The following is a 72,089-nucleotide window of genomic DNA, read 5'->3' as shown; positions in this document are numbered from 1 at the left end:
GGTAGATATCATTAACAATATGTAACTAGTGTTGTATGAATACTTCCATTAGCGTGTGCGAATTTCTTGCATTATATAAATAATTGTTTTCACAAATGCCTAAATTTTAATATTCACATCTACAAAATTTCAAATGTTGATATTCGCATCTGTATTTCCGAATTTTTAGATATTTGATGCATCACGAGTGTGTATTCGCTAAATTTATATTTTAAGAGATTATGTTGGCAACTAGAGGGGTGGCCATAACCATACCTTCAAATTCGTTACCAACACTGTCATCAGGCAATAGTTTTTGGGTCGCCCAAGTTGGTCATTCCTATGAAAAATAGGCACTGGTTTAACAAGGATTCAAGGGGTGGTAGCTGCTCCTCTTAAAAGAACCTTCCCAACTTACAAAATATCTATATACTCAAATTGCTAAATCTTGGTGACTAACATGCACCAAATTATTCAAAAATGTATTTGGCTCAGAAACTTTTATATCCTCTATGTCTTTCTAGACAATAATAGGTAATATTAGAGCCACCACTGCTCTACTTTGATTTCATTTCATATTTGTTCAACAAAAACAAATAAACAAACAAGTGGATGCAACAATTCAATTACTCTCATTCAAAACTTAATTAAATGGAACAACAAATGAGATTTCTCGCCCACTGGGCGTTGTATTCAGTTAGTTCCATTGTTATTATTTATTTCAGGCCACACATGAGTCCATTATTATCATTTATTGTACTTCTTCAACTACCACAAACCATTCTTTCCCCTGCCTACATACTTACATGATACATAACTAAGAACGAAAGAAAAACCAACAATTTTTCATCGTCATTTCCCCCTTATTTTTTTAGTGTAATGGGGACATTCCAAGACGAAAAGAAGAATCAGAAGAAGACAAAACCGTGGTTTATGCGACTACTTAAAATAATAATAACAAAAAAAACATACCTATATTTGATGAACCATATGTTTATTGGAATAGAGTGATCTTTATAGGGATTTTAATCACTTCCGAGGGAAGCCATTCACAAAAATCCATGACATCAGATAGTTGTCAAAGATTCAATTATATGATGTAAACTTATTTCTTCTTCAATGAATAGTAGATCATGATGGGTTCTGATGTATTTTGAACGCAGGGTACATTTACTTTGAGAAATGGTCCGAATAACCAAAAATGTATATATATTGGATGGGAGACAAAAATAAAAAAATAAATGTTGTTAGACTTTTGTGGAACCTTATTGTCATCTATAATATTGTCAAAAACAAGATAGAGAGAAAGAAATAGGATCACGATATTTTACCATGGGTTGAATTCATCAGAGATAGTGATCTATCGAAGGAATGAAAACCAAAAAAACAAAACAATACTCAAAACCATTCTAAATGCCATTGTCAAAAAAAAAAAAAAAAAAATACAAGTCCAGAATGACAAACGATAACTTCTTGAAGCTGAAGAAGAGAAGAGGAAGAAATCATTTTTTATGTTTGATTTCAACGAATCAATAATACATATATTGAATGCGTCTAGCTCTTTTTTTCATCCTTTTCTTCATTAAATTGGTTTAATACACTGTCATAAGTTTCATGGTTCTTCCTGCTGAGAAATGCTAATAATACCACTCATAATGCCATTTATTCCAAAGAAAATAAAACGGAATTGTAATAAAAAAGAAGAAGAGAAGGAATGGGCTAAAAGTGTGAAACTTAATCAAGTGTTGAATTTGTAATGTGCTCATACAAATCTCAAAGAGCATTGTTATTCAGTCGCTCATTTATATTTTACAATTTAAAATTATTGATTTTCAATGAGGAGGAGTAGTAGGGGGATCAGGTCCGATATCAACTAAAAGTGATCATCTGATTACATCTAAAATCCCCGAAAAAACCTGTATATGATATATATTTATTATTTGGTTACTTTAGTTCACATTACAATCTTGCAGATGACGGTAATATACATTGGAGTCACCCGACATAATATATACATTCTCTAAGCCATGACTATGACAGGATTTAAGCATATAAAGAGGTTAAGAGCAGAACAAGATCAAGGTTTGAGGAATTGAGACTAAAACTTTTAAGGGGTTTTGAGATCGAAGCAAAACCAACATTAGAGGAGATTAACTAATTCTTTGAGATTTGGGAAACCAAATTATATAATGGATGAATTGGCCGTAGATAGAGGGGGGAACATTATGCTTATATATTTTATTTAATAATCATTTTTTTATAGCTAAATTTACATAGATTAATATTGGAAATGATGACAAGATATTATCTGCTGTAAAAACCACTAAATTTTTTTTTTTCTTTTTCTCCTTTGAAATCCCAGCTGTTTTGGTCTGGACCAGTATTGAAAACAATACTTAGAAATAATGATACTCTTAGATAACAAATTACTGTCCTTTACAATTTTATTTCAAGAAATTGAATATTTTTAGAAAATTCATTCTTCATAACAACTTTTTTTAAATTTTAGCACCTATTTAAAATATTCTACACAGAAGGGTTATATAGTGCAATTATGACCCTAACTTATAAATCTACAGGAATATCATACTATCATGTTCGCCCTTTCCACAAATACATTACAAAAATGTAGCTGTACTATAGATACTGTGTATATTTAGAAAATTATCGAATATTAATATTGGGGGGGTAAAATTGAAAAATGTCCCTCTAAAATCATCATCTTCTACGCCTATGACTTAGAGTCTTGACTAGTTGTTATCAAACATTTACATTGTGCTCCAGCTGAGAAAATATCAAGATCTCCAAGTAACACCATCATTAAAAACTGTTAAAATTTGACAATTTTTGACTGAACTTTATGCAAAATCACTGGTGCTACGCGAACCACAGTTTGAGTTTCATTGGTCTATCTATACCTTTAAAAATTGGTCCCTGTGATAACTACATCACTAGCCTTTTCTAACATTCCATCCAACAAAATAAAAGCAAAAGTATTGATAATTCATGCCGAAATCGATATCCGCCAGAGCTATAGGATATATCATATTAGTAGCGTATCGTAAGTTAAAACCAAAGAAGAAGTATCAACATTTCAATTCAGAGACTCGATTTTTAATAGATTTATAATGTATTTAACTTAAATTGTCTAATGGGCAATAGCTCTCTACTTCAAAGATCCTCTCTAAAGTCCATTGCATTTCTATATTTATATGTACAATTTATATCCATATAACATTATTTGAAGTTTTTATAACATTAAAATTCTGTCGGCTTGTTTTTACTTCTTTTTTTGTAAAGAAAAAGTAGGTACAATGTTTAAATATTATTAGGTTTTTGTTTGAAGATCCGTGGGGTAAAAAAATCAATTTTCTTTTTTAGCTATTAGGCTTCTTTTTCTTATTTCTTTAACTAATATAATATATTTATGTGTGTAGTAGTGGCCTTTGATAAGTATCTTTTGTACCCATCTTTGTATATTGTACATAGGTAGGTATAGTATGTATAGTTAAACCTCAATAATGTTCGCAGGTTCGTACGGTTTTTAGTAGAAGGAGGAAAATGGAATAATCTTGGAATTTTTCTCAAGGGTAATAATATAAATGTTTTTTTGTTTTTTTTTAATTACTCATTATGTTGAAGATGCATTTGATTTATACATATTTTACAAACCTTAAAATATGAAAATTGAACTACAGTTTTTATTCATTGTTTCCTTGTGACTGTGAGAGTGAATGATTCTGGTCTAGAGCTATAATCCGTAGTGGGGGTTAAAATTGAAAAAAATTCGGAACTTTGTAACGTCTCATATCATTGATTCTCTTTTATTCAAAATTCATTTTACATCCTACTTGCATACTGCAGGGATCTCCCATTTCTACCAAATATCAGACTCTCACGCCACATATTGTAATTCTATCGTATTTCAAATATAATTGACATAGATAAATATTAATTTTTTCAATAGTTGAAATAAACAAAACCAACGCTATATATACTTTGGGACTTGATAATACTCATTTATGACAGTAAAACAGCCAATTTAGATCCACAATGTTTCAAATGGGAGCTACCTATCCTCATCTGTTATAAAGGACTAAAAAACCAAAAGCGTAACCCATGTCGTGTAATTTTTCTATGGAGACAATTAGTTATTTTGATTGTATGCATTGTCTTCGTCTGTCATTACTACTGATGTGCGGGGCGACGTTTTTCCCACTGAACCCATTGGCCAAGTTGTGTATTTTCGATCCGCAAATCCAATGATCTTTCATTACGTTAGTCGTTAGGTTCATTTTGTACCTTTTAAATGTCATATTCCTTACAAAACAAGTGTTTCTCCGGCTTGTATCACACAACATTTCATCCGAAAATAAATATAAAATAGAATACAAAATCAATTAGTAGTTAGACCATTCTTTACATCTATGGAATTATTATTCGATAATAGTTGGATGCATTTTGTAAATCCTTGAAAATGTAACCTTTAATATGATGTGAGGACCTTATTTTGAAAACTAACATTGATCGTATGCTATGGATATTTCACTTTTAAATTGTGGGGAATAGAAAATTATTTTTTAAAGACGTTGCGTAGAAATAAAAAAAATTATAAAATAATTTTATTTGTGACCTGAATTTTGCCTCTGACATTTCCTCGCTGGTAATTTTGCTTCTGGGATATTTTGCCGCCTGACATATTCGGTGCCTTTTTAAGTTTTTATTCTCTAGGTTAGAATTTTACATTTAATCTTTACTGGGCATCTCAGTTATAGGCCAGAAGAAGAAGAAATGGAAATAAAGAAAGAGTACTATTTATAAGGACGAAAGAGTAAACGTCACTAATCCGGGATCATGAGTCTAATTTGTAAGGACTCATTGACTCGTGGTAACTTACTCTTACTCATGATCTTAGTTGAGTCTTGAATAAATTTGAGAAACTCAATTGATAAAAAGAAGGAATGTTTCAATATTAAAGACAAAAGGTAAAGTTTCTACCTATGATATCATAAAAAGTCGGGGAAAATCATCAAAATCTCAAGAGGCAAATTACCTGGGGTAAATATGTCCGAAGAAAAATTATCTAGAACCAATTCCATTATAAGTGAAGAGGTTTATAGGTAATTTTGTAAAATAGTCTTCTTAATTTCAATTAAATACATTGATCTAATTCATATTCGATAAGTATGTAGGGCAAAAAATGAGGTATTGTGTGTTTTTGGCCAATATTCTACAGTATTCAAGTCAATTCAAAAGATATGAAACACGCGGCTCAAAAAAAAAGACACCCCCTTCATCACTAGTCAATACTTATTTCAAAAATTCGGTCCGGTTTAATAACCTTATACTATTAGTTCTTTATCTAATATATTCTTTGTATTTATGGCATCACTAATAACACTGACGTCATAAGATTAAAAACCTTACGTCGAATTAATTTCAAAACTTATTATGTATCAACATTCACCATATCATAAACTCATGTATTGGACCGTTTTTGCAATGCGATGGATCCTTTTTGTATATGAGATGATTGGAAGAATGCCATCAATTTTTTTTTATTTCTTTGAAGAACCTTAATTTATCATTCGAATACCTACCCATAATAACCCAATGTCTCATTCCTTTGTTATTATCATTATTTTTTCAGTACTCTACTGGAATTTCAGGATTTCAATCCCATGTGTTATATATATATGTATATAAATGAAAAGACAATCAATAATTCACCGAGGAAGAAAACAATATATAACATTCTACATTATATAAAGACGGATATTTTGGGTTCTTACCTACCTGGTTTTGTACTCAACATTATCATGGCTTGAAAAACTCTTAACAACGAATCCATATTCAGCTTTGTAAAAATGTTTTTTTGGATTATCCAAATTCAAATCTCATGAGCTTGTTGAAAATTACGATACATTCATTTAATCGTCTAAAAATCAATCAAGAATCACTAGAAATACATAATTAACAAACTACAGACCTCCAAAAACTTTGATAAAATGTTTTAAATGGGATTCCGATTAAGTTTCAATATACATTAAAATATATTTAGGTAAATATAATTTAATAAAAATCAGTGTATCACATGATATCATCACATCTATAGAAAGACTCTGGTAAACGAATTTTAAAGATATATCAGGATTTTTTTACATGTTAAGTATTTTATGTTACACTAGTAAAAAAGTGAGATTTTCTTTATAGGGCCATTGCATTCCTGAACCAAAGAACTGTGACGTCGTCGTACGCTTCATAATATCTTTATTCAACTACTATAATTTTTGTGTCAAAGAATCCCTACCAAATGGATTTTAAGTGACTTGTGAGGTTCTAAACTGAAATATATATTCTGAGCAGGATTTTGATCTGGTCCCATTGAGATCAGATTATTGTGGCTAATTAAAAGTTTGAATTAAATACATAACATAAGTTTTTTGGATATGGGCTGTTTATTACTACACCTAAGTACAGAGGCACCACCTCGAAATGAATTTCCATCTACATATTTCTGAACAATGAGAATACTCTATCATGAAATGTCAACTCTAAAATAAATTAAATTTATATCATAAAGTTTCAATTTGACTCTTTTGATTATTTATGTGTTTATTTTTGATTTTTTTTATCAATTATTATTATTAATTCTTATAATTCAGTACTCATTATAGACATACGGACTCAAAAGGTGAAATACATAATTACACTGTGATTAAATGGCCACATAGCTGAGTCAATATGAGTGAGAAGAAAGGATGGAATGGTTACTTCACATAACATTAAAGAATTTCATCTCTCACAATACCTATGATCTTCATGTATGTAAATAGTCGTGAGAAGAGAGTCCTAAAGGTTAATAATAACTACAGTGTAATTATATTATCCATAATATGAATATTTTAATAACTATATTATTGCTTCATCTTCCAAATTAGTCAAGAAACATAATTCACGAACACACACATTTTAAATATACCTACAATCTAAATATACACATAGGTATATGAAATATGAATCGTCTAGATCTTGGGAAGATTTGGTTTCATTATGACAGTATGTACCTATGTAGCGATGTTTATTGGCTATCTATGTCTGTACATTGTACATGGTATCAGATAGCTAAATTACTATCATTTCTTCTGATAAAAAAAAAGGATTAATAGACCCTTGTTTACAGATCATCACATTTCTTTATCGATTTGAAAACTCTTATGAATGTGTACAAGCGTGGATTTTGTCATAAAGTAAGGCTAAAAACATGCAAGTCAATAATACTTGTATATTTAATGCCTATCTATTGAAAAAATTGCTTAATACAAGTGGCAAAGCAAGATAATTTCCCATAGCCACTAATAACTTTTCACATAACCTCACGTGTCACCCTAAGGCCTGTAAACAAATTTTTAGTCATGAAAAAAATAACTACAAATACATGTGATATAATAATTATCTTCGACCTGTGCCGCTGGCTTGACGAACTCAGTAGACGTTCTATGCACAAATGGAGGAAGTTCCTAAAGGAGTAAAATAATTATTTAGCTATGTATTGTACAATTAAAGGTTTGGGTCAAGACCCCTTATTTGAAATCTAGACTATGAAAGATCGAACCAAGAAGTAAAATTATTGTTTTTCTTGTTTCTTTGTCAAATTAAATTTTCACTTTTTTTTTTTTATTTCGGTCTTGAAAAGGAGACCTTCATAAATTGGTTTCGATGCCCACATCACTACTACTACTGCCGCATCATAGACACAAATAGTCATAACGTATAAATTTCCCTTAAAATAACTCTTTAGCCATTAGTTTCCATTAACATCAAGAAGACCTCTGGATGTGTATTATGTAGGTAGATAGTGATAAGATAGTCGTCCTCTTTAAAACGTTGACTTGGTATGTGACCACAAAACAAAAGAATTTTTCCAAAAAATGCGAATTATTTTTATTTTGGAAGAAGCATTAAAGTGATAGACTATATGCTTTGGGCTTGTTTATTATTCGTATATTTGTGTGTGCCTATTAAAGTTTGTGAAATGCCTTTTATATGTACAGGGTGTACTTAGGTATAGAGGAGTAACACGCTAACTTATATTTCTAGGTTTTGTATATTTGAAATCAGTGTAGCTGTAATAATTTCTTACATCCGCTCCTTTATGTGATAATGTGTGGGAAAAACCCTAACAAATGAGAATTTAATTTTTAAAATTGACTTGAAGGCACGTGCAAATAGAAAAATAAAGGCATAGAAGAACCATAAAAATAAATTAAAGAAACTGATGCCTGGAGTCAATTTGTGGTTTGAGGGATTTAATGGTTATTAACCAAGTTGCATAGACTAAAGTAACCGAATCAACAGATGGACACACGCTAAATAACTACAAATGTACTTTACAAGCCAGATGTAATAACAACTTAAATTAGTGAGCAATGGACGAAATCCTTTGAAGCATTTACCACACAGCAATTCTCATTATATATAATAACATTCCCTACATAAAGAAAATGAAAAAAAGAATGCCCAAAATGGTATTCTTCCTATTCCTATCCTTCCCAACCAGTTCCGTAACTAAATCTTCATCCAAGAAGATGTACTCCAAATTCTAGGAGGGAGTTGTATTTCTTTTTTTTTTGTCAGTAGACTCGCTTGAAATTATATATTCGGGAAACTTTTTAATGAACTTTTCTTTATAAATTTTATTCTTATTTTTAGAAAAGACAATTTAACAAAGGTCCATGTTATTATTACACACTCAGTAGCCAGAGGTATGGGGATCACATGAGTCCAGCACAATAGTTTTAGAATGTGTATATGTACATACAATTCTGGAGTTTTAACAGAATATAATTTATATTATATTTATATTTCAGTTGTACAATTGTTTTATTTTGGGAGGGCTCTTCTGTGCCCCAAGCAGTTATAGCACAGTTTGTGACTATTTTTATTCAAAGAAGTGGGCACCTTCAAATTTTTTGGTAGTCCACTTAACGCTAATCCGCTAATTATCTTGACAGTTTGGCTATTGCTCATTTCACTTATTTTGTAGATTCATGGGTCTACTAACTCTAATCTGTTAACGTTAATCCACGAATTAAATTATCTAGTCTAGGTCAGAGATTCCCAACAAAGGAGGAATTACGAATATTCATGGGGAACAAAGATTTGGAAGTGGCGGTAACGTGGCAACATGAACGAGACAGGGTTTTTAAATGTATTCATTTGGAAATTTGATTTTATGAGCCCATTAAGAACAAACTCAAAGCGGTATGAAACTATGAGCTCAAATATCAAATTTTCAAAAACAAGTAGACCTCTAAGTAAGTAAGAAGTAATGAGCGCTCTTACAATTTTGTCATTCTGCTAATCACGGATCTGTTATTTTTTTTTCTTAGTCCACTAATTAGTGGACTCTGAGAAAAGCGTAATTTAATAAGCAATATATGCAATAATAGTAAATAATTGTTCATAGCTAAACAACAGCTACTTAAGGTTCAAGAATTCAACGTTTAGCAAACTAATGAAGAACGAGAGTACTGAGTGGTTGAAAAATAGTGAGCGAACAAAAATATAGAGTTGTTGATGTTTTTGTGATACCGTTGGGTTTATTATAGATTCAAGCAATATAGCCTTACAGCTTACATATATAAATTTGTTTGGCATGTGACTGACATCGTTGTGCACGTGAATCAATCACATTCCCATCGTGATAATTGAATGTACAATGTACTGACATATTATATGTTAAAGAAAATCATTTTTGGCTCCTTTGAGAACTGTCATTAACTCCTCATAATATATGTGATTTACCTCGTGGAAGAGTCGTCAAATGATGTGTGAAAATTTGTTATTTTTCTCTCAGGAAGGGTTCTGTCTATGGTGATTGCTCTTATTATTGAAACAATAAGTCTTCATTGCTACATAATATTTCGTTATGAAATTAGAGCAGAACTCTTCTCTGGGAGTATTCTAACCTACATATTACGTACTTCTAAATATAACTTCTTCTTTATATAGAGGAAAATATATAAATACGGCTTTTGCCAAATTTGTATATCATTTCCCATCTTTTTTGATGAACTAAAAAGTTAACGAAATTGTTTCTCACGACCAACTTTCTATTTTTTTAATTATGGTAATCAAAATACATATTTTTAATTCTTTAAAATTAAATTCAGAATGAAATATCCAAGAATAACTCAACTCTCTTCCTCATTTGTCAAATTATTTTTGTTAAGTCCTGCCTATTCAGCAAGATAATTGAATCAATCCCTGGTACTCCAACAATTCCGTCAATCAGGAAGCAAAGTTACATAACATTTATACCTGCTCCATTTCTTGCTCCTTATTACAAATGTAATGCTATTTTTACTAAGAGGCTATTGGATCGCTCTAATTATGAGTGCCCAAGATGAAGTCCCCTCCCTTTTACCTCCTTTTTATAAATATAATATGCGGAAGATGAGCATGAAAGATTGTTGAGGAACGAGAGAAAAAGAAAGAAAAATGGGCTACCAAAAGCGCTCAGATATAGTCATTCCTTATTAGTAGGGTTTGAATTGAGAGTTATAAATTGTAATGATTGCTATATACGTAATATTTACAATCTACATACTGAAAAAATATTAAACAATTTAAGGTCCTTTTAATGAGGTACCCAATATGTACCTACACCTTTTCTAGCTACATGTAGTGACCAAAAACCCTGACAAAGTAATTTGGAATGAACATTTTAACTTGCATATATCAAACATTACGGCTTGAGCATGATTAAAAATCAGGGACTACTCCTGCCTTCCATAATCATTTCCTCAATTTAACCCATTACTTTGTTACAAACTTATAACTATTATAATATTGATAGAGAGAAAGGGACTAAATTTTGCACATTTATCCTTTTGGCATATTATTCAGCCGTTTGTCTTTCCAGAGTTCAAAACTATATGCCACTTTTGACACCAATTTCATAACACAATTAATTATGTTTTATCTGTAATATAAATTATAACGTTGAAAATTTTTGAGTCAACTTTCCCCATCAATAATTATTGTCGATAGGTAATAGTGTTTTTCGATATAGTTTATTTGGAAATATATATAGGTATAAATGTATTTCAAATAATACAGCAGTTGAGTAAATTTTATAATAAACTAAAGATAAACATGTATAACTTAACATAATTAAAGTGTGATATCAGAAATTGGTATTTAAGATTACGGGAATTTTAATTTTTTCTTTGGATACTTTTGATTTTGTATTTTTTCGTTTTTCTTGCCCAAACTTGCGTGTCTCAACCTGCATTCTGGCCACTCTTTGACTTTAAACATTAAAATATCACATAATATTAAACCAATTAACTCCATTTAACTCTTAAATTAGCCCAAAATAATTATTTTGTTACATGAGATATAAAAACATAGGAAAATCCTCCCGTTGTCGTAAACTGAGAAAATGAGCCAAAGCCTAGGATTGAGTTTACGCACGCACCACCCTTAGAGAGTCTTAGCTACTGCAATACTTACTAATACTGGGAGGTTATTCCAAAAAAGTACTGGAGAAAAACTAATATACACTTGCTATTTATTGAAGAACACAAACTTGCTCTGTGTGCCAAACAGCCAAACACTCTCCTCTACACAATATGTTGGATGAAATTAACAATATTTTGCATTCGTGTTTCTTATTTAGTCAATGTGATATGGCATTTTTAACTTTGATAGTACTTTGATCTCTTGGATTTGGCAGAGCCGATTTATTTTTGTCTTTGTTTTTTTCATTAGTAAGTAGGTATTAGGTCTTAAATATGAATATCCACTACAAGTACTTTTGTGAGACCCTAGGAAATTATAATTGCCAAAATGTTTTCCAAATGCATTTTCTCCTGGTTATATTTTACTTATCCACCTATTTTTACGTCTCTAATTTCATCTCTGATGATTCTTATTTATTTTTATTTTTTGGAAATCTTTGACTCTTAGTAAGAAAAAGTGACTTATTGACTCATTACTATACAACTTTTGTGAGATTGAAGGGATAAAACACTGTATCGCATTTATTTTATATACATACTTTTGTGCAATAATAGAAAAACATGAATATCAAAATCCTCTAACGCTCTAAAGTGTATAAATTCCTTCATGTCAATGGCGGGGTCTGGTTTTCATATCATAGTAAATGAACATTTTTGGATCGCTATATCCGAATTCAAAGACATCCAAAAAGATATATATATGCTAAAATATAATTGAAAGGATTTAATTTGAAAGAAAGGACATGGTATAAATATACATACATATTAGGTGTTAGTAACTAGAAATCCATGATTTTTAATGTTTTGTTTTGTTTTGTTTTTTCATTAATGTTTGTCTCCTTTGCAATCAAAACAGTGCTTATACGACGTTTTGACTGGACGATTTTCAATATTATATCGGAATTTTCGTCAGTTGCCCTTCCAGATCATGGTGCATTTTGACATCAAAATTACCGTACGGGATTGACGAAACCAAAATTGCGTTTAATTAGCTTTTATAGTATCAAGACCACAAATACTATTCAAATTTTCAGCTCCCTGGTTTGCCTTGTTTGCAAATATTAATTTTTAAAAAACTGTAAAACACGGCGTATTTTTTCTTTTCTGGTGTCCATCTTTGACGCGCACTCAACCCATTAAAAAACTGTCTTAAATATTTTTTAGTACTAAATCTTATTTTTCGAACGCTATCTAGCGTAAACCCATCGCACTTACACAACAGGACATTACTAAATTTATGTGAGTATCAGAAAAACATCTGCAAAAGGTTTTGAAGCATTTATTTAAAAGCACCCAGGAGACTAATGAAGTCGCATCATAGGATATCGATTTTTATGAAATTTTAATTAAAAAATCAAAAGTGTTCATTTATGTTATAACATTTGTTAATGTGTAAAATTTGAATATCCAGAAAATACAATTGAAAAAATACATGATAATTTACTGAACTTATTTATTTTTGTTATTCCATTATAAATTTATAATAAAATAAAAATACTACTATACAAAATAGGGGAGTCATTGGGTGCAAACGACGACTATGTACCACTGAGCATTGGTATTATGTTGCCATCCTCCTTTCATTTGATTTTTTTATCTTTATACAAATCCAAAATTCTTCCATTTTTATCGTCGATCCGTCAAGTATGTAACATGATTCATGAATTTGTATTCATATTAATTACATAAACAAACATTTATAAAAACTAATAGATAATTGAAAAAAAGTTCAATAATTTGAAGGAAAAAAAAGCCTTGAATTGTGATTAAAGCCAAAATTGTATTGTTCAGATAATCAACTTTATGTAGATAAGAATTGTAAATTGTTTTAGAATAATTATATACTTTTTTTTACAATTCCATATAAAGGTTCTTTAAAAATCATATTCAAACTTTTTTTGATCCGATTTCTTTATAAAAAATAACTTATCAATAGTTTTTGAGTACATGATATATTAGGCAAGGCTTCTCCGCCTTTTTGTATTATTTTTAAGATTATATAATTACGCTCTAGTATCCTCAAACAATGTAATTTTTATACCAAATATTTAGAAGAGTAAAATCACAAAACGACTGTTTTCGAAACCCCAAAAATTAATTTAATGATTGGGATGGATAGACAATTATTTTTCGGGGGATTAATATTCATTAACTTAGTATCGTATTGTCATAAATGTAATTCCAGAGTTTTTGATTGTTTTTGATCCATGTAAGGTAAGAGGCGAATAACAGAAATACCCAATCAATATATTACTTATTAGCAATTATCAATAAATAGTTGAAATACCATTAAGGTAGTGATGTATGATCAAATATTGGGCCTAGACAATATTTCAACTACTTATATTCGAACAACACTTTTCGTAATTGTAGAAAATATATATTTATTTTTTTCACCATATACTATTACTAAGAATGATTAGCTCATTTGCAGTTCATTTTAACTTTATAATGAATACTTTTTTAATGGGTGGTCAACATTTTATGATTATTTTAAATCATGTTCATTTCATAAAACAAAAATGTAATGCGTTCTTTTGAAAATCACTCAAAATCGAATTTTTGAATTGTAGTTGCGAATTTGCTTTATTCAAAGTAACTGCTGATAAGTAAGTAACTTGCTGACGTTTGTAAAAAAAAAATGAAGAATTTTTTCCATATATTATATTATTTAAACTAATATGTGTAAAAAAATGCGATTGGTTTTAGTACTTTTTCAATGACGTAATGCATTAGCATCACTGGAAGATCATAAATAATTAAATTGCAATCTTTTTTGATTAATGATCCGTTGACTATATATTTACTTCCATGACTGTTTTTGAGACAAAAAGTTGTCAAATTGCTCAAACCAAGGAATTAAAACTCATTATAAAAATAATAGGGATATATGTATATGGTTATTACATTTTATTGAGTCGACAAATTTTGGACTCAAGGAGAAAATGTCACTTTGTGTCGAAAATCATATTTTTAGCTCACATAAATATAGTATTATAATAATTATCTACATTTGACATATACGCTCTGTAAAATCAACGCTTCCCAAATGTAACAACTTTTTTTTATAAATGGCTTGATTTTGAAAACTTTCATGAACAATATCTCAAAGGAATAATATTGCACTTGATGCAATTCGTCTCTGAGTCCACAAAATATTAGTTAATTAAATATTTATACATTTGACAAAAAAAAAAAAAAAAAAAGATTTTATAGTTAGTTCAAATACCAATTGTACTGTTAGGAGCTCTATTAATTGTCTATGTAATGTGTACATATAATTTTTATACTAATGCATTGAAGGAGAACAATGACTCATAAAATAATCAAAAATATGTAATTTGCAATAGGAATCTTTTGGAAAAGCATTGTTTGCTATTTTGTGGGTTGTTGTTCTTTGCAAGGGCCAGGGTCACTTTGTTAAAACCTGGATTTGTATTTCACAATTTTATTAATCGTTAATAGGATCATAACATGGGTATTAATATGTATGTACTTAGAAAAATAGAAAAGTTTAGGAATAAAAACACGATATAATATGATATATGTATTATTATTGAATTTTTATAATTATAAGGATGACACCTGAGCTTTTACTCATTTACTTCTCACATTTATCTTCAATGTGAACTAATAAAAACAAAAAAAAACAAAAAATAGTATTATATTTTAATTATATGTATAATTGTGTGAAATGCGATCCATTTCCGAAATTAAAAGTGTGTCTGAAAATCATTTCAAATCAGAGTCATAAAAGCAACTACGTATAGACAATGATTAGCCCATTAAAGAGGGGTGATCGGAACCCTTTCAAACATAGGAAGAGCTACTGCACATGAGACTAGTACGTATGTCATACTCAATATGTATATTATTCAGTCCATTTAAATGTCTAGTCTACGATATTATTACATCATTTTTTTTTTTTTTTAAACATGGAAAAGTCAATTTGTAGAATTAAGTTCTTATTTAAAGTTGACAAAATTGTAATTGAAATAAGCGGTTTCACGTGATGTCAGCCATCTTGAACGAGATATAAACAAATAAAGTTTATATGAATAAATGAATCGCCCTTTTTCCTTTCCGAGTGAATTAATTATTTGAGATTTCTGTTAAATCATTTTTTTTTTCTTATTTATCTCTTTCTTTCTCTCTCTTTATTATATCCCAGAAGTTAAAATATATTTAAAGAAAGTTGAAAAACTTTAGTGATTCTATGTTTTTCGAAGCTTCATCACTTATTTGTTTGATTTTATTCAGATACAACTTTTCTACTTTGGCATCAAGTAGGTCCCAATTTTTTTTTTTTGTATAAAGATTTTTGTGGAAATTGGTTCATTGCGAAATTCATGAAATATCCTATTTTTGTGGAAAAAGTAATGGAAGGTCGATTTTAAAAAGTTACATTTAAGATAAAGAAAGACCAAGATCAACATTTTGTTAAAATAAAAGTACAAGAATCAAAATGTATTTTATATTTTAGTATTAAATTATATTAATTTCATATACACTAACTACGATACCATCAATATGACGTTATTATTCATTTATGTTGGTAAAATATCAGGTGATAAACAAATGCATATGAACTATTATAATGACTAAAAAGCAAGAACGGAATCAGTGTAATTCCCCATAAGTTCTCATAACACGTGCTTGCATACTTTGAATTAACTTCAAAGACGTAATAATCTAAAAGTAATATTTTCAAAAAAAAAAGAAAAATGTTATTATTGTATAGGATGTGAGAATGGCACAAACTAAAAATAGATTATTTTCAACAGCAAAATATGCTTTTAATCCATGAAGGACATCAGAAAAGGTTAAATATTATGTCGTATAAACCAAATTTGATGAATATATTATTCCTTTATAAAGTCGTATCTTTCAGGTTAAATGCATTTGCTTTATTCTTGGAAGATATTGTATAATGATTGCGTAATATAAGTATTTAACTGGGAAGGGAAAAAAAATGTTTGATATTTTGATCCATACTTTAGAATCCTCAAAAAAAAGCCATAAACGATCATATAAATTCATCACCATCAAGAATGTACTTCATCAATTTAATTGCTCCTTAAAAAAATATCCATAACATAAATCTACAATAAAATAGCGTCGAAATTTCTCAAAAGAGGCGCACCAATTTACAAATATTTTATGACCACTAAAAATGCACGGAACCTCCCAACATTAACAATATTATTGGTGTTTAATTAATTAATAAATAATTACTTACACCTCAGCAATCATAATCAAACTCCACACTTGTACGTAAAGGTAAGAACTAATACAAAATCATTTACGCAAAGGACGGAGAGAGAAAATGGGCGGGTTTTACGCAAGCGACGGAGTCGTCAGCGTCGTTGCCGACGACGTACGGCTACTTCTTTACTCTGCTTCGACTGATGTAGACAGTTGAGAAATGAATTCTAAATTTGTTAATAGATGGCACTGGTAATCTTCATATGAAGTTATAGAGCATTCGTTTTTTATGAGCATGGATAATAATATTAGGATTCCATTATAATATCATAGAGGAAACAACGCATAGAAGGCGTTTTGAGGGTCTGTGAAAGAGGCAAGAAATAGAAAGCGGGGCATATTTTTATTTTTTTTTTTTTCGTTTCATTGATATTCTCCAGTATATAAGTTGAATGATTTTCAAATTGATACTTCACTCGAAAACGCAACTCTTTGAAAGAAATATGTATATTTAAGCATTTTTTCATAGGCCCTTAGGTCTATGAAGATTTGTGTATCCTCTTCTTTGAAGCGTTACTCTTCTGACTAACGCTAAAAATCTATTCAATACACCAATTATATCCATTAAATTGGATGAAATGTGTTAGATAATATCTAACATCTTTAATCCTCTATGCTGTTGTGCATATTGATTGGAACTTTACAAAACCTCTTTATTGTCGTCAAAGGTTTTTAAACGCTCGATATGTCATTTGAAAGATCACAAAATTAATTTATATAATCAAAAAATTAATAGATTCTAATCAAAAGAATACTCAAAAGTAAGCTTAGAAAAGGTATTTTTTTAACGATAAACTTGTGTTGTGTGAACATGGTCAGAATGCTTGTATACTAAAAAAAAAATATTTACATATAATTAAGTCCTATATATTTTTTTTGTGAACTTTTCAAAATAATTCTTAGAAGAAAAAGTTGGAAACAATCAATTAATATTAAAAGAAATGATGACGTTTAAAAGAAAAAAAATCATACAAACTTAAATTATTTATTTTTATAAATAAGTAAATTGACACACCTTTCAAGTATCTAGAAAATATATTGATATCAGAAAATGTCAAATTGTCTAATTTATGTAATAAAAACAGATGATATCTAATTCTTTTTGGGCCTATGCCCATGCATTGAACCACTTTGCACCACTGTAATGGGACGGCTAATTTCCTAAATCCTTAGAAATATGATATTTAAAGATAGTTCCCTTCATCTCCCCTGTGAAAGTCAACCCGGGCGCCACGGCATGTATCTCACCCTAGTATTTTGTTCATGTAAACATTTTTGATATTGTATTTCTATTTTTTGAGAGGTTATACATCCGAGCTAGGTATTTGAAGCATCACTCTCAAAACTCCCTCTTTTAACAAGTCCTATAAATCATTTTATCCAAAATGTACTAAAAAAGAAAGAAATTCAGAAAAATAATTGTCCAAGTCTGATTTCTTGATAAAAATAGACACGCACTTTATTAATAATGTATGCTACATTTAGATATGGATCCGTCCAAGTCTTATACCTCTATAATTATGGCAATTTTTTCATAGTCAATCAAGTTGTATAATTATATTTTTACTCAACTTTCAAAAATATGAGCCATTTAAAGGTTCTATGATTTCAAAATGAAACAGAAAAAAAATAACCTGGTTGTCAATTGAAGTTTAGTGCGACCAGAAGAAATTTAGATATTCCAATATACCGTTCGTATCTCATGAAGAGCAGCGGATTTTAGCAAGCTAAATTTCAGCATACGTTATTTTTAATAAAAAAGAGCTTCCATACTTATAAAAAAATTTCAAGTTATGTGATGGTTGGGTAAAAGTGAATTCCTTTTATTTCGTCAATTTGATATGGAATGACCCACATGTAGACAGCTTTAATAAAAAATAGGTTAAATTTCATTTTATTCTGGGTAGAACAGATAATTTCTTTTGGATTAATGTTATTTTTTTCTGGTAAGGAGATTGCGTTAGTCTGTCCCTTGACAAAAGCAGCATGCCCACATGTTACTAGTGGAGAAGGGTAAACTTTGAAAGGAAATTGACGGGTAGTTTACTAAATATCTATATTATGAGATCAGATCAACAAGTGAAGGGGGAACCCCAATTTTAAATAAATGTGGATAATTTTAAATTGACTGGATCTTTGGATCATTTTCAACCGTTATAATAGATAAAAATCTGTAGATGTAATATGTATCATTAATTCAAGTAATATCTACATTTTATTTTGCAGATTCACTTGGGGGAACTCTGATTCAATTGTAGGGAGTTCATTGTTTTTCAATGTATGTAATGCGGAATATCTCATAAATATGTCACGCATTAAGCAGAAATTGTGCAAAAATCCTGGATTTCCAAATATGGAAACAACAGCAAGAAACCTATAACGTTAAATGAATCATTTTGATATTCAATCAAGACTTTTATTATTATCATTTTTCTTCTTATTATTGTTTTTTGAATATCGTGTCTATTGTTCTTCCTTTAGACAATGGGATTGAATAAGGAATAACTTCATAGTTATATGCCGTTGGAATCAGTGAATCCATTGTTTTAATGGAAGAGAAAAAATCAAAACATATATTCATGTTTATAAAAATAAAATTATAAATTACGCATTAGATTATTCTTTAAAAAAGTGATTAGCATATGAAGAGCCCATCTTTTTATTTCTAACTAGCATACATAGCATGCTTAACCTTATAAAGACCTTTATTTTAAACGTCAAGTCATTTTTAAATTTTCAAAGTAATAGATAGTACCTACTAAACATATTCTGCTACATCAGTTTATAAAGGGATGAAATTGCTTTTTAATATACATAAAAAAGGTCGGGGGTACAAAAAATCGTTTAAAAATGATAGATGTGGTAAAAAGTAATCCATTATTTCTCCAATAGATAGCCTTGGTCATGTGTATCTCCCCTTGTTCGATCAGTTTATGCTAGATGGAGTATACAAAAGTTAGATTTTTTACTAAGAAATAATCTTATTAGACAATTTTGTAATTGTTTGACTTACTATTATTTGAGCACACGTCAAAGATGGACACAAGTAAAGAGAAAATAAAATAGGCCATATTTTACAGTTTTCCCTCGATAAAGGCAAAAACGCAAGCCTGACGGCTGAAAATGTGAATCATGTTTATATTCTTTCTAATGTAACCAGGGACGACCGTATGGGATGGGCTGGAGGAGTTGTAGATCCCCCCCAACGAAGGAAATTTTGTCTTGAACTATTATAAATTATCGCTCTGGAATAAAAAAATTGAATGAGAAAATAAGAAATAAGATTGTTTTGGGGGATTTTTTTTCTAAAAAAATGGCCATTCGACGAAATTATGTAGCGGACCCAAAATTAAGAAAAACCATGCATCCCCCCAAAAAAAAAAAAAATCCTACATAATATTTAAATAATTTATGTGTATGAGATGTACATCATGCTTAGAAAAACAATGATAAAAAGGGAATTATTTGAAAAACGGAGACAAATACAGACTTGAAACATAGAAATAAAAGTTGTTCAAAATTTTAAGTTACATACGTAAAGTTAAGTGTAATTCTGATCAAACCTGATTCCTGGTGTCTGGAGGGCAAGTTTGATTTTTCGTTATAAAGTTGATTTTTTCATTAAACAAGATCAATTCCCCATTTCAAAAGGTTTTTTAAGATATCGATATTCGATTCGAAAATGAAGCAAAAAAATTATAAAAACCAAAAACGAAGTAGGAAGAAGATGCGCGAGTTAATTTTAGTATTTATCTTCAATCTTTTGAATGGTTGAAGAAGGAACATGACAAATCAGCAATGACAATAACTATTTAATCAATCACAAGTTCAAACATTTGAAAAAAAATGTTTTAGATTTCTTAAAATCAGTATTTTCACATGGTCAAATTATCTGTTGTATTTTCAAGAGTCTCAAATTGGGGTGCAGGTTTGATTATATTTACATCAAATGGCAAAAATAACAAAAAAAATAATTTATACAAGGAAGTTTTACAATAGAAATTTACCTATTAAATAATTATAGTTTATAGTAAATTGTATTAGTTTAGAATTTTAACATAAATATAAATAAAATATTTTTAATTTTTCATTGGCTATCTTTAAGATAGCATGTTCATGTTGGCAACAATAATATTTATATAATCCTGTGGTCATCCCTGGTAACAACCAATCAAGCGTAATTTTAGTTTCGTCGATTCTGTTTCGTAATTTAGATGTCATCCCTCTGGAAGGCCAATTGTCGAGAATGTGGATAAAATAATGGAAAACGTGGAGTTCAACCGTCATGTAAGCACCGTTTTCATTACTTAGGAGATACACATTAATGGAAAAAAATCTAATAAATTAATATAAGGGATTTATTTTTGCTAAACCTATAATATATTCTGATGGTTACACTATTGAGTATCTAACTATTAACATATTATCTTACTTTGTGTTTATAAAGGATGAAAAGTTTGTCTAATGGATCATTGGTGTTTTATCCAGTAATGGTAATGTAATTCTCTCAACAATATCTATATTGTGAATCTTTAACAATCTTTTTTTTAAGACCAAGGAGTACAATGAGGACATCCACCAGCTTGTAGTCAATTGCCACAATCAAGGTGACAGCTACAAAGACATTTCCATCCCAAAATCCTCTGTCCAAAGTATCATCACCAAATTCAAAAGAACTGTCCATGTCAAGAATCTTCCTCGACATGGAAGGAAGTCCAAGCAGAGCACAACACAAGGGAGATATGTTGTCCTAAAGATTTCCAAGCATACAACGACAACTCTCAAATCCATCCAGTCGGGGTTGAAAGCAATATGAAGTTTGGTTGGACGATCAACTGTGTAAAGAGTAAATCCACATCAAATCATCCAGAAAAAAGTACTTTTGTCACCGTACCTCTTCGATTTTATTTCAAATCGTAGCAGAGTTAGCTTTTATGAAAATGAGATGATCCTGAAAATTTGAGCGTCTAACTTCCAGCAGTTCCCGAGATATCCCATTTTTAAAAATCCGTCGTTTCCTGTTGAAAATTGCGACATTTAAAATGACCTTTTTGGTCATAAAATCTGTTCCAGTGGTGCAATAGACCTAAAATTTGGACCAGGAAAGCTAATTGACAAAAGAAATCCAAAAATTGCATTTATTTTACTGAAAATTTTTCCATTGATCAGATATAACCCTAATTCTTTTTTTTTTCCATCCACATTTCATCGAAAAAATGATGTTGGAATAAATATCTGACCAGAAACTATAATTAAAATTCCTTCCTAAATTCCTAAACTTCATTTTCACCAAATATTTATCTTGGAAAACAATTTTTTCTTAGGAAATTAATACCTTCAATTTGGTGCAATTAGCATCTAATAAGTGGCGCCATCTTTAATTAAATGTCCAAAAAAATTTAATAGAATATATGTGTCTTACAAAGTTAAGGATACTTCATTTTATACAATTTTAGAGGTTTGTATTTTAAAGTTTAGAGAAAATGGGGAAAACCTGTTTTTGAAAATTATCCCGGGTATTTTTGCCATAACATTAATGAAGTTTTCCAAAAAAATTTAATAAAATATTAATTGTAGTAACGAATATTTCAAGATGTTTCACGAAGAAATTTTTTAATATATGCAATATTTACCAGATTGTTAGTTATTATTCCTAGAAACCTGGATTTCAACATAAAATTAACAACGCTTATTTGACTTTCAAATGAAAGAAAAAAATTGAACAGCTAAATTTTGCAAACATTTATCTTTACAAAAAGTTAGCAAAGGCATAGAGGCAACTTCTTTAATGTACATAAATTTTCGATTTGATAACTATGAAGTTGAATTTATTTCGATTTTGCCGTCCCTGTTTTATTTAGAATTTTTTTGAATAATACATAATTTTCAAAAAACAGGAGGAATTTGGATTATATACAAGTCACATAATTGCCGAGATTGTTTTCAGTGTGATGTTGGACATGAATGTATGGAAAAGGTCGCTTTTGAACGATGGTCACGCCACGGATATGATCATAATTGAATGGAACATTGAACAAATAAATATTGAAGATTTACTATGAAGATAGTTAAATTATCCCATAAATCATACAAGTATTAATATAAATATTTAGTTGGATATTAATTGTCCTATTTCTTATATTTTTAGGTACCTAAATTTGGGTATTGGAACCGTTATCTACAGTGATTTATGCTCATTGTAGACCTTGACAATTGTTATAGGTATCTAAAATTTAAATAAATGTAATAATTTTTAATTATTACATTTAGAGTTTGTGGCAAGGATTCTCAACAGGTGGTCCACGAAAATCATACGACATGTGAAAATTATTTATTAACTAAAATAAGATTAAAATAAAAAAGCTAAAAAAATGACAAAAATATGTTTGATCAAAGATTTCAGTACTTCAATTATTGTTATGGTGCATATCACCTGGTTATGTACTCATTTTCATCCCTGTCCTATGTGGATGGATCCGAGTGTGATACCTGACTGGAATTATGTTGAGGACTGTCTCAGGCACCTGACTGTAAAGGGGCTACAATTGATGATGCAAAGTGCTTCGATTAGCTCACCAATCTTAAGAGATTCCTTGAGAGAAGTACTAGCGATGTAGAATTTAATGAACTTGAAGCAAACAATAGGTAGACCTAATTCTTGGAAAAATTCAAAAGTGTATATTTTTTTTCAGAACTGCTCAATATTGCACAGTTGTTTTGTTTTCTTAAGTTTCTTATTTTAATATATGGCTATATAAAGAATTTATTATTTAGAATGTTTTATTTGTATCATTATTGACACATTTAAATGCCACAAAAACGATTTTTTTTTTTGCATTTGTACTTTTGTTAAGATTTCAATAAATAGATGTTCATTTGTGTCATTTTTATCATTTGATTTGTGAGATTTGTATGCATTGACACTACTGCCATGGTGTGGCATGCAATACATATCCCCCCTCCCCCGCGACGAACAAAACTCAAATTTGGTAACACAATAACTGGAATTGTTTGTGGAATATTCGAATCAACATCTATGTGCGAGTCTGTTTTCTCGGAGATGAATATGGTGAAAAATAAATATCGTTCTAAACTGACTCATGAGCACCACACGGATCAGATAATGAGAATTACAGCAAACAGTCTGGATTTATATAGCTAGCAGCTGAGAATTCACGAGTAAATTACAGTTATTAGAGTTATCATATGATAAATAAAAATATTATAACGCCCATGATTTTCATCATGTTTATATTATTTACTTTCGAATAAAGACTAAATACAATGTTACACTATTGTGGCCCACGAGACGATCTCTTCATCTAATTTTGACTAATACTCAAAAAACTGTTGAGCCCTGACTAATGGACATATGTCATACAGGATCATTCAACTATTCTCATAGTTGAAGAAAATATGCAAGGTTGCGTGATAATTTAAAAAAAAACATTGCGTATGACAACGTTATGTATAATTAATTTTAAATAATGATTCCATAATTATTAATAGTATAATCTCTTTTACATGTATGGATTTTTTGTAATTTTAAACGGTTTAATTAGTTTAAGTATTATTATATAATTTTAAATTTATTATAATTATATCATTCACGAGGATTTTATTCAATAGTAAATCTCCAATGTTCCATTTGATTATAATATACTTGATGTGACACTATTTCGTTACATTTATGACCGACATCACACTGAAAACTCTCTCTGAATCACAGTTAACGATAGAAGTGTTTTTGTATTTAAACCATTTGCTATCTTTGACAGAATTGAAGTACTTGGCGTGGAAGTAAATTATTCTAGATCACCTAAATTCTAAAAAAATATTCACTTAAGAGATGATAAATGTTTGTATTATAGAAGTAATCAGGGCTGAGGGTTCATATTCTGTTCAGAATATCAGCGAGATAGTTATATGTAATATAATTGGAAAATGTTCCTTAAATTTATCTGCTGTTTTAATGCAATTTGCTGGACTATGAGTAATGAAAACCTTCAAATGATAAATTTCTAAATAAGAGATACTTTTTTTTTTACAAAGATAAACACAAATAAATACTTCAAGATTAATATATACTAAGAGGTAGTGTCCAGTATTTCCTAGAGGTATTCGTCGCTGAAGAACATACAAATTTTGATTTATAGAGGTTAACACCCCAACAAATCCTTGGCGTTACCCTCAGTTCTTCATGAGCACTCTCACTCAATTCATGCATTCTCTACTCAAGAATAAAAAAATAATCATAACAGATTCAGAAATATTTTTTAATATGATTTGATGAGCCAAGGAGTACTTTAGCTCGTTTCTCAACCTCATCTAAAGTGACGTTTATTTAAAAAAAAAATTATATAAAGTACTTCCTATTATTTATATATATATATGAGATGGTTGAAGACTTGCCCCCGGTTTCACTGTCAAAAGTGCGAAAAAAATATTTAAGATAGAAAATAAATATTGAAAATTGTTTAATTAGTCTTTTCTAGGGTAAAAATGTCTGTAGATTATGATTTTTTAAGTTTCAATCCTGTGTTATTAATCCAAAAAAATAGAATTTGTGAACAATTTCCCCAAAAATGGCAGTTTTTGCCTGACAAAAATTTTGAAGTCCCAATTTTGTAGACCAATGGATTATAGAATCTACAATGTACATTAAAAAACAATTATTTATTTTCAAATGATAGATAGTGGACAGATCTTTAAAATAAAACTGTTTGTTCAGTTGTTTCTTGCATAACTTTTGTGCAATAACCGTTTAAAAATATGTCTCAATTGATAAACGGAACCAAAAATTTACACTTAAATTAATTTGATTAATTTCTGGATTTAAGTAGCCATATCTACTCATAAGAAAAAACTACAGGCTTGATCTAAATATCATTTTATTGTAAATTTAATGAGCTTTAAATTGATATCTAATTTTGACTATTTCAGGAACATTTAAGAAAAAATAAAAATATCACGCCTAATCCCTAATCTTATTAATGTGTGAAAAAAATAACGTTGGTCATTAAAATGGATGGTAAATAAAACCGTTGGAGCTACATACTTGAAAATTTGATTGTTTGTACTTAAAATAGTATATATTTTAAGCTGATTTATTTATTTTTCTCCAACCAGATGTATCATTTCAGATTTTTTTTTTTTTTTTTTTTTCAAATTACAAGGGACCTCAAGCAAAAATACGGAATGAACAATATTCGTAAAAACTTAATCGATTATACCCCTCTTATAGTTCTTTATGAAAATGATACCCAATTTAAGTCAAACTACTTAATACTTCTGGATTTTTTTTTTTCCACAAAATAACAGAAACTCAATTTTTGAGCAAAATATCCATATACCGAAACATGTGATATTACATAATCATATGACCAGTAGCTATTCAACTTGTCACAGAACAACTACAGGCCCTCAAAATATTATTTGACTAGTTGATTCATTTGTAGAGCTTGACAATGCTAAATTGATATTTTTATTTCCGCCAAATTATATTTCTGAATTCAGATTTGAAGTGTACATAAAATGTTATCTTAGAAAACATGTATTATTTATAAGTATTCGCTACTTGATATTTTTCCGCTTTTGATAGTGAAACCAGGGTCGAATCTCAAAACATGTCATATATACATAATATGTTGAGCTAAACGACTGCGAGATTTTATTCATTTTATCCAGTACTCCCTATATATTATACTCCTTTTTTTCGTATTGTATTGTTATATGATTCAGGGAACACTATATACAGTGCACCTAGTAACGTGTTTTCATATATTCATAAATTATCTTTTACACTTTACATAGCTCTTAAGTTGAATTATTTTTACTTTTTAAAGACTTTTTCACGAGAAATAGCAAGAATTTTTGCAAATGAACGAATGTTTCACTCAATTCTGTCAAATTGTATCAACTCACTGAATACTCAAATTATATCACAGGGTCACATAATGAAATGCCCTAATTTCCTAGATGGAACATCCTTTTGATTGACGGAAGCAAGAGTTGATGTTATTATAAATACTCGGGAATGCAATATTAATTATTTATACAACATTTCTCATGATTAATTGTATTACTGGGATGAGAATAACTTTTTATATCTTCAACATTAATAACTTGGATTACTGATAAGATGACTTTAGGAGTATTGAGCGCTTTTAGGCAAAAAGAGCGGTATAATATAGAAATATGTGGACCCGAAATAACAAAAATGATTAACTTGTAATACATACACTTTTACAAAATAATTAAAGTAATTAGTGTTGTGTTATATTTTTCATAACATTTTTGCTATATTATATCGACAAAAATTTGGAGAGATTTTTATCCGTTAATTTTTGACTTCAATCAGTATTGGTAGTTTTAAACATACTAAAAGACGTCGACGTTAGTAGTTGAAGGAAATTTGAAGTTTGCAAGATCTTCAGAAGTCTTATTAGATGGAGGTATCTCATCATCACCACCACTGATAATACGTTCAATCTCTTGTGTAAATGGAAGATGCGGATTTGGCAGTTTGGCGCAAAAATATTTCTCATTTATTGCAAGATTTTATGAGGATTATTCAACGGTCATGCCAAAGTTATCCTTTCTCTAATTGGCTGTTGTATGCTCCCTCACATATCCGATGGTGTAACCATAGCCCTGAGTTCATCTTATACATATTTTACCTCCAAAAAGAGAGCCTAATGAAGGAAGGTTTTGTCAGGTGGATTTGCCCTCCAAAATTATCATTTAATAATCATCAAAAGTTATCGTGTAATCTAATTAGAACCCAAACATTCTATATTTATTTCATACCAATTTTTAAAAAATGAGCCATTTTCACACAGGTGGAGTAATTGTAATACAATAATGTTTACATATACTTAATCAGTGCAACTCCGTCTGACCAATTAAAGGAACGTTTTTTAAAAAATCTGGTCCCAACCCTTGACAGCTTCCCTTAGGTCTTGGACTACTTCATCCTCCTTCATTGCCGCTCCCAGACGTTCGAAGGAAATTTCGTAATGTCCAAGAGGAATTGGATCATTTTTTTCAATAATATAAGATATTCCCTCTGGATGATCTTTTGGCAAAATTATCTCATTAAATTTTAGCATCAAAAATAGTACAAGTAAGAAATGATATAATTCTCGAGTTTTTCTACTTACAAAAGTTTGAAAAATGTAAATTGAATCAGTCATAATTTGCTAAAATTATAATAGCTGCTCTAAATTACATTTTTTTTATGTTTGTGCCACTCGATTATATTGAAATATAGGTACATAAGGGTTTTGGAAACTTTTCTTCATCTTTATTTATTATTATTTATTAATAGCATTACTATTTATTGGAATGTTAGATGTACACAAATAATGATAGTATTTAGCATATTTCTCATAAATGCTATCTCATTTATATTTTCTAGGCATTCTACCCATTGGGTTTAGTGTGACTGAGTTTGATGACTTGAAATTTATTGGCTACAACGGAGCCAAAACTGTTAACAAAACAACCCATACAATTCAAGCTTGACACTTATCAAGTTTGATTGGAACATAACACTCGATAGTGAAATAGTTGAAGAGGAATTTCGCCATTCGTGCGAACTTAAAAAAGGTTTTACCAATTTTATCAATAGAGGTGGGCTTGTCTATCCTGAATACTTATTGATATTGCTATCTTACATTCAATATAAATATATTTAACATCATTGTTAATTATTTCTTTTCATAGATCGCTGGATGTTTTCTCTCAACTTTTTATCTTGAAAAGAATGGAAGATCCAAAATGTTGTTCCTTATTAAACCAGTTTTCTGGAGAAAAACATTATTTTTCCAATTTTATTCAGAAGATATCAACAACAGCTTTTAAATATAACAATGAAAAATTTATATCCAATCAAAATGATATTTTTGGTTCTGGCCAAAAAACGATCAGGTAGTCTCAACTGCACCTCAATTAATAAAATACTTAAATTGAGTTCCCAATCTAAATAATGTATGGATCATTGTTTCTAAATTTAAATACAATTACATAACTTTATTCTATTTACTTGTTACCTATATTAATTAATAAAATTGATTTGTTGAAATCATTTTGCTTAATTTAATATTTAACTATAATGTTTTAATTAAATAAGTCTTCTAATTTTCCATTTATATAAGCCTACACATTCTTCCTTTGTTGTATAAATTATAACGAAGGAAAACGTGGTTCACAAAGGTTAATGATTTTTCATTATTATTATGATTACTTAATTAATAATGTTGTACAAGTGTTCTGCTCCTGGATGCCGGCAGGGCTATGAAGGCATTACAAAGAATCCAGATGTCAGCTTTCACAAATTCCTCATGAAATACTCCGAAAACCTAACCAAATGGCATAGGGCCATGTCAAGAGATACGATTGACTAGACATCAACAGCAAATTCAAGACTATGCAGTCCGTATTTTAAAGCTACTGATTTGATCACTGAATTTGAAGATCAATCCCGTAATACAGGAAAATCAACCCCTTAGAACGTAAGGAATGTCTTTCAGATATCACAGGACCTTATCGAGTGTGAGTATGGTAGAAACAGGATTACCTTCATCCACGACAAGTTACTTAAAATCACGAATTAGACTCTTGAAGGCAGAGAAAAAAATGTAATACCAATGATCAACGAGATTTATTCGGCCAAGCGAGTCTTAGGAAAATTTGTGGGAACTACAAATAATCAAACTTCTAAAACTGTCCTTACCCTCATGATCAAGTCAGTCTCGGGGAAATACTAACCGTTATGGCCCTCATCTCAGTGGTAAAGTTAACCGTGTAGTTCCTGTTTAATCAGTACAATGATGACTCTTTGAGAAATAGGTTTCACTGTTGTGACATTGTCTGTTGACAAATCAAGTTCTACGGAAAGAAAAATCAAACTGATAAAACGGTTCCACGGCTTACAATAACAGGAATGACCTGCTGTAACTAATAAATAGTTAGTACATGGTACATGCATCAATTGAAGATATCTGCCTCTAAAATAACAAAATGATTCAAGTCTTTGAAAAAAAGTACATTATACTTCATCGTCTTATCAATCTGTGATGTCATATCAACAAAAATAATTTTAGCTGTACTTCACTGAAAAACTTTTTATTTAACAAATATCCAAAGGATACAACTTAAACGTAAATTGTTTCCTTATTTGAGACGATTCAACTTATTCCAGTCCATCCGTACAAAGCCGAAAAAACAATAATTTCTAAAATCTTACTCTGAAAGTAGATCAATATGATTTGCGAATTGACAACATTATGGGGAAATCTCTGCACTAATAACTTTCTCTAGAGGATGTTCAACACCAACAAGGAATGCTGAAGTGAGATCCGATCAAGTCTTTTAGCAATGATCAGAGATTCATTTTAAGTTGGCAAATATGTTTAACCTAAATTTAGTAATATTTTAGAATTACTAAGCTTTTAGTTGAGGGTAATATGATAATTTTTAATAGGTACCAGTAATTGAGTATTAACCTGTATGTTATCCAATATCCTGTGAAAAACTATCTACAACTTGCAAATCTTGTAAATGTTTCCCTACCTATATTCCTAAAATAGTCAATAAAATTTTGAACGTTGTGATAAAGAATTTTGCGTTGCACACTTAAGATAAAATATTTTCCATTATCAGTACAACAACAAAAACATTTCCAAACTTCATTCAACCTAACAAATGATTCTACTTCCAATATTATATTTTTTAACTAATGTAAAAAAAAAAAAAAATATGCTAAATGAATATCGAAAGTAATTTAAATTAAATTTTATATGGGTATAAAATGAAATTATTTAGTTAAAGGATAAATATAATTTAGAATAAGTTAAGAAATTGATTAATTTAAGATCGCGAGACATTGTTACGAGTCAGATAAATTGATTTTTCTATGTTCGTAAATCATACAGGTCATTTCTCAGTTTTGTAGTTCCAGAAAGAGAGAAAGAGCGAGACTCCTAGTGTGAGCTTGATATTTTCATTCCTTTCCAGTAGTTTTAGTATTCCTTGATCTTTTTTTCATTCCTACGGTACTAGCTATCTTTTTATTTTCTTCACTCATAGCTAGAATTGAAGAAAATAGTAACTAAGAAAATAAGAACGTGTAACAATTAGGGATGTGACAATACAAATATTGTATGAATCATGAGATGGATGCAGGGATAGGCATCGAGCGAGTGCGAGTAAAACGCGTGAGCCAGACATATGGTATAATTGATTAAAGTAATGGTGTTAGTGGAAAGAATATCACGTGATTCTGCTATAGAAAGGAGAATCTTCACTATTTAAAGTAACACTAGAAGTAGAACCGTTATACAAAAAGTAGTCGACATTTTTAAATTTAGAGATACTTGATTTACTTCGTGAAACTCATCCAAAAAACTTTCAAATTTCTATATTATAGATCTATTAACATTGAGATCTCTTCAATTTCTTCTCTTCTTCCCTAATATGATATGTTACAAGGAGTAATCAAAAACTAATGGCTAACACTTTAGTCGTAGCAATAAATAACTAGTAAATTGATAAGTTAAAGTATTATAGAGTATATTTGTGATATTAATTTAAAAAAGTATGGTTTGAATAAAATAAAAACTGAAAAAACAATTAACTATTACAAAAAATATTAATTAGAAAATTTTAATAGAAGTTATATATAGAAAATCAAACAAATTAATTATGACCAATGATACGACATATAAGTTATAAATATTAAATACTACAAATGGATTCAACAAATTATTAGCGATAAATGTAAATTATATATATATAAAATATAATGAGATATTTTTACAAAGAAATAAATATACTAATTATTAATAGAAATCAAATCCATCTTCATCTTAGCATACTTCAAAACCACTAAAAAGAATTATAATTAGCTTAAATAAATTCCACATCTACATGTTCGAATACATGGAGCATACCCAAGTGTTAAACCAAAAAAACGGATGTTAGACAAACACTTTGCACACTATTTGAAGTTAATACCCCTCCCCCCACCCCCTTTGAAACTATTGAGGCAGTTGTTCCTCGTTATTCGTAAAACCAGATACAACTTAACTTACAAAATCAAGGCCTACATTTTTTATGATATTAAAACCCTTAAGATATGTTCTCCAAGAGAAAGGGCCAAAGTCAGATAGAGAAAATTGAAAAAAGATACTTATAACATGATCATCCATCTCAACAGAGCAGATTCGACTCCTTCCTAGCGAAGGAGATTCCAAGATTGATACATTGAAGAGATTTATTCACGATGAGAGGGAATTTCAATATTTCAAATATAATTGGTATTTACTTTATTTGAATTTGTACGAAGCACAGTATTATATGTATAGTGATATTAATTATTGTTATTTAATTACGAAGTATAACGTCTTTATTGTTACATTGAAATAGTGAACATTATTAAGATAATGCATTGAAGTATTATAACGTTTTTTTATAATAGTAAGGTAAATAAGTATGGGTAAATTTAAAAAAATACAACTAAAAAAAACAATTATATCAATTATGAATTTAAATAGAAGTTATAAGCAGAGAATCAAACAAATTTAAAATGACAAATGATACGATATATAAGTTATTAATATTAAAAAAATAGATTCAACAAATTATTAGTGGCATTATACATATACCAAATGCAATAAGACATTTTTATACAGAATTAAATTTACATATTAGCAGAATAGAATATATATTAGCAATGCAGACGAAATTATCGAGAAAAGAGAGGCACATTATCTTTAAGAGTCTGTAATTATCTTCCACTTGTTTTCTCATAACAAAAGAGGCGCACAAGTAATAAAGAAATCAAGGGCCTAGGTTATATAATTATATATATAGACTATAAATTCCACCTTATGAATGGAATTGTGATTGAAATATGTTATACTGCATTATATACATCAAGGAAATATTTTTCTTAGATTAAAGAAATGAAGAAAAGGACTTCAGAATTCAATAAAAATCAGTGGATGGAGGAGGAGAACTCTTTCTGTTCCTCACTTGTGCTTTCAGTGGATTATTTTGTCTTTTTATGGAACTCATCAGTTCTTATAGCAGTATACGATTATTACGTAGAAGATTTGCAGGAATTTATGCATTCTTAAGTATAGAAGAAATGATTCACGATGTCAGAAGTAACTATCACATAGCTTGATGGGAAGGAACATCTACACAATGAAAATGAAAAATGAGATCCACCAAGTGAGCCATACAGAGAAGGGATCCCCTGAACAGAACAGGAAGAGAGAATCAGAAGACGTGTGGCTAGGTTATCCAAATGGAAAATATAAACACCGAGAGAAAATGTATAGATGGAGATCCAACTAAATGCATTCCAGGTGGAGGGGGAAATTTTTAAGGCATTTGACTAATAAAATTAATTATATTAAATATTGCACTAAGGTAAGCGGCAAACTATAGTCCTTTTTAGAGGGAGAGGTTGTTCAAGAATTATTAATAAATAATGAAGAAAAAAAGAGGAATAAGGAAACGCAACAACCGTAAAAAAAGTAATTTATTTGACCAAACAGGCCATCTTTAAATATTATATTATAGCTAATGTTGATAATATTGTAGAGAAAAACGCGTGCAAGGAGAAGGGGGGGGGGGAAGACAAATGGTGTCATTGTTTAAAATACTGATGTGATCTGCTTTATTATGATGTTTGAGGGTATAACGAAAGTATTCATTAGCAAAATGTTTAATGAATATATACTACGTATAATTGACTTAGACGTTTTTTATCCGTTACAGTAGATTTGAAAACACGTCACACTCCATGAAATTGTAATTCATTATTAACCTTATTCTCAGAATAATAGCTAATGAAACGACAAAGTAGAGTATTTCAAAATATATTTGAAGTTCCAAGTTTAAAAAAGAAGGCTTAAATTAAATCTAATCTACATACTAAAAAATAAACCATCATACATTTATGTTAAATATACAAAATTAAACAATTAGAATCATATAACTAATAATAACAATAAATTATAAATATAGAATATTGAAATAATAGATTGATCCAAATAATATTTTCTTGTTCTGACATGAATTCAGATAAATATGTCATAACTTTAAGTTGCTAAACACAAGCCAGACGTGGAGTTTAATCAAAAAAATAATCACCCCTATTCTTCATGTGGCAGTTGCTATATACAATTGTGGACAGAATAGATATATCTCTACCGATGAGATCTAACTAATTATTGTTGTTGTAACCATTTAAGCAGTTATTTTTGCCTTTTATGAGTTTTCTGAACACAATTTCTTGGAGCCTATCAACCATAGCTAAGCCTTAAGTGATAAAAAAGTAATATTTATTGACTATGTAATATTGGAAAACCAAATGATCATAACCAAGTCTTTAAGTGAAGAAACTAGTCTCAGACAAACTAGTTGCAAACCATCCAAAGCTACTACCCCCGTTGTTGTGACCATTTAAGCAGTTGTTTTTGCCATTTAATGAGTTGTGTATCATAATTTTGATATGTTTAGCTAAAATAGAATCATATTTTATAGTTAAATTTAAAAAAAATTGAATACTTACTGTTAGATAGTACAAAATTCAGAGTTCCATTTCGAAATTAGTAAATATTTTATATTTTTTACTAATGACTTGATCATCATTTGGTGTGGATGACTCAAAACATTTTTATATGTATTTCTATAAATGACATCAGTACCAACATCCTCCATTAATTTAATGATGGTTCCTTGGGAAGGGATAGGTTTACCCGTGTATTTCTCTATAAATTTTTTGAACGTAGATGATTAGCAATGGATAAGGTTATATTATATGCAATAAGCATCTTTGTGAGGTCAGAGTTAAAGTCTTACTTGATGTATTCATCGTTAGCTTGATTTTTTAGATGAATATCCATGCTTTAGAAATGAGCTGAGGATAATGAGTGGCGTGTAATTCTAGACAGGGGACTAAAGGCACATTTATATCGACAAATCCGACAAGTCATCTGTTTCTCATCCGGTAAGTATTTTCCAAATTCCTGGACCTCCATTTCCATAAATCCAGACAGAAGGTGACGTTATTTTAGGCATTTTATTCAGTTCTCTATCGACTATCAGCATCTAATATTATATTAATATTGAATAATTAAGGCGGGAATGATAACGTTCTTGATTGATAGAAGAAGATGTATATTATTTAATCAATGATGCCATGCGTATTTATTTGTTTCTCCTCGTACGTTTTTATATTCTTACCAAAATTATCACCCTTAATTATAGTCATACATGTAAATCCAGAGTGTGTTTTTTAGCTGGCCCGTTAATTTGTAATTGGTAGTATAAAGAACGAATTTTATTTTTCTTAGTAGTTGTCATTATTATTTCATTCCTGAGTAATGAATATCCTTTCCCAAATAGATTCAATTATATTTAAAACATGCTTGAACATTCGTGTGTGCTCATAAAAGACGGAGCTTAACCCTAATCCGGAGATATTTCAATAATCAATAGTCGTTTTAATCAGATAGACATCAAAAGAACGAATAATTAGCTAAGGAAATACAGTTTTATAAAAATAGGAGGAAGTCCTTGTTGGACTCAGTGTATAATTGGTTATCGACATCGGAGTACTTCTAGCAAATATCCATGTTTATATTCATTATATCCTTCCTCTCTTGTCCCAGCTAATTGCACCTGATCTAATCAAACGTCATGAGCATTATTCTTTTTTGTTTTCAAAGCATTCTTCAAATTGTTAGGGTTACCATGTTTATTTTCGTTTTCTTTTTAACATGTCCATTCTACACTGGATTTTCTCCTTTGATTTTAGTAGATTTCCCCTGATAATAGCGCATATATTAATTATTTCAAAAATGGAGACAGATACAGGCTTTGTACATAAAATTAAAGTTGTTTATAATTCTGAGTAACGTACCAAGGGTAATGTTTTATTCTGATCCGACCAGATTCCTGGGCTCTGAAGGGCAAGTTTCCCTAATAAGTTGATATTTTTCACAAAGCAAGATCCCGTGTCTCAAAGTTTTTTTAAAGTATGTTGACGATTCGAAAAAATACAAAAAAAAAAAAAAGAATAAAAAAAAAGAATTATTGTACTAACGAAAAAAGGGAGAACGTATATAAAATACGAATTAAAACAGGGAATTAAGTAAATGACTAAAACAAAGGAACGAGTTAGTCTTAGGATGTATCTTCATTATTGTTGAACATATTTCTAATTAATAATTAATATCCAAAAGTTTTAAGTCGAGGCATCTTGCCATTTTTTCACTTGACACTTTTCCTTTTTTTTTCTCCTGCCATTTTTTCCTTGACATTTTTTCCTAAAATCGTGCATCCACCACGCGTTTTCCTTTGTCGATGGAACGTAATGTCTAAGGGTGATAATTTTGGTAAGAATAGAAAAGCGTGCGAGCAGAAGAGAAGAAATACTTATGGCATCATTGATTAAATAATATACATCTTCTTCTATCAATCATGAACGTCATCATTCCCGCCTTTATTATTCAATATTAATATAATATTAGATGGTGATAGTCGATAGGGAACTGAATAAAAGGCCTAAAATAACGTCGCCTTCTGTCTGGATTTCTGATAATGGAGGCCCAGGAATTTGGGAATTACTTACCAGATGAGAAACAGATGGTTTGTCGGATTTGTCGAAATAAATGTGCCTTTGGTCTCCTATCTAGAATTACACGCCACTCATTATTCCCATCTCATATCAAGAGAATGGATATTCATCTAAAAAATCAAGTTAATGATGAATACATCAAGTCAGACTTTAACTTTGATCTCACAAAGATGCTTATTGCATGTAATATAACCTTATCAATTGCTAATCATCTATGTTCAAAAAATTTATGGAGAAATACACGACTAAACCTATCCCTTCCCGAGGAGCCATCATTAAATTAATGGAGGATGTTGGTACTGATGTCATTTATAGAAATACATATAAAAATGTTTTGAGTCATCCACACCAAATGACGATCAAGTTATCAGTAAAAAGTATAAAATATTTACTAATTTCGAAATGAAACTCTGAATTTTGTACTATCTAACAGTAAGTATTCAATCTTTTTTAAATCTAACCCTAAAATATGATTCTATTTTAGCTAAACATATCAAGAATTATGATACACAACTCATTAAATAGTAAAAACAACTGCTTAAATGGTCACAACAACGGGGGTAGTAGCTTTGGATGGTTTGCAACTAGTTTGTCTGAGACTAGTTTCTTCACTTAAAGACTTGGGTATGATCATTAGGTTTTCCAATATTACATAGTCAATAAATATTACTTTTTTATCACTTAAGGATTAGCTATGGTTGATAGGCTCTAAGAAATGGTGATCAGAAAACTCGTAAAAGGCAAAAACAACTGCTTAAATGGTCACAACAACGGGGGTAGTTGCATTGGGTGTAGCATTATAATTACCAATTGTGTATATATGTTGTTATATAAGCATAAATAGCGGAGGAAAAAATCTTTTTTGATGCTCTTAATAAGGAGTAATATCACCGGACATTACTACATAATTAGCTTTTGATCTAAATCTTTACGATGTCATGTTAGAAAACTAGAATAAGTCAAGACTGGTTGCCTGAATTGTCTTTATCAGTTAAATTTGACTGCATGGATTAACTTTTCTTTTTTTAGATAAATATGAAATAAATGAAAGTGGGATTCTAAAAACTTTTCTTACTAAGATTGGAAGAAGATATGGATTGAAATCTAACATTATTTTATGATTTACTTTATTACTAATAATTATTAAAATCTCATCGGTAGAAATATATCTATCCTGTGCACAATTGTATATGCAACTTGCACATAAGGAAAAAAGGTGATGATCTTTTGATTAAACTCCATGTCTGGCTTGTATTTTGCAACCTCAAGTTATGACATATTGAACTGAATTCCGATGTTAGAACAAGAAGATATTATTTGGATCAATCTATTATTTCAATATTCTGTATTTATAATTTATTGTTATTATTAGTTATATGATTCTAATTGTTTAATTTTGTATATTTAACTTAAATGTGTGATGGTTTATTTTTTAGTATGTAGATTATATTTAATTTAAGCCTTCTATTTTAAATTTGGAACTTCAAATATATTTCGAAATACTCTTATTTTGTCGTTTTATTAGTTATTTTTCTGAGAATATGGTTCACAATAAATTACTATTTCATGGAGTGTGACGTTTCCAAATCTACTGTAACGGATAAAAATCGTCTAAGTCAATTATACGTAGTATATCTTTATTAAACATTTTGCTAATAAATACTTTCGTTACACCCTCAAAAATCATAATAAAGCAGGCAACTGATAAATACCGATGTGATTATCAGTGATAATCACATCAGTATTTTAAACAATGATACCATGTGTCTTTCTCCCCCTGTCTCCTCGCACGCGTTTTTCTCTACAATATTATCAACTATAGTAATGTCATAGTAGATATACTATTAAATTTATTGATTTAATTCACGCATAATTATGAAGTGATTGATCTTTATAATTAAGACTAAAATGTTTTTCAGTTTTTCAAACTAAATATACTTTAAAGATAAAATATTATAGAGGGAAATTATTTGATATTTAACAACTTACAAAGTTAACGGACAAAATGAGTCATTTTTCTTATTTTCTTAGCGAATTTGTAATATATTTTATTCGAATAAATGTTCGAGTCTATAAACTTTTGATAACTTCACGAGGTCTATTGGGGTATTTGCTATGAATAATTTGTATCAGTCTATCTATAGCAAATGGTTAAGTATCTACATAGTCGCCGGTGGCATTGATTAAATTCGTCTTCCATTTTCTTTGAAACGTTTATAAATTTTGTAGATAGTTGAATTAATCACCCTCTTGATAGAGTTTGTAACCATAGACTAGGCGGACCATTAAGATATCAGGTATTGATTCGTAATACTGGGAATTTGGGAGGAAATTTTTTGGCCACATACCCCACAAACTATATAAATCCCTTTTGTTGAAAGTTGATTTTCTTGGGAATACTTGCAAAATCTCCTAAATTGTAGAATCTGGGTCCTTGTGTTCTTCTTGTTTAAAAAAAATATATAAATAAATTCTAAAAATCAAAATCTTCAATATCTTTGAACGTTTCCTCTGTTATATATTCGTGATTTTCTCTTAAATTTTTTCCATCCAATATAACCCCTGGGACTTGTTGAATCATGAAATGAGAGTATTAGTCATTTTGAAAATTAACTGGAGCATTTTCAACGATAAACTTTTTCAGAGCCACTGATTACAATAGTACGAAATCGATCTATTGATTCTACAACATTAGGCTGACAGTTATTTTGTCCAATATATATAATTCTGGAAAAAAAAGTTTTCAAGGCAATCCTAATTAAGGTGAGATGTCAATACATATGGAAACTGAATTTCATATTTGATATCTTCATACAACGCCATAATAGACTTTGTTGAAATAATTATGCCGTTTTGGTAAGGCTTTAAGATAACTTCAAGACTTGGATTGGATAATTTTTTTTATTATAGGTTGCGAACTGTTCATGATATCAAATAATTTTTTAATTGAAAGCCCTGATCAATGAAATGATTTCTCAGTAACTTCAGTAATTGAGGAACATATGTAAGCACTTATATACGTTAATCCTTGTTAAATGAATTGGAAATGTATGTTTTATCAGAAGGTAATCCTAATTATGTCCGAAGGCGGATATTTTTGGGTTCCATATCAGAAAACATTCCAAAAATACAAATCCCACTATTTTCCAATTCTAAAATAACATTGAAAAGTAGATCGTTTGTGAATAAATAAAATATATAATAATGTGAATAAAGACTCCACATGGAGTCTCTTTTAAAACAGAACTCAACTCATCCCTTCCGGATATACTCTCAATTAAATAACCTGTAAGGCTCCCACTTAACGTTATATACTTTGTTACCGAACAATCATAGTCGAAGAAAATGGGTTGCTTCCAAGGATATGACAATCCACGAATGAATATAACCTGAATTCGAGACATAAAATAAGAGTAGTAGTATTTATTTACGAAAAATAAAAATAAATTAAAGTATCGATATAAAAATCATCAAATTGAATTTATAACTAATTATGGTAAAAGTAGTTTATTTTTTAAAATGGTCGTATTACCAGAAAATATTCTGTACTACTTGACTATAATTTTTATTGATTAATTGTTAGGGAACGTCATTGAAGCAAATGTTTAAAAACGCAAAAAGTAGTACATATTTATATATTGTAACTTATACTTAGGTCATGGATTACTTTAGTAATTCATGGTTCATTATATAAAACATGAAAATGCAAAAATATCAACGAACTTAACAACTTAGCTTAATTTGTGTTCCGATAAGAAGAGTTCCACATACATTCTGCCACGATATGAAATATTTTCTTAAGTAGGCATATTAAAATAATTCTGAGACATTTACTTTATTAACCCGTTTTATCCAAGGCCTTCAATATTATACATAGGATAGATCTAACTCAGGGGTGTCAAACTCATTTCACATCGTGGCCAACATACGAGCGTTATGTATTCATTCAGGGCCAGGCTATTAAAATCATAGCATACTTGGCTCTACATAACCAAAATAGCATGTATTTCCTTCGTAAAAAGGGAAGGTATTTTGTTTAATAACACTTTAACAATACATTTCATTAATTGCATAAAATTTTAATTTAAAAAGTTTTAAAAAAGTACAAAATACACTTTACATGAGATTTTATAAAGATTATGAAAAAATAAGGACATTAAATTGCACATTTTAAGAAATTAAACAATAATTAGACATACTTGAAGAGCTGCAATCTTCTTATCTGAACATAATCTGCAAATTTAAATAGCAAGGCATGATTTTTAAAACTTGAATCTATTCTGGACTAGTTTTTGCTCCTGAAACTTGCCATCTTTTTGACTGAACGAGTGCATCAACATCAGGTGTAATTTCCTGACTAGCTGTATCTTTTATAATGTTATTTAAGTGCTTATTGGTTATCTTTGAACGCAATTTTGTTTTATTGATATTCATAACTGAGAAGATTTGTTCACAGAGGTAAGTTGTTCCTAACATGCGTATAATTTTAGTCGCAAGGGCTGTTAATTTAGGGTAGCTTGGTATTGGATATCCAGACCAACGGAGTTAAATTTGTCCTTCAAATCTGCGTCACATTGTAGATCAATTATTTCTAGCTGGATGTCGACCGGAACATTAACTGTGAAAGGTGAGTTAAAAGCTGAAAATTCTGTCTTAAGTTGACCAAATAGCTGAAATCGTTTGTTCAAATCTACCAGTAATCCTATAATATTGTCTCTATATCGCTTCAAGTCTGTATTAGGTCTTTCTTCACACACATTTATCAGGCATGGAAAATGAGCAGGGTCGCCAGTTTCCATTTGGGTCTCCCACAAGCCAGCTTCAATTTAAATGCGGTTTTTTTTGTCATAAAACTATGTGACAACTTTTTTGCCTCCTTGCAACATTTTGTTAAGGCTGTTAAAGTGTCCAGTAATATCAATCAAAAATACAAGACCCTGTAGCCATTCATATGGGATTGTAATTCAGGAACCGTTTTTCCTTTTTCCTCCATGAAATGACTGATCTCCTCTGGTAGATCATAGAAATGCATCAACACAACGCCTCGGCGTAACCATCTCACTTCCCTGTTATATGGGAGCCTGTGTGTAATGTTCCTGTCACGAAGAAATGTCTCAAACTGTCGATGGTTTAGCCCTCTGGCTCGGGTAAAATTTAAAGTTTCAACAACCAATTCCATAACGTGGTCCATTTTCTAGGACTTACAACGCTTTACCTCCTGCTGCAAAATACAATGGAATGCCCAGAAGCGATCTCCTCCATTGTGTACTTGCACTTTCGCTTTGAACTTTGTCACGGCCCCTGACTTTATTCGGATCATGGATAGTGCAATGTCTATAGCAATGCTGACAGCGCGTGACCAGTCCACTCCCACTCTGTCCATTGCAGCTACTACAGACACAAAAATGAATTCAGCTATTTTTGTGTCCATCATGGGCACCAACTCAAATAAATTCTTCAGTAGCTGTCAATGTATCCTCAACACCACGAATAAATATCACCAATTGAGCCACATCCGTGATGTCAGTGCTCTTGTCAATTGCAACGGAAAATGCAATGAAACTCCCACCTCTTTGCTTCAATTGACTGGTCAAATCTTCCGATAGTTCTGAAATCCTTTCTTCTATCGTGTTCCTCGTCAGGTTGATAATGGCAAAGGCTCGTCGCTTCTCTGGACATACGAGTTCAGACGCCTTCATCATGCATCTTTTAACAAAATTGCCGTCAGAGTACGGCTTTGATACTAATACTATTTCATTGGCAATTAGGAAGCTGACCTTTACTGAAGCTTAACTTACTTCTCAAATCCGGGCAAAAGGTTGAATGCTGTTTGCTCAGATCCGCAAGAAATTAATTGACCTTATCTGTACTCATTGTTCCTTTTAATGTGTCATATTTCGCGCTGTGGTGACTTTCAAAGTGCACCAAATATTATATTCCTTGCATACCGAAACATGTTGCAAACACACCAAGCACAGTGGGTGTCCTTGTTTTTCCTTGAAAAATATATGATGTGCTCCATTTTTCTTGAAAAATTCTACACTCCTTATCCACTTTTTTTTTTTTTTTTTTTTTTTTTTTTGATAACGACATTATTGTTAATATGGTTGAAGCAGAGAAAAAAAAAGAGAAAAGTTTGATTTACTATCGAATTAGCCAGAAATATATTCGAAAAACTTGAGAAAAGGGGAATATAAAATAGAAAAAAATGAACTAAAAAGGAATGATAGGTTTTATTCCTGTTTTAGTACATTTTTTGTTTAAGGATGTTGTTTCAATATTGTACATAAGAATTTAAAAATAATGATAATTTTTTTGTATATTTTATGTATTGTTTTTCACTTTGCAATTATCCTTCGGAGCTGTTTGAGCCTCATTTCGGGCCAGTTCCGACCCGCGGGCCTTATCTTTGACACCCCTGATCTAACTGTTTGGAATATCATTGCATATATACATATGTCACAGTAGAGATTGAAATCCAGTAAAATCGTTGATTCTCCTAGTAGAGATCGTGATCGTAATCTGTCCTAGGACAGATTAAGATCTCTATAGATTATATTCATTCTTGTTTTTGTAAATATAAAGATAAAAATAAACTTCAAGTCAAGATTTTATATAAACTATTATTATCTTAACGTGTGTACTTAGGGTATCTCATATTTTGGATGATCTGTTGTGTATAGACGAAAAAAATATTATTGAAAAGTTTCAATCTTTAAAAACTGTTTCTGTGACCTATCTAGCCATTTGAAAATTGAATTTACTATTAGTTAAGGAGATGTTTTATTTTTAAAGTTATCCTGCTGAATTTTAAAATTTTCACTTGAGTTCTTTCTACAAGTTGTATGGAAGAATATAATCCTCAATTTTCATTTCATCAATACTTCCATGTTCTCTAAGAATTAGTACAAAAGAAGGGATCTGAGATACTTTATCCTCAACAGGAGATGCTTGAATTTCAATTTCTACGGGAACTGTTATTATCAGGGTGGCTGTTCTTGGGATCACCCATTTCGAAATCTGTAATCATCATCCCCTTGCACCAAGATGCCCCACGGACATATCTCCACCTTATCTTGGATTTTGTAGCTATTTGTTTCGCACTCTCCAGCGACTCGATCTTTGACTATCTGCCCGAATCCACTCAGTGGTTTGTCGCTCCACAACCAACCACCTCTTCTTCTGACATACCTATCTTAAATCATAACGAAGTGGAATTTGCTGCTCTTGCCTAGTATTTTGCAAATGCTTGTCTGTCAATCTAAGAGTCTGGCCCAATATGAATAGTCCATCATGTCTAATGATATTGTAATTAACAACGGATAATTAAGTGATTAGCACTCCTTCCATTCGAACCACTGTCGTGTTTGTTTATTTTTATTTTCTCTTATTATATATTATATTAGTGATTGTAACTATATCAGTTTAAAATAATCTTGCCATTTTTCTAAAATCAAAGCACACTAAAAGTTCTTCTGAGCATGCACAATTTTCTTAAACAACAAGCTACAGACTGTCACACTACCTTGTGGATGGAATATATATATTTAGTTTGCTCATACCCTATAAATCCAGTTTAACTAAAGTTCATTAAAAATTTATTGTCTGAACTAGAGACTGGTTTATATAGATAGGCTGTGATGACTTAAAAATATTTCACTTTTACTTTCTATGCACTTATATAAACTTTTTTTATAAGTATTGGGGTTATGGTGTATTTTCAATTACGCCTGTTCGTACAACTAATATGGCATATATAAGAGTTGTAATTGATTATGATTTCTGAATTAAACACAAATCAATCCGGACATAATATCGATGTAGTCAATAAAAAAAAACCAAAAAATACATTCTGTAGTAAAAGGAGATATTTTTGGAGAGGACCAACAATTAATATTTTATTTAAAACATGAAGTAATTTGAATTATGTATGTCATACCAAAAATTCTGGTGACCTTATTGACAGATGTAAATCTTTGAATATTCTCATTTAGCTTTTCCTGACCCAACTAAACGATGTTTACTTGAATAGTTTGAAGGGACTTCATTATATTCGTATTCTATGTCTTCACTGGGATAATCAATTATTTCAATTGAATTCGGAGAAACAGGTACTACTATATATTCTTTATTTTGAGGATTTGGTCTAAAGAAGATTTCAGATTTGGATATACTACAGTATGCTTAGTATTTTTATTTTTTTTAATATGTGCTACTTTTGTCAAGCATAAATAACAAGTATGTGATACGGTTCCCGGTCCCTCTCTATGAAATAGATAAGGTAAAAGACAAGATGACGAGAAAAACCCGTGCAACATATATTAAGAGCCCAGTTTTTATTCTAATCTCCAACTTTAGAGCCAAAACAATTTCCGTGAAATCTTTTGATAAATGGTGTAAAACATCGTTTCTGGTAATGACAAATAAAACTAAAAATGACCGGATAGTCCAAGCAGATTTTTTAATGTTGAATACGTATTTTACAAAAATTATAGGTATATATTTATCCTTCACCAGCAGATAAGCCCTGGTCCATGGATAAGCCAAACACTATTTTGAAACTTGGAAATAATTACAATTTAAAGAATGGCTGCTTACATGGTTACTTATAAGTAAAGTGCATAGTACTATATTTTAATCATAGTAGTAGTTTTTGGTATTTTTCTCAGGGGGGCATAATAGTAAAAGGATAAACTGGGGCGTCCGCACCAATATATGTATTTTTTTTTTTTTTTTTTTTGGGGGCTTGGTTTTATAATATTTTTGAAAAATATTGAAAAATTAAAATTTTTTGGAAAAAAAATTAAATTTCAAATATTAAATTTCTAAGAAAAAAGTTTCAAAAATCCACAGCTGTTCACAAAAAAATTTAATATCCTAAACAAAATTTGAAAAAACTATTCAGAGAAAATTAAATTTTTTCGAATCAAAAATTTGAGAAATTATCAGTGGATGTTTCGTTGCTAGAGATTCCTTCCCACTCATGCACACTTTTTCATTGATGGAAACCGATCCCGTTTTTCAAATCTCAAGAGAGATTTAATTTTAGCGCGACCTCTATCTTTCTTTCCTCCCTTGTTCTTTATAGTATACAAATTTTGATGAACTTTTCTTTTAATTAAGATCAATTCAAAAATGATCTTTACCCTTATGATTGTGATGACCTTCACCCAAATTGACAACAATATAGAGCATTTTGAGAGAATTCTTTTTTTAAATAAAAGTTCAAACCTTCAGCTATCAAATGAGATATTTTTAAACATTCTGGATTTAATATTCTTGAAGCTAAGAGTCTCTGAACAAAAAAACATCTATTTTCAATTTAAAAAAAAGCTTCTTTCATTTTTTAATAGTGTCATGTGGCATCATAATTTAATACCGTACGTACACAGATTTAGGCTTATCTTTTACATAAATTTCCTTTTCTATCAAACCATACCTCAAAAAAGTGTATACATGAGTAATATACCTATCACCAGGAGATTATCACAGATTCCTTCCCCAACGAATTGAAAAATTAAATAACGAACTCAATTTAATAAGATAATAGAATACTAATTTGTTATTTATTTGAAAGGCATATTAACGGGGTTGCGTTTCTATCCATTGTTTGTCATATGTAATCCATGGTTTTCATTCATTTGTACCCTCTGCCTTAAATCAGTTATGACTTATGGCCAGATACGATATTATCCATATTTTTGAAAGAAATATCCAAATGTTCTACGAATACATTAAAATACTCAACAAACATTACATACAAATATCATCCAATCGACAGATACAGAAATAATATCTTATGGAAACTCGAGTTATAAATATGAAGAAGTAACTACATTGACAAAAATATATCGTGGCATTATATAATAGTTTAATGTTAAGCATTGTCCATTAATACATTTAGTGATGTAGGTACCCAAACGTCCTTATTTGGCTCCTGAACAAATATCACATTTCTATCAAGATAGATATTGAGACTTCCACATCTGTATATTTGTTTTCCTTCCTTGAATCGATTGGGCATGACAGGGACAAATAGTACTCCATTTTCCTCACATCTTTTGGCAACGAGGTCTCTAAATCCCATAGGAATAGGTTGACGAATAGTTTGAGGAGGTTGAGTCATTTTTGGACGAGAAGGTTGACTTATTGGTATGTTAGGTGTACCAGCTATACTAACTCCTCCAACAGACCGGCTCATCATATCCAACGCCATACCAAATTGGTGCTTTATTTGCTGATGCACCAGTATTTCTGGGAAAAAATAGACTTCCATCCTTCATACCACTTGGTAACCTCATTATAATTAGGACGATGATTCAGCCATGTGGCCAACACTTGAAGCCATTTAGGGAAGAAATGTTTTCCAATAAACCGACAATGACATTGGGAGGTAACATATCCACCCACTCCATGACAGCATTCCAAGGAGCTAAATCTTGTTGATGGGGATTAATAATTAATTTTTGGATGGATATCTCTAATTTTGGTAATACATATTTTATTAGAAACGCATGCATTGAACCTTTGGAGAAAACTTCTTTCCATGGTAAGAGAATTAATTTGGCAGACCTATCAGAGGGATCCCAGTTAGACAATGCATTGCCCAATTTATTTCTGATTGTTGGATAAACTATCTCAAATTATTACTCAAAAGAGGGAAGCCATGGATGAAGCCAGGAATGAATAGGAACAGTATCTGTTTGAGGATTCCAAACATTAACATCATTTTGAATTTTAGGCAAAACGAGTTGGAGCAAAATATTGTCCTCCATCCATTTTGGAACGAGAGAAACAAACCAAGAGGACAGAAAGTTTATTAGTGCATCAGGAGCAACTTTGGCTTGCCAAATATTCACTGTGGTTCTCACTTTAGGCATCCAACTCTCCCAAAGAATAGAATAATAAGGATCCTCTTCAGGCGAATTAGCTTCAGGATTTATGCAAAGAACGTTTTTCCAACAATTAAAATTATTACGGATTTTTTCACTACCGGAGGAAATTAAAGGATTCCATACACTCAATTCCTTTTTTAAAATCGGGTTGACAACAGTAGAGGCGATATAAGGGATTTCATAACGAATGTAATCTTTAGTAAAGTTGGTTTTTAACTCAGTGAATAATTGGAGAGAGTCTTCTGACGAGAGATTACCCTTGGAATGCCTTTCTTCGATCGTATCAAGTGCATCTAGGATTTTGTTCAGGATATGAATTTCACTCGATTCTTTATTAACTATAGAACTCAACTTTTCCTCCTCGACAGTTAATACTTCGATCCTATCTTTATGATATTTAACTTTACGATCTGAAGAAATGATGTTTTCTTCACACATGTCCACTAACATATTCAGATTATGCATCAATTCAGGAAGTTCAAAATGCATTGCAGAGGGTATTTTAGATAACTCAGTATTCATTTCGACATCTTCGTCAGGAACATGCTTAGAGGAAGCAATAGCATGATAACCACTCAGAATGCGAGACTCTTTTCCTGTCATGTCGATAACTTTAGTTCGAGATTTGATTTCTGAGGCATTTTCATCCTCATCATTATTTACTTTTCTCCATTTCCCTTCGTCGAGAACTTGATCTATACTTTTGTACACATATTTAACTTTAGAATTGTTAGAGATTCCCTCTTTCCTCCAATGAGATTTACTTCTTTGATACTCGTTTTCTTCATCAGAATGGACTTTTTTGGGCCGATTTCCTTCTTTTCCGTAAGCTCCGATAGCACCTTTCCCTTTTCTTTGAAAAGCTTCAATGATACTGTGCCTACCTTGTAGATCTTTCCCTAGACCTTTTCCTGCTTGATAACCCATTTGTAGCAATAACTTGGCTCCTATTCCTTTGTGTGCTTCTCCCAATCTCCAAAACCTCTTCCCAAAGATACATTAGGGTTATAAGTACTTGAACGCAGACCAGCAATTTCCCCACCTCGAACTTCGTATTTCTCTTTTTTTCTGCCACCACCACCACGACCAAATGAAGGTCGTTTATTGACTTCTTCATCTGAGTCTGAGTCCGGAGGTGGTGGCGAGTCTTCTTTTTCTTCATCTTTTCCTTTTTTATCATCTTCATCTCCCTTTTTTTGAATTCCAGCAGACACAAAACCAATTGGCCCACTATAAGCTAAATTTCGAGTTTTTTTTTTCTTCCCAAAATCTAATTCATTTTCGGATTCATCATCAGATTTATCAGCCCATATCCCGTAAATAGCTGAATGTTTACTCCGCCTTGGCCGCCTCCTATTTTCATAATTAAGTTCATCATCAAGATCCTGATCGGTAATTTCAAATGGCATCACCTCTTCCTCATTAGCCATGATCTGCAAAACAATAGTTTAATATTTCTTTATGAATTCAAGTAAACTAAGAATTTTATATTTCATCGTTTTTTATCATTTCTTTTATTAATTTCTTTCTTTCTTCTGCTTGTCTTAATTTTCTCATCACTAAAGTTTCATAGTCATTATCACTCTGCAGCGTGGAAGCTGTTTGAGGGGTTTCAAAAGGCATGACTTGAGGTGTAGTAGATTTCTTGTCATTCTCTGAGACAATTTTTATTTTTAGAGGATTATCCATATATCCAGTCTCAATTTTGGCGGCAATGGAAGCAGCATTTGAATCTTTCATCTCAATCAATGCTGATTTTCCTAATACGATGATGTTTTGAATGTCGCCATATTTAAAAAATATTTTCTCTAAAGACTCTTTATTGTAGCGCTCATCTTCTTTCTTCCACTTTAGTTTTATTTTATCAGTTGAAGAAGGTGTAGTAGAATTATATGGCTCTGAATCTGACAGATTGAACAATTGGGATTTCATAAGTTCTTGTTCCTCCTGAAGTTCTTTGGATCCTTCTTCACGCAAACGCTCAATTTCTGTAGCCAGTTTTTCTTCATGGGATTGCCTCTTTTGAACTAAAACTCGTTCTTCTGCCTCTTTTTCTCTTCTTTCCAAATCCTCTTTGAGTTTTTGTCTCTTAGCATCTAGCTTTTTGTGTCGTACTAGTGCGGCCTGTTTTGCTTTAATAACATTATCGTAGGCTTTTCGTGCCTCAGTATCTGTTAGTATCTTAAGAGCTTCTGAGAGGCGATGAAAGGTTTCAATAGCCTTAGGATTGTCGGGGTTTTTATCTGGATGGCATTTTAAAGCTTTTTTACGATAAGCACTACGAATAACTTCTACCGTAGCATCAATGGTGATATCGAGAAGAGCATACAGATCATCTTGAGGTATCATGATTGAGACAGGCGCTTTTCTAATTCCTTTAAATCTAAAAAGTTCTTTGAGAGAAATTTATCTTCAAGGTAAAAGACGGGGATTTCGTAGCGATAGAGACCGAACCACTTGCTATTCTCTAGAATATAAGATAAGAAATAAAATATTGGAGTAAGTAGAAATAAAATGAATTTGGAATAGTAATTCAGAACCTGGCTCAGTGATGTCTACTTCTTTCAATTCGACGTCAAGTCCTGAAGCCAGAAGATCTTCTTTGGCCTCTTCACAGAGTGTGCAATCCTCTTTGCTATAAAGTGTCAACACTTTGCGGCTTTGAGAGCTAAAGGAAACAAAGGAACTACATACACCCAAAAAACGTCGAAAAATATCTTACGACAACCGAGATAAACACCGCTGACTAAAGAGAAGGATGGAAACTAGACCCATTTGGTATTTACCCACTCAGTCTGACATTAAATGAACAAATAAAATTGAACATATAAATCCCCCAACTTCGTACAGTATTATGACGTCATCATATCGACGTTTTATGTAAATGTAAACCAAAGCCAAGGTTAATAGAAATATGATCTACCGTGGTTCTTACCGAACCGTGGGTTTAGAGTACCGGTTCATTATAGTTTATACATGGTTAGTCCCAATGTTAATAGAAATTGCTATTAACCTTGAACCAGAGCCATTGAGTTTTTCTAATATCTGGAGTGAAGCAAGGGTCAATCACTAAGCCTCATGTAGGGGGATGAGTATTTTTTATGGTTTTGAACCATAAAAAATACCAAATCAAAATGGCAAAACCTAATTGACTTTGTACAATATTAAACCATTTCTATTTCAACAGCATAAGAAAATCTATGTGAAGTCACGTGCTACAATTAATATATCTTCCACCAAGACAACATCTTGAACTGAAATAAAAATGTTTTTGACTAAAAAATTTGCGCTGAGTACGTGAGAGTGATACTGATACATTATATTACCTTTAACATTTTCATGATATCACTGCCATGATATAATATTATATTAGACAGTATTGTGTCGGTGCAATTTTATTTCATCACTAAACATTATTATTATTTTGTTTTATATAATAATAGCATAATTAGTATTGTAGTTATAAATATACATTCTATCTGTGATAAATGTGAAAATATCATTCAAAGCATTTTTGTTAGATGTCGCCCCTCATTTCGTTAAGCAGTAATTGAATTACTATATATAGTTTGAACGTCGGTATCTAAGTCATTAATGAGTATTTTAGAATAACTAATAATTAAATATAAGAACTGTTTTATGGGAAACATTTATTAATAATCTTCATTAGTGTGAAAATTCTAAATCTTCATGGGGGTAACATTCCAATATGGTGATAAGCAATTAAGTTTTTTAGAAGATGATTAAGACTAACTCAGTTTTGAAATTGCTAGTCTGAAGAAGTTAAGAGGTTACTTATAATTTGTTGTCAAAATTTCACTTAACACTCAACAATTCACAAAATCTATTTATGCAGATAACGGAAAAATATTATAAGTAATGCAGACGAAATTATCGAGAAAAAAGGCTGCATATTCATTCAGAGTCTAAGATTGACTTCTACTTTTTTCCAAGGGATTTCTGCTTTATATACATCAAGGAAACTGAGGGACTCTTACAATGAAATATTTTTCTCAGAAAAAGAGACGAAAAAATCGACTTTGGAAGGAACAGGCTTCAAGAGTTTCAACAAAGGAGCTGTGGATGAGAAATGCACTCTTTTTTCCTACCTGAGTAACTCATTCGGGAATTATTTCTTTTTGAGGAACTCTCCAGTTTCAAAGAACTATTTATATATAATATCAGAATAGAATATGCGTTGTACACCAAAATATTGAGACACATTATCTTTTCGAGTCTATAATCATCTTGCACTTGATTCCGAATGACAAAATATACTCAGTAGTAATAATGAAATTAGGCGTGAGATTAAAGTGTCCAGCCTTTATAATTATCCTTATAGACTGTATATAACAAAGTCCAACTTATAAATGTGATAGAGATGAGTGATTTCTGCGTTATATACATCAAGGACACTGAAAGATCCTTAATGGAATAGTTTTCTTAGAGTAGGAGACAAAGCAGAGTTCGGCCTTCATTAATTTCAAAGAAGGAGCTGTGGATGGAGGAAGAGAACTCTCTCTGTTCCTAACTGGGTCTTTATGTCGTTTTATGGAACTCCTTAGTTCTTATATGTAGAAGTATACGATGATTCCGTAGAAGATATTGATGAATTTATGTATAGAGACATTGATTAATAAGATCAGAAATAATCACAATTGACTGACATTAAGAGGCACTTGCACAATTAACGATCCTTCCATTAAAGGAGATGAGATCCAAAGAGTGAAGCACTTTTTCAGTCAAGTCCAAGAGATTTCCCGTTAAGAGTCGAGATCAGCAAGCATATGCATTGGATATTCCTATCAACGGGAAGGATGGATGGATATGGATCCATATATCCGATTATTACGTAGGAATCCATCCAAATGACCATAGTTCTAACTCCTCACTTTTCTTACCTCTCTCCTTCTGCTGACTGCTGTACTAATGGAATTCAAAGTCGTACCTACTAGCGTCTATAGGTTTTGTGAGTCAAAAAGAAGTTATTAAGGTGGGTTCAATGAAGTGCATACCAAGGACGCTCTTAATTCATCATAATTCATAAATCATAGCCCATAGGGACTACTGCTATCTTAGAATAAGCAACGAACGCCGGTACCAGAAGGTGGCCTAGAAATTTAGCTTGTTTCTTTTGTTATTGGTAAAAAGTATTAACTAAAATGCTTATTTATCTTGATGAGGTGATCGAATCATCGCTGCTTCAAAGAATGTGTTCCCCTGGATGACGGCACTCCCAAGAACCCTTGCACCAGTTTTCACAGATTTCCATGCTTCAATGTGGCCCAAATCAAGAGCTCCAATCAAAGTGGGAAAAAGCCATTTCAGGATCAAAAGTTAACAAAAAAAGCCAAGTCACAATTTAGAAAATAACTAAAAGTACTGCAGCCTCCATTTCACAGATGATGACTTCATCACCAAGTCGGTCGACAAGCAATATGGCCATGGGTACCAACTATACGTAGATCTAAAACAAAGGTAAGACTGAACAGACTTGTATTACTTATTAGCTAATTTAAAAATTAATTATTAATTTGTAGGGGTTTAAAGATGACACTGTTCTGTCAGTGTGGACAATCTTCCGTCGTACCTCTCCTCCCCTCCAGCAATCCTAGACCTACCAGAGCAGTATCAGTCAGTCAAAGGTTCCAACTCGACTATGAACGTTAAAATGCCTTTGGGATTGAGATGTTCATGAAAGAAGGCGTTGAAACAACTCAGGAGGTATATAAGAAGTTATCTCAGGGGACAGTCCCCTCAAAAATTATCCTTAGTCAAGCCTGAAGCAACAAGGGCCTTGAAATAGAAGATGCCCTCACCTTCAAAGCTTTTAAAGATCATCACAGGATTAAAAAAAGTGCAATTTCCCACTGTCTAATCACAAAATCACAGGGGAAGATTAAATCTCTTACGGAAGTAATCAACATAACTGCATATATTGGATGAAGGAGGAATTGAAGAACAATGAGGCATATGAAGTCATCATGACCTTCTTGCGTAGACTATTCCAATATTCAGACTTGGAGCCAGTTCAATTATCAAAGCTATCTTTTATCACGGAGCAGATGACGCTACTCTTAAGAGCCCAAAGCTAGGAGATACTTACCAGGTCTTCTCTGTGTTCGTCTCCTATGGCAAAACGTAAGCACAGCCTTCTATAACAAAATCTATTTGTTAAATGTCAAGTGTAGTGACTAAAGAGACTGGATTGCCTGTTTCAACTGTTAAATATCTCTGAGCAAGGATAAAAGACCTGGATAGCAGAGAACTCAATATTACTCTCATGATTGATGAAGTGTACTCAGCACAAAGAGTTGAGTTTGTGAGAGGCAAGTTCCTTGGTTGTAAGGACAATCAAACTACCAAAACAGTTTTCACATTCATGATCAAGTCTGCTGGAGGAAAGTATATGAATGTGGTTTCACTCGTCCCACTGGCAAAAATGAATGCAGAATTTATATATAATCAATACACTCCCATCATGAAGACTCTTTATTAAATCAGATTCATTGATGTTGCTGTATCGGTTGACAACCACCCAGCTAAAAAGAATTCCAAACTAAGCTCCTTTGTTGTGGTAAGTTCCAAACCTCAATACCTCACCCACACAACAGCACTAGGAAGGGTTATCTCCTCTTCAACATAAAGTGAATTATATTTACTATGCTGTTTCACATGATTTTTATTTTGAATTCTTACTTATTGTCTATTTGAAGTATGCCTTATTTTAATAGTTCCTATTAAATAAATTTATCTTTGTTAATGAAAAAAATGTTCATTATAACTTATTTCACAGTTTAAATCAGGTAAATTACAAACTAGAGTTTATATTATTGAATGCACGGTAGGCCACACTCTGAGTTGTAAGTTTTGAAGTCCGCCATCCATATAGTAGAGATATGTGCATACTCACAATTTAGTACGTATTTATGCTTCATTTTCACTGCAATAGCACCTATTTTTTCAGGACCTTTTGACAAAATCTCTCCTTTAAAAAAAATAAATCAAGTATAATCGGCGTGCATTCATTTGAGTAATATTTATTTCAGCGAGGGTCATCTTAGTCCTCTAGGAATAGGATCTTTAAAAAGGATTTACATTCTCAATCCTTTTCGTTGCCCAATGGTATGACAGTAAACCCAAGGTTAGTAGAAATAAAATTCTATTTACCTTGATTAAACCATTGATTTATGAGCCGTTTTTAACTTGATTCAAAAATATATTACTTGTATTTAGTTCTTTTTAGGAGAAGGCTTCACGGGAGCTGGGACGTATCTTTTTTGGTGCTCTTTTACCACTCTGCTAGCTTAATTGAATCTAAGAAATATTCATCATTCTTAAAGGAATAAATAATCTATAGATAGTCCCTATCGAAGGCTCTGTGTTTTTACCAATAAACCCTAAATTTGCCAGTTTTCTATTAATTCTTATTTAATATGATACGAATAACAAATGAAATATCCCTCTCTGGATGGCTATGTTTTCTTTAACAAAAGGATATAGATTTGAATGTAACCTTGATATATTGACATATTTTTAAGTTTGTTTTTCTGTTTTTTTCAATTTATTTTAATTTTGTCGTAGAAATACACCATTTGTATATTCCCCGCTAAATTACATTTATTAAATAATTTATTCATCTTTAGCTATTATGACTAACGATGGACAGATAAATTTTCTTATAATCATTTCAATAATTTTCGAGGTATTAAATGTTTGTATCTTAAATTTATAGAAAAGCCCAACACCCTTTGTCGTGAATTGCAATCTTCAATTCAAGGATATATTCTTGCACTTTGATGCCAGTAGAACACATTCTCAATTTAATATTAATTTGGTATCCAAATAAAGGAATGCATCATGCGGTTGTAAAACAGAACTTGTAATCATGGTAAATAGCTAAGAAGATAATAAATGATTTATATAATTTTTAAAGCTAATGAATTATACGAATTAGAACAGTCAAAATATATCAAGTTTTTACCAAAATATGTTGTTTTTTTCTTTGATCAAATGAAGAATAATTGAATGATTTGCTTTATCAGGTGCGTCCCCAGGGGCGCTTTGGGGGCTCGGTTTTTTTGAAAATATTTCAAATACTAAATTTTTGCCCCCAGATCTAAATTTGATTGAATGGCCTTATATTTTTTAGAAAAGCAAGAACATTATTATCGAAAGGAGACATGAGTGAATGCAATTTCTGATCATTTAGTCATAATGGTATTAACTTCGACTAGTACAAACCAATTTTAAATTACTAATTGAATAAGATTTATCCCATTTGTTCAACGTGGTTTATTCATTATTAAGTTGCAACGAATTTAGTAGTTATCAGGTGTATCATAATTATAAAAATGAAATCTATCAAAAGCTGCCGAGGGGATAATCATCTTTGCATTCAATGCTATATCTATAAGTCGGGTAGGAAAAATTTAAATAGTTTGAATTGGAGGTGTGTTGAAAATAGACGTAAAGGCAGAGTTAAAATAGGAACAAACCCAGAGGAGAGATAAATTCCAAATGTTATGTCCTGCTTCTGGAAAATTAAGGCTAAAAAAAATTAAGCATTAAAAATATGATTTTTTCCTCAGTTGAGCTTCCGAGAGCTCTTATAAGGGGTGCTGTTTAAAATTTCATTGTCCTTAGGAAAAATATAAATTTACCCCAAACCATAAGACAAATAAGGAGAAATAACAGTGAACCTCCATCACCAGCGTCTAGTGTGGATTTGAAACTCCACCCAAAATTAGATTTACAAACTCAAGAGAATCAATTTTATTATTTGATTCTGGATCGATGGATGAAAATCGACGAATTATTTATTCAACCAAAAAGTGTTTGGAAATAATGAGCAGATACCAACATTGGTTTGTAGATGGAACTTTCAAAGTTAGTCCGATTATATTTTACCAATTATTTACGGTACGCGTACTAGTCATGGACACAGTAATTACATGTGCACATGCACTTCTTCCAAACAAAAGCCGTGATACATATAGCAGATTTTGGGATCGATTAATGAGGAATACATACAGAATTACATTTTATCGCATCAGTATATTAAATGATTTTGAAAAAAATACGATATCTATTACTAAGGAGGTTTTTCCTTTGACTAAAGTTGTTGGAAGTTTTTTTTTATATTTGGGCCAGTTGTTGTGGAAGCAAGTTCAGAAGTCACGGCTACGACAAATTTATACTGAAAATGAGGATATACGAATTAAAATAAAGAGTCTTATTGCATTAGCTTTCCTACCTCCTGATAGAATAATCAATGCTTTTGAGATCCTCACAGAAACCTTTCATGAGGATCTTAGAGTTATTGCCAATTATTTTGAAGACATCGGTCGAAATATGGAGAGACTAGGAAAGAGCCACGATATCCACTAGCTTTATGGAATATGAATATACAAACAGAAGAAGGTTTGCCTAGAACAAATAACTGTGTAAAATCTTGGCATATGGCTGTCCAGTATTCCATGCACCCTTCACTTTGGAAGTTTCTCCAACCCATCATCAAAGAAAATTTATTATAAGAAGTTGTCTTCCAACAAATTATATCAGAATCAGTTTCTTTGCACAAAAAAAAATAAATATAAAATGAGGCACTAAATAATTTAATTCAAAATATTAATAATTATTTACCAATTCTTAATTTTTTGCGTGGATGCGCGCTAAATATAGAAAAGAATGTATAATTTGAAAATTGAATTTGTCTCAACTTATGATACCGCGAAAGAACTTTGAGGGAAATATCAAGAGTCGTTGACTGCAAATGGGGGAGAAGGAAGTGTCGTTGTGGACGAAAGTTAATCAGAAGATGTAGGATTAAACGAATAAAATGTGTATTATTTTTGCCAAGATCCCTCTGCATACTGAAAAGGTCAAGAGGGGTACGTACAAAACTATAGATGAATAAAATTACGATATTTACAAGTTACAACTAATATTAATACTAATATACCGTGATATACATACATCTAAGTAAAAATACACACCACGCCTGACTTATCAGCTATTACTGATTGATATTAGACTTTTAACCATTATATGTTTCTTAATGCACTTTTATTTTATAATTCGTAACTTCTATAAAAACCATTCAATATAATAGTCAATTAAAGAAAAACATCATTTGGTACAATAATTTACTATCATCCACGAATAATCAAGATTTTTTTTAAAAGTTACTAAATTATGAAAAAAATTCTACATAGATAATTCCATCTAAGTCTTTTACAGGCTTCCGATCCATATTCTTAATAAGAAAAAGACAAAAGCTTATACATTTAACATTAATGATAGAGACTATCCATAGTTTATTTCTTCCTTTAAGAATGTTGAATATTTCTACATTCAATGAAGCTAGCAGAGTGGTGAAAGGGCACCTAAAAATATTCGTCCCAACCCCCGTGAAGCCTTCTCCTAAAAAAAACTAAAAAACTAAATACATGTAATATATTTTTGAATCAAGTCAAAAGTGGCTCATAAATCAAAGTTTTACTGTCATAACATTGGACAACGAAAATGGTCGGAGAATGTAAATCCTTTTTTAAAGATCATATTCCTAAATACGTTATTTGAATTAATACTGAATAACGAATTGTTTTAATAGTCATTGATTATTATTTAATCATTATTGGAATCACTTATGTTGATGACCGATTGTGATTCTAAAACAACAGTGAAACGCAAGGGTTGTGACCATGGAGAAAAGGTGTCTTTTCACTCTTTTCCAAAAATCCTGGACTTCTGTCGAAGTGGTTGCCTTCAATCACACGGAAAAATTAGAAACCCCTTCCAATATACAAAAAATTGTAGCAAGGATTTCAATGATGCTTGTTTTTTAAAATATAAATTTGGGTTCCCGGACTTTATGGAGACAGCGGACTATATGGATACAGTTTTGTATCTATAAATTTTCCTTCTCTGTCCGAAAACGGGAGGAGTTTCTAATTTTTTATCTTAAAGTATGTACTAGGGGGTAACCGTTTTTCGGTAATCTGATTTTCTGTTATGCATTTATGAAAAAAGATATCTTTGAAAAGGTTTTGTCTTCCAATCCCGCTTTTTTAACCTATAGTTATTTGAAAATAACATATTTTTAATAGAAATTATATATCTGTAAAGGGATTGAGAAGTTTCAGTTTTAAAGCTATGGTCGTGAATTTCAAAAGTTTCATTAAGATTCCTTTGTATAATATGTGATATTATATTAATATTGAATAATAAAGGCTGGAATGATAACGTTCATGATTGATAGAAGAAGATGTATATTATTTAATCAATGATGCCATAAGTAATTCTTCTTTTCTCCTCGCACGCTTTTCTATTCTTACCAAAATTATCACCCTTAAATATAATAAACTCTGGCATATTTAAAATTAACTTCTTTTTTAAATGAAGTGGTATTTATCATTATCAAGTAAATCGCTCAATATTAAAAAAATGTTCAAGGCGAATTTTCCTGACACGGAATTATTTTAAGGATAGAATAACAACAACTAGTTTAGCTGTTGAAATAACTGTTTGTTTACACCCGTATATAATATATGAAACTCATAAATAAAATTGATAATATTGTAGAGAAAAACGGGGGCAAGGAGAAGGAAAAAAAAAGATATATGGTGTCATTGTTTAAAATGCTGATGTGATTATCATCTGCCTGTTTTATTATGGTTTTTGAGGGTACAACGAAAGTATGTATTAGGAAAATGTTTAATGAAGATATAATACGTATAATTAACTTGGACGTTTTTTATCCGTTACAGTAGATTTGAAAACGTCACACTCCATGAAATTGTAATTCATTATTAACCTTATTCTCAGAATAGCTAATGAAACGACAAAGTAGAGGATTTCAAAATATATTTTAAGTACCAGGTTTAAAAAAGAAGGCTTTAATTAAATATAATCTACATACTAAAAAATATACCATCATACATTTATGTTAAATATACAAATTAGACAATTGGAATCATATAACTAATAACAATAAATTATATATACAGAATATTGAAATAATAGATTGAAGCAAATAATATTTTCTTGTTCTGACACCGGAATCCAGTTAAATATGTCATAACTTTAGGTTACAAAACACAAGCGAGACGTGGAGTTTAATCAAAAAGATAATCACCCCTATTCTTCATGTGGAAGTTGCTATATACAATTGTGCACATGATCGATATATCTCTATCGAGGAGATCTAAATAATTATTAATAAGAAAGTAAATGTCAAAATCATAAAATTTAGACAATAAATATACTAATAAAAGCTAATTATGCACTAACAGTAGATGGTACAAAATCCAGAGTTACATTTCTTAATTTGGTGTGGATGCCTCAAAGCAAACTGAAAATGATCTTAACTTCACAATTTACTATGGGGGTATTTCTATAAATGGCATCATTTCCAACATCCTCCATTAATTTAATGATGGTTCCTCGGGAATGGACGTGTTTACCCTTGTATTTCTCCATAAATTTTTTGAACGTAGGATGATTAGCAATGGATAAGGTTACATGCAATAAACATCTTTGTGAGATCAAAGTTAAAGTCTGACTTGATGTATTCATCATTAACTTAATTTTTTAGATGAATATCCATGCTCTTGATATGAGATGTGGATAATGAGTGGTGTGTAATTCTAGACAGGGAACTAAACGCACATTTAAATATATAAAAATCTGACAAGCCATCTATTTCTCATCCGCTAAGTATTTTCCAAATTCCTGGGCCTTCATTTTTAGAAATCCAGACAGAAGGCAGCGTTATTTTAGTCATTTTATTCAGTTCTCTATCGACTATCAGTATCTAATATTATATTAATATTGAATATTAATGGCGGGAATGATAACGTTCTTGATATTATTTAATCAATGATGCCATAAGTATATCTTCCCTTCTCCTGGCACGCTTTTGTATTCTTACCAAAATTATCAACCATTTATAATATAAGATAAATACTAGAAGCCGAAGGAGAATAAATAAGTTGTGAACTGCGTGCAAATATAAATAATTCATAGTGATTTGGATGGATCTTTTGGTATTTATGATTTGGATATATTAATTTGCATCCACTCATCCTTTTCGTTCCTAGGAATTCATATTTTTTCCATTTGGATATCCAATAGCCCAATATACGTCTTCTGATCCTCTTATCAACTTCACGTTAAAGGCATCTCGCCTCTTAGTCTTTGTGCCTCACTCGGGGGATAACATGTTATTTAATGAAAGAAGCCTACCTTGTGCAAATTCGCTTCACATCAAGGTCTATGATGTGACTTCTGACCTCGTGAGCCATTGCCTCTATGCTCAAGAATACATAGATTCTTCCAGATCTTTTAAGAGATCATCGTTACTTCTTCATATTTCATACTTCATATAGGAAATATGAAATTCCATAAAACCATTGAATAATCGCTAAAAGATACAGTGAGGTACATTGATAGTTCTCATCCTACATCCACTGAATCTTAATTGAAGTTCTTGAGTCCTTTTATCCTTAAGTCAACTCCACTTCATCTTCTAAGAAAACTATTTCATTGATAAGAGTCGCTGATGCATATAATGCAGAAATGTATGGTCTATATGGATAATCATATTACCGTGACACTTTAAGCCTGCACCTGATTAATTATTTATTTATTACTTGTGAGTCCCTTTTGTGATTGGAAAACAAGTGGAATATTATTCTAGACTTTAAAGATAATGTCCTTCTCTATCTTGATAGTTTTGTCTATTCTATTCTGTTATTGCTTATAAATAGTATTTGGGAACTATTAGTGATTATGTGCTTAAAAATATAAGTGACTTCTTAACTTCTGTAGATTTTATTAGAAAATTTGAATGTTGTCGCAATTTCCAAACTTAATGACTCGGGAATCCTCTTTTAAACAGCTAAATTGCTTGTTAGCATATTGGAACATTACTGTCGATAACTTTGCAAAAAAAAAAAAAAAAAAAAAAATACTATGTGTGCCATACGAGCTAATTATAAGTTGTTTGATCGAAGACAATATTTAAGATGTATCAAAATTATATTACGATTATTTGATTCATTCTGTTTTATTTTGGACTTTCAAATGATATTTCGTTATTGAGATTCTTCTCAGGCAAGTAGAGACATCAAAATCATTCCTATTATTAGTTAAATAACAATTATTGCTCTGTATTACTAACTATTCCATGCTTTAGAAAACTTGATTTACCTAGTACTATTAAAATATATATGTCAATATATCTCTATAGAGAATAATCAAAATCACAAGGCAAAAGAGGCTTATTCAAGGCATCATATTCGGTTATGTTAGCAAGAAATTACATTGAACTCTATTTTTATCATATTTAAGATAATTGACAAATTAAGCTCTTATTGTTATTTTATGTTTTTTCAAATGAGTATTTCAGATTTAGTACAGAATATCCACTTATTCTTAATATATTATTGATACCTTCCCAAAAAATGACGTCACTTGTTCTTTTGAATTTTATATTTATATAGTTAGATGCTTATAGTTAAGTGTGATAATTTTGGTAAGATTAGAAAAGCGTACGAGAAGAAATACTTATGGCATCATTGATTTAATAGCTGATAGAGAACTGAATAAAATGCCTAAAATAACGTTGCCTTCTGTCTGGATTTCTGAAAATGGAGGCCCAGGAATTTGGAAAATACTTACCGGATGAGAGACAGATGGTTTGTCAGATTTGTAGATATAAATGTGCCTTTAGTATTATAATATTATCAACTTTAATCATACCATAAGGTGGTGTAAATGTATTTTACAAACGCTTTTCGGACGATATTGCACTTGGCTGGTTCAGTCGTGAATTATCGTGCGTCGATTATGCTCATAAGAATAAATTAGACAAATTTTTCGTTTTTACTACCTGTAAGAGAAAGCGAAAAATGTGTCGAAAGTGACCAATAAAATTTCCCATATGTACGGAGCCGATACTCTTTCGGTTTATGTTGTACAACAGTGGCTAGAGTAATCCCCCCCCCTCTAAATTCAGCAGTCTACAGTAACGTTAGACACTTGTGATCGAACAGAAGCGACCAGCATTAGTGAATAGGTGAAAAAGACAACGCAAAATCGGACTATTCTTTGATTACGCGCTCGAAGCTCAGAGATTTCGGATGTTATTATGGATAAACCTAACATTCCAGACCTCGACTGTAAGGTCGAGGTCCTGTTAGAATTGGTTGTCAGTTTTTGCCAATAGAAATCCATTCTATGAACCCGCATTATGATATCTGATTCTCGTTGACAAGTTATCGAAAAGAACGGGGCATACTCGGCTTTAATCAGACGATAATAGACTTCTTATTATGCATTGAAATAAAGGGAAATAATTTTATTATTTAATTGTTTATTTTCCGTGTCACTAGAAGTAGTTACATAATTAATATGTACAAGGAAATAATGAAGAGAGTTAACTCCTAATAGTTAATACTGAGTATTACAAGCTCAAACAAGGTTCTTTGAAAGGATTTAAGTGGTGGTCCAAAAAAGGACCGGTGAGAAATAATTCGAGACGTTAAATAAGTTAATTATGCAGACTTCTCAGTCTTTTTGGGTAACAGAACGGCTTGGATGTTGGGAAGGACACCACCTTGAGCAATGGTCACACCAGCCAATAATTTGTTCAGCTCCTCGTCATTACGAATCGCCAATTGAAGATGACGAGGGATTATACGAGTCTTCTTGTTATCACGGGCAGCATTGCCTGCCAGTTCAAGGACTTCAGCGGCGAGGTACTCCATGACAGCAGCCAAGTAGACGGGAGCACCGGCACCCACACGCTCGGCATAATTCCCCTTCCTCAAAAGTCGATGGATACGCCCAACAGGGAATTGAAGACCAGCACGGCTGGAACGAGACTTTGCCTTCCCCTTAACTTTCCCTCCTTTACCACGACCAGACATAACTAACTTTATTTGTATTAAGACTTTAATGAATAACAATGTCAGTACAAGTTGAGTGATAGACTGTATTCTAATAAAGGTGCTGCGAATGAATTTATACTCTAAAAAGAGGATTGAGAGTGTGTGTAACAGAGGGAGAGTTATTTTTATTAACAAAACTCAATCCACATCGCTCTTCTCTTCTTCTTATTATGAATTACACCATTCTCAAGATTACTTTTTGCCTCCTTTCTTTTTCTTGAAATGAATGATCATCTAAAAACAATTCCATAGATTTTGACTTTTGCCATCCCAAAAAATATTAAGATATATTTTTCTATAGTGCATTTTCATAATTGCCGTCACAGGGGGCTTGAAGTTGGTTTTTTTACTACATAAAATGAGCACATTCTCGATTAAATTCCATCGAATGGCTTTATGACACTGGCATTGAATACTATTTGATAGAAATGATAAACACTAATATTAGAATTTAATCAAAGTAATACGTACAAAATCTGTAATAATGGATAGATTTTTATTTTTTTGATCATCTAATGTTTACTGTCTATTACGAGGAATTAGAGGGATATCTTTTTCATGGACAGTAAGGTTCAAGTCCTTTTATTTGTTGATCCCATTTTCACATCTTTCACATCATTGAGTCACACGGAGCTAAATCAGGTGAAAAAGGTACTTGATCGATGGTATTTATTACGTGTTTGGCTTTGAATTTTAACATAGTCGTGGTGGCTATATGGTATGGGTCGTTATGGTCGTGTAAAATCCACGAGTTGTTCTTCCATAATTCTGGCCGTTTTTGACGAATTTAGTATGCCCAAATACTACTATTTGGGCAAATAGACTGATTGTCCCCTTTGGGAAGAATTCATGATACACCAGACCGCAGATATCAAAGAAAAAATGAGCATGTCTTTGCGATCTCACATCCCTCCTTAAACGCTTTGTACCACTCACATGCATGGGTTTTTGATAAAACTGATTCAACCAAAAGCTTTTTCTAACATTGTCTACGTGTCAGCACGTGAAATTTCGTTCGGAACACAAAATTTAAGGCCAAAATTTTATTCAATGTAAAAATCGTGGAGCACTAGTGAAGTAGTCTTACTTATACAGCTGTTGGAAGCAATGTGATCAACAGATCGCATTCAAACATGGTATCATAATGAAATACAATGCTGCCGACATAAAAAAAAATGTTTTTAAATCCCTTCAGCGACGACAATTTAAATTAACAATTCACGGTACTTGTTTGACAGAATGTACATACTCTAAGTCTCCTCTACGCCATTCACTCTCTTTCATGTCACAACACATGTGGCCAGTCAACGGAAAAACAAGATATAATAATTAGTGGCGGGACAATTAATCGGAATCGGATGTTTTTTCTGGAATCGGAAAAATAATGTTTAATTTTCAATTCCGATTCTATTTATTAATGGTATTTAACTATTTATTACTTTTCTAATTTGCGAAAAAAAAAATAATAATAATAATGATAATAAAAATAATATTTAATTTTTCATATTTTTTTCCAAAAAATTTATTTTTCAATGAATGACAATGTAGTTTTGAAATTTTTCTCTTAAAAATGTAATATTTGATTTTTTTTTCAAATAATTTTATATTAGAAATGTAATTTAAAAAAAAAATATATTTTTTTGAGAACAACTGGGGATTGTGGAATTTTTTTTCTAAAAAAATTTATTATTTGTGGATTTATGAAAAAAAAATTTCCAAATTTTTTCTAAATAGTTGTCGATTTTTGAAATTTTTTAAATATTAAATTGTATATTTTAACTTTAATTTTGAAACTTTTTCAATTTTTTTTTGGAAAAAAAATTAAACTATTTTCCCTTAAAATATATTCATATAGGCCCTTGATAGCAAAAAGGTATTTTTAACTATTATCTAAAATATTAAAGAATTGGAATTGGCATCGGGGATTTTTACTAGAATCGCTTCATAATCGGCATCGGATCTTTTTTTTTAAATGTCCCATCACTATTAATAATTTTCTCAATATTAGGTATTCGTATCAGGTAAATTAGAAAATTGCCAAAATTGATTTTCAAAATAATGTGATATTGATTTACTTGACAGGGGCTATCGGGGCCCATATAACTTTTAATCAAAGTAAGGCCCTAAACTATATCTTAAAAATTTGAGTATCTTAACTTATCTCAGTAATTGCATAATAAGCCTATAATTTAAATATATGAAGTTCAATAACCACTTTGAATTTTCTTCTTTTCAAAAAATTATATTCAAGATTGTTTTTATGTTGATGCACGAAATATATTATCTAAATTTAATGTCATTTTTGTAAAGAAGAAATGATAACAAGGAGAAGGCGGGAGCGATACTTAAGGTATAACTGAATTAAGACGCTTGTTAATATCAGCTACCTGTTCTATGATTTTTGTGGGAGAAATGAATTACAGCTATAAAGAGGAGAACTTCTACATTTAAAAGTACATTAGCATTAAATTTAAATTTATATATATATATATATATATATAATTTATGCATTTTTAAAACAATTTACGCTAAAGATAGGCGAGAATGCTTGTAATTTAGAGGGCTATTTAATAATGAAGCAAAGAGAAGAAATAGTATAGACAACAACCGTTTTTATTTCTAAACTTAGTTTTTTCATGAGAGAAATGACATCCTTAGAGATAAATAAATAACTAAATAACTAATTTCATAGAGCATGAGAAGAAGGTGGGACTAAGGGTACTACATAATTGTTTACGACTGTTTTCAAAATCAGTTGCCTATTATAAGCAGGATAAAATGTATATTTGCTATAAAGAGGAGAGAGAAGCTTCAACATTTAAAAAAAATAATATTAATGCAGGAAAAATATGTTATAATTCTCAAGGTTAATAGAAATGCAAGGTTAGTCCATCATGTAATCGTGATTGCTAAAATTTTCAATTTGATGTACCTTACCGACATCTGGGGAAGACAAACAGATTTTGAGGCCATAACAAGGCTATATCAACAGCATATAATACTAGAAATTATACGATTTATAGTAAAAGTATATAAGGAAGTATTATGGAAGTTATGGAACAACCTTGTATTTTTATTAAACAGAGCATTAGTCCACTCAAGAAATCCACAGTGCGCTCACATTCAGTTACTAATTTTGTGAGAACGCTCTCGCTCCCGCTGGTTTTTGAAAGCAATGGCTGCGCTTCCGCTCAAATAAAAATGAGAGTTGCTCATTTTTCACCTTGTATAGAAGTATTTTAATTTGACAACTCTTTATGATTGCAATTAATTTCTTGAAATTTTTATATATTATTTATTCCAAAAGATGATGAGAAATAACGCACAAGCAGGGTTGTAAGCGTTCCGTTCAATTTGGATGCGCCAACTACGAGAGATAGAAACAAAGAGAGAGAAAAAGAAGAAAAAGAAAATATATATTTTACAATTTGTAATAGCATTACGCCTCATGCCTCAAACTGTATAAATAAATTATTTCAAACTTCATGGACAAAAGAAGACTCGTTGTATACCCGTAGTGAGTAGGGGATGCCAAAAAACGGACATTCATAGGAGTCCTCGGAGCAAATCTTTTTTCTTTTTCTCTGTCTTTGTTTCTATCTCTTCTAACTAGAGCTTACGAATACTTATGGACTTTTATTATAAGATCAATTCAAAAGTGAGTTTTTTCCTTGAAATATTGTCGTGGCCTTATCTTAAATTGACAACAATATAGAAGATCGTTTTTGGGAAAGCTCTTTTTTTAAAGTTAAAGTTCATACTTTCAGCTATCAAATGGAATACTTTTAAGCTTTTTGAATCTATTTGTCTTAAAGCTATGAGCCTCTGAAGAAAAAAACCCATATTTGCCAGTTTAAACAAAGATAAATCGAGTTAAAAGTATGATGCACCCATTTCAGAAATGTTTTTAGAATATTTTAACATTCAGTCTTAAAATATATTATCAAAAGTTATCCTCATCTTCAACACCAAGGGTTTAAAACAGCTTTGAACCTTAAAAATAGCCAAACATAACAAAAAATGTTTGGCCTTTTTGCAAAGGCCACGAACTATGAGAAAAAATAAGGGCATATTTGGAATCAAGGGATCAAACTCTACTAAATAGAACATATACTATTTTTGCTGGGGGACAGTATAATTAGTTTGAGGTTGAATACAGGGTTTAAAAGTTTTTGAACTTATACTTGCGTGAGATTTTGAGATCTTGTGTCAATTTATTATATACAAAAATAATAAAATTATTTCAGTTCGGAAAATTCGTTAAAAAAAAGATTTATCTTCCAACGTAATCTCCACAAACGAAGGAGCTGGCGGTGTCTCTGAGAGAACTGACGTCGGAGTCTTCTTAGAGTGGCCAGCTACATGAGAGATATAGATACAGCATAAAAAAAAATCATTTTTTTGTAATGTTATCTCATAAGATGCAGAAACGAAAAAAGTAATACAAATTTAAATAAATGAACAAAAATTCGAGGAATTTTATCTCTTTTCTGAAATGGCGAGCGCGCACCTACTCTCGCTCGTTATTCAAACCAAGGAGTGCTCTCCCACACTCGCTCAAGATTTTTCAGCGGCGCTCAATCGAGCGCCGCTCACTATTTGCTACTAACCTTGAAAATTATATTAAAACATAAATATAAATTATTATTTGATCGTGTATAGAGAAAAAAAATTACAACAATAGTAGGCAGTAATTCATATTCAGAGAGAGATGTTAACACCACAACCAGGGGTATCCGTAGGATTATATATGTATATATTATTATTATTATTTTTTTTTTTTGGGGGGCTACAGCCCTTCCAGTACACCCCCTGCCGACGCCCTTAATACGATATTATTAAATAATGAACAAAAATGAAAGAAAAAATTATATAAACCAACCGCTTTTCCTTTATTAATCTAAAAACGGATATTGTTCTCTACGTTTAATCCATCCTTTGATATAAGCCCTAAGCCCTATTTAGAAAAGAAACCCTTAATTTTTTTCCCCTAAAAAGACAATAACAAAAAAAACATCATTTTGGGTGAGGCGGCTCATAGAGTCTTTACGTTTGCGAACGACCCAATAATAGTATTCATTATTATTCAACGACTGAGTAGTGAACTTTCTTTCCTAAATAGATTCAATTATTTTTAAAACCTGATTGAATATTCTTTCGTGTGTGCTCATGAAGACAGAGAGTAACATTGAGGATTTATTCCAGAGTTAAAGTTGAAAGTCCTTGTTGGACAAAGAGAATAATTGATGATCGATATCAGAGTAATTCTTGCCAATATCCTTGTTTATTTCCTTATCCTCCCTTGCCACAGCTGCTCTACTCCCAAACATTCCTCGAATTATCAGGGTTACCATGTTGACTTTCGGTAATTTTTTAACATGCTCATTATTCAAACAATTTTTAGATCAAATAGAGTAATTGTAATACTAAAATATTTGATTCAGTGCAACTCCATAGGACCAATTGATGGAAAAATAAAAACAAAGTAAAATTACCATAAAAAAGAGTAATAAAAAACACAATAAAATATGCTTTTGTAAATCGGTAGTGTTGGAGTTCTGAAATGGATACATTTGGAAATCGTACCAATGCTTGAAAGCCCTATATGCATTCAATTATACAGATTTTATTCTTATTAAAAAAAAAAAAACACTGGTTCAAAAGTATTTTATGATATATGGTACATTTTTTGTTTCGTTGCTTCATTTCGGTTATTGTCAATGCTATATATTTTTGCTGAAATGAAATCTGTATGATCTGTAGTTTAATATAATTTTATGAAATCTTAATTTTTAACTTAAATCCATATGTTACAAATTAAAATAAATGCGTTTGAAAATAATCGAATTGACAAAGACTCTATGTCATCAATACTAATAAAGAAAAATGTATCTGATTAGTTGATTAACTGAGAAGGTCTAATTTTTATCAACTAGCGTAAGTAGCTATAGTTCAGCATGTTATATTAAAAAAAAAAAAAGAAGTACATATATTAAATAAATAATAATGATTCTGACTTTTGATGAGGTTTAGCAACTAGTGTTTGTAGCTAAAACTCAGCACTTCATATTAAAAAAGAAAAGGGGAGTACATATATTTTAGTGCGTTGAGTTTGTTGTTGGCAACTTGAACAATGTTTTTATTTTCTTTAACTCCTATAATTATTCTTTTTTTCTTGAGGAGAGAAAATCTTACTTTGTTGTAACTACGTGTGAGTGTGTTCACGAAAAACTGAGAGTAACACCCCGGATTTCATAGGGAGTGATCTTCTATATTCATCAAGTAAAAATATATAATATTATTATAAAGTTTGTCTTTTCGACGACTCACAATAACTGCGGCAAAGCCGACTACTACCACTAGTGTACTATAACTATAGTTGATAATATTGTAGAGAAAAACGCGTGCAAGGAGGAGGGGGAAAAAAGACATATGGTATCATTGTTTAAAATACTGATGTGATTATCATCTGCTTGCTTTATTATGATTTTTGAGGGTATAACAAATGTATTTATTAGCAAAATGTTTAATGAAGATATACTACGTATAATTGACTTCGACGTTTTTTATCCGTTACAGTAGATTTGAAAACGTCACACTCCATGAAATTGTAATTCATTATGAACCTTATTCTCAGAATAATAGCTAATGAAACGACAAAGTAGAGTATTTGAAATATATTTGAAGCTCAAAGTTTAAAAAAGAAGGCTTTAATTAAATATAATCTACATACTAAAAATAAACCATTAAACATTTAAGTTAAATATACAAAATTAAACAATTAAAATCATATAACTATTAATAATAATAAATTATAAATACAGAATATTGAAATAATAGATTGATCCATATAATTTTTTCTTGTTTTAACATCGGAATTCAGTTAAATATGTCATAACTTTAGGTTGCAATACACAAGCGAGACGTGGAGTTTAATCAAAAAAAATCTTCTTCATGTGGAAGTTGCTATATACAATTGTGCACAGGATAGATATATCTCTACCGATGAGATCTAACTAATTATTAATAATAAAGTAAATGTCAAAATCATAAAATTAGACAATAAATATATTAATAAAAAAATGTTAGAAATAAATTAATCGTAAAGATTTAGAACAAAAGCTAATTATGTAGTAATGTCCGGCGATATTACTCCCTATTAAGAGCATCAAAAAAGATTTCCCCCCGTTATTTAGGTATGCTTATATAACAACATACTATTATCATGAAGGATATACACAATTGTTAATTATAATGCAAAACCCAATGTAACTACCCTCGTTGTAGTGACCATTTAAACAGTTGTTTTTGCCTTTTATGAGTTTTCTGAACACTACTTCTTGGAGCCCATCAACCATAGCTAAGCCTTAAGTGATAAAAAAGTAATATTTATTGACTATGTAATATTGGAAAACCTAATTATCATACCCAAGTCTTAAAGCGAAGTAAGTAGTCTCAGACAAACTAGTTGCAAACCATCCAAAGCTACTACCCCCATTGTTGTGACCATTTAAGCAGTTGTTTTTGCACTTTACTGAGTTGTGTATCATAATACTTGATATGTTTAGCTAAAATAGAATCATATTTTATGGTTAGATTTAAAAAAAATTGAATACTTACTGTGAGATAGTACAAAATTCAGAGTTCCATTTCGATATTCGTAAATACTTTTTACTGATAACTTGATCGTCATTTGGTGTGGATGACTCAAAACATTTTTATATGTATTTTTATAAATGACATCAGTACCAACATCTTCCATTAATTTAATGATGCTTCCTCGGGAAGGGATATGTTTACCCTTGTATTTCTCCATAAATTTTTTGAACGTAGATGATTAGCAATGGATAAGGTTATATTACATGCAATAAGCATCGTTGTGAGATCAAAGTTAAAGTCTGACTTGATGTATTCATCGTTAAATTGATTTTATAGATGAATATCCATACTCTTGATATGAGATGAGGATAATGAGTGGCGTGTAATTCTAGACAGGGCGACTAAAGGCACATTTATATCGACAAATCCGACAAACCATCTGTTTCTCATCCGGTAAGTATTTTCCAAATTCCTAGGCCTCCATTTTCAGAAATCCAGACAGAAGGCTACGTTATTTTTTGCATTTTATTCAGTTCTCTATCGACTATCCCCATCTAATATAATAAAGGCGGGAATGATAACGTTCTTGATTGATAGAAGAAGATGTATATTATTTAATCAATGATGCCATAAGTATTTCTTCTTTTCTCCTCGCACGCTTTTCTATTCTTACCAAAATTATCACCCTTAACTATAACTAAAGTTGATAATATTGTAGAAAAAACACGTGCAAGGAGAAGGGGGAAAAAAAAGACATATGGTATCATTGTTTAAAATACTGAAGTGATTATCATCTGCCTGTTTTATTATGATTTTTGAGGGTATAACGAAAGTATTTATTAGCAAAATGTTTAATGAAGATATACTAGGTATAATTGACTTAGACGTTTTTTATCCGTTACAGTATATTTTATAACGTCACACTCCATGAAATTGTTATTCATTACGAACCTTATTCTCAGAATAATAGCTAATGAAACGACAAAGTAGAGTATTTCGAAATATATTTGAAGTTCCAAGTTTAAAAAAGAAGGCTTTAATTAAATATAATGTACATAATAAAAAATATACCATCATACATTTTATGATTAGATTTTAAAAAAATTGAATACTTACTGTGGGATAGTACAAAATTCAGATTTCCATTACGAAATTAGTAAATATTTTATACTTTTTACTGATAACTTGATCGTCATTTGGTGTGGTTGAC

The 72,089-nt window shown here is 30.8% G+C and overlaps 2 protein-coding genes, 1 long non-coding RNA gene and 1 pseudogene across 3 annotated transcripts; 1 reads left to right on the top strand and 3 right to left on the bottom strand.

The window, feature by feature from the left end:
* Window positions 1-45,963: 45,963 nt before the first annotated feature.
* Window positions 45,964-48,754, bottom strand: LOC121119226 (tuftelin-interacting protein 11-like; annotated as a pseudogene).
* Window positions 48,755-48,756: 2 nt separating this feature from the next.
* LOC121119227 (dnaJ homolog subfamily C member 17) lies at window positions 48,757-50,201 on the bottom strand. The gene is made up of 3 exons (XM_040713848.2): window positions 50,047-50,201; window positions 49,865-49,992; window positions 48,757-49,791 (listed from the first exon to the last, which is right to left on the bottom strand). The coding sequence occupies exon 3, from the start codon at window positions 49,671-49,673 to the stop codon at window positions 48,810-48,812; it is 864 nt and encodes a 287-aa protein (XP_040569782.1). The 5' UTR covers window positions 49,674-49,791; window positions 49,865-49,992; window positions 50,047-50,201; the 3' UTR covers window positions 48,757-48,809.
* Window positions 50,202-50,412: 211 nt separating this feature from the next.
* On the top strand, window positions 50,413-54,096 carry LOC121119228 (uncharacterized). The gene is made up of 2 exons (XR_005864712.2): window positions 50,413-52,802; window positions 52,865-54,096. It is a non-coding gene; the product is annotated as an uncharacterized lncRNA (long non-coding RNA).
* An 8,590-nt stretch (window positions 54,097-62,686) lies between these two features.
* On the bottom strand, window positions 62,687-64,642 carry LOC121120218 (histone H2A). The gene is made up of 2 exons (XM_040715059.2): window positions 63,752-64,642; window positions 62,687-63,695 (listed from the first exon to the last, which is right to left on the bottom strand). The coding sequence occupies exon 2, from the start codon at window positions 63,257-63,259 to the stop codon at window positions 62,885-62,887; it is 375 nt and encodes a 124-aa protein (XP_040570993.1). The 5' UTR covers window positions 63,260-63,695; window positions 63,752-64,642; the 3' UTR covers window positions 62,687-62,884.
* Window positions 64,643-72,089: the final 7,447 nt, after the last annotated feature.

This window comes from Lepeophtheirus salmonis, chromosome 6, assembly GCF_016086655.4.
Source record: "Lepeophtheirus salmonis chromosome 6, UVic_Lsal_1.4, whole genome shotgun sequence".
In the NCBI taxonomy this organism is placed as follows: domain Eukaryota; kingdom Metazoa; phylum Arthropoda; class Copepoda; order Siphonostomatoida; family Caligidae; genus Lepeophtheirus; species Lepeophtheirus salmonis.
This window is presented reverse-complemented; position numbering and strand designations above follow the sequence as displayed.

Excerpts from the sequence above, each read along its gene's own strand:
- LOC121119227 (XM_040713848.2), bottom strand. The coding sequence starts at position 49,673 with ATGATACCTCAAGATGATCTGTATGCTCTTCTCGATATCACCATTGAT.
- LOC121120218 (XM_040715059.2), bottom strand. The coding sequence starts at position 63,259 with ATGTCTGGTCGTGGTAAAGGAGGGAAAGTTAAGGGGAAGGCAAAGTCT.